Raw genomic sequence first — 72,089 nt, forward strand, 5'->3', positions numbered from 1 at the left:
AACGTCGAGTTCTGCCGAGCACGACGAGGGGGCTTCCGCAGAGAGCTCCTTCGGATGTTCGCGTCTAGTTTCGCTCGTCCCTCTTCCTCCTCCGTCGAAGGAGCGCGGACTACGGCTTTCGTTGTTTTTTTTTTGCCACCGCGGTTCTTACGAAGGAGGCACGGGGGAGGCAATGACGGCGCGGGGAGGATGGAGGAGGATTTAGGAGGATGGAGGAGGCCTTCACGGCACGGCCCACGCTTCGCTGTTTGTTTTCACGCTTTGAATACAAACCCGGAGCCAGCGCGGCGTGACGCGGTTCGGGTGCGTAGGGGAGGCCCGTGGGAGCGAGCTGCGGGGTGGAGCGAGTTGCGGGGTGGAGCGAGCTGCGGGGTGGAGCGAGCTGCGGGGTGGAGCGAGCTTCGGGGTGGAGCGAACTGCGTGGTGGAGCGAGCTGCGTGGTGGAGCGAGCTGCGTGGTGGAGCGAGCTGCGTGGTGGAGCGAGCTGCGTGGTGGAGCGAGCTGCGTGGTGGAGCGAGCTGCGTGGTGGAGCGAGCTGCGTGGTGGAGCGAGCTGCGTGGTGGAGCGAGCTGCGTGGTGGAGCGAGCTGCGTGGTGGAGCGAGCTGCGTGGTGGAGCGAGCTGCGTGGTGAAGCGAGCTGCGTGGTGGAGCGAGCTGCGGGGTGGAGCGAGCTACGGGGTGGAGCGAGCTGCGTGGTGGAGCGAGCTGCGTGGTGGAGCGAGCTTCGGGGTGGAGCGAACTGCGTGGTGGAGCGAGCTGCGTGGTGGAGCGAGCTGCGTGGTGGAGCGAGCTGCGTGGTGGAGCGAGCTGCGTGGTGGAGCGAGCTGCGTGGTGGAGCGAGCTGCGTGGTGGAGCGAGCTGCGTGGTGGAGCGAGCTGCGTGGTGGAGCGAGCTGCGTGGTGGAGCGAGCTGCGTGGTGGAGCGAGCTGCGTGGTGGAGCGAGCTGCGTGGTGAAGCGAGCTGCGTGGTGGAGCGAGCTGCGGGGTGGAGCGAGCTACGGGGTGGAGCGAGCTACGGGGTGGAGCGAGCTGCGGGAGACTTTGAGGTGGCGGCGGGGGCTGGGAAGAGGATGGGTTGGAAATGGAGGGGAGGGGGTGAAGGTGGATGAGATGGGAAGGAGGTGGAGGGGGGCTTTGAGGTGGCGGGAGGGGGAAGAGGATGAGTTAGAAATGGAGGGGGGGGGGGGTGGAGGAGGGGGGTGGCTCCATGGCTTTGAAGCCTGCGAGGCGCCGTGGGCGAGCGGAGAGTGCGTGAGCCTCGTGCGCGCATGCACTCCGCGTGTGTGTACATGTGTGTGTGTGTCCGTGTGTGTATGTACGTGGGTACGTGTGTGTACGTGTGTGTGTGTCGGTCTTTGTGTGCGTACGTACGTGTATGTTCGTCAGGCTTTGCGTGTGTGTATGTACGTGTGCCAGCCTTCGTGTGTATGTGTTGTGTGTGTCAGTCTTTGTACGTGTATGTTCATGCGTGTGTTGTATGTGTAGCGGTTGTGGGGAGCGGTAGTGTAGCGATTAGCGCGCTGCGACCCGGATTCAATTCCCGCTCAAGGGCACCAACACCAGTGACGATTATCTGAACCGGTCCTGGGCCTCCCCTAGGTCGTCTCAGCCTCAAATGACTACCCGGTGCTGTGTGTAAACATCGCCATTGGGGAGACAAAGGCGGTCGGGCGTGAGTTCTGGTCACCCACCCCCTCGTGTGCCGTGTTGGCTTTCACAGGTGCTCGCAAACAACACTCGCCCCAACACTTTGTCACGGCTACACGGGGCGCCTTTGTCTTTGTGCTGCGCGTTCTCTCGCGAGTCGACGCGGGGCTGGAGTGGGGGGGGGGCTCTGAGTGGAGTGGTGGGGGGAAGGGGGGGTTGTATTTGGCGAGTGGCTGTGTGTGCAGGGTGGGTGTGTGGGTGGTGGGGGGAGGCGGTCGCGTCTCGTGAAATGGCAGCACAATTTTCCACGCGCGACGCGACCTCCCAGAGGCGCCGCGCGCGATTAATGCCGCAGAGCGAGAGGCGTCTCACGCCGTCTCACGGCGTGAGACGGCGTCGGCGTTCAGATAGCGGCGCCTGCAACGCCTCTCCACCCCCCATCCCCTCGCCACCCCCTCTAGACCCACACCTACCCCGAGCAAACGTGGCCATGCCCCTGGGTTTGTCTCCTTCCCTTCTCACATCTCCCATCCCGTCCCACGTCCCAACCCACACCCCTACCGCTCCCCCCACGCCCTCATCCTCTTGTCGAATCTTTGTGTCAACCCCTATCTCATATCCTGTCTCATCCCATGTATGGATGTTTTTTTTAAATCGTCTCATCCCCAGTCCCCCATCCCACGCCTCAACCCATGTCACATCCCCTTGTCTCATCTTACCTCCCAACATTCGTCTAAAGCCACTATTCTCACGTCCTATCCAAAGCCTGTTTCAAATCCCGTCTCACACCCCTGGTTTATCTCCAGCCCGATCGGCTGTCTCACCTCCTGTCTCATCCTCTGCCTCACCTGGTTGCCTCGACATTTGTTCCCAGTCGTTCTCCCGTCTCTCGTCGTGCAGGTCTCACGCCCTGCCTCGTTCTGCCCGCACAAAACAACTCGCCGTGACTACGTTACCCCTAACCTCTCTGTCCCATCCAAGTTACATTACCTCCACGTTACCGTCTCTCCACTTTACATTGCGTCGGCGTTACTTTTTCTGCACGTTACATTACCTTCAGGTTACCGTCCCTCCACGCTACATTACCTATACGTCGCCATCTCTCGAGGTAACGTTACCTCCACGTTACTTTGGCTCCACGTTACTTTGGCTCCACGTTACCGCGCTCACACGGCCGAGCGCCGGCTCCGTGTTCTGCTACAACTCTGGGGCCGTCGTCGAGCAGCGCGAGGACGAGAACAACAACAGCAGCCATCACGTGACGACGATCTCACGAAGCTCGTCTCCTCCACGCGCCCTCGATCCTCCTCCCCCCCCTCCCACTCTGTCCCTCTAACTCATCTCCTCTCACTCTGTCCCTTACCACTCTCTCCCTCTAACTCCTCTCCTCTCACTCCTCTCCGCTCACTGTCGCTCTCACTCTGTCCCTCTCCACTCTGTCCCTCTCCACTCTGTCCCTCTAACTCATCTCCTTTCACTCTGTCCCTCTCACTCTGTCCCTCTCACTCATCTCCTCTCACTCTCTCCCCCTCACTCTGTCTCTCGGCATCACCCGAGTCCTGGTCACCTCTGTACCGTGTCCACCTCTGGCCATGCGTACCTGTATTCTTGGCCACCTTTAAAGCTGTCCACCCCCTAGCCCTGACCCCCAAATCCCCCCCTCACCCCCCGTTTCTCTCGCTCCCTCTCACCCGTCCACTTCTGTTGGGACTCTCAGCGCCTCGCGGTGAGCGGGGGGAACGAATCGACCCCACGCACGGATTCCACGAAGCTGAAGCTGCTGCTGCTGCCGTGGGCATTGCTGAGCGCGCGCATCCGCGTGCCGACGTTGCCGTGACATCGCCCCCCCCCCCCCACCTCGCATCCCCCGCTTCCCTCCGCCCAACCTATCCGCCCCCCCAACCCCCATCCCCCCCGCACCTCCCGTCTCGTTCGTCTCTCCGCTCCCCGCGCGTCTCCCCCATTCCTCCTCCTTTGTTCCCCCTCGCTTTGTTTCGCCGTCGTCGATTCCCGACTGCAGACGCCGCGTGGCCGAGACGAGAGACTCTGGGAGGAGAATGGAGCCCGGTGATTGAACTTAACGGTATCACGCCCCCCCCTCTCCCCAACAGCCCCCCCCCATTCTTTGCCTCCCACCTCCCCCTACATCCCACAACTCACACACAACCCCTCTCATCTCCCCGCAATCCCCCCCTCCCTCCCCCATAGCAGCCCCCACGAACCTTCGTGTCGAGGGTGGATTGGGAGGGTGGGGGGCGGCGGGCGAGGGGGGGGCAGGATGGGGGAAGGGGGGCGGGGTACGGGGGTAGTCAGCGCGCTCGAATTATGCCCTAAATTATACTTTCTGGAAACGGATAAGGTTTAATTATCGGCGAAGTTTTAATTTGCATGCCATTTCAATTATCGCAGTTTCTTCGGGGAGAAATTATTAAACGTAAAAATGTCACTTTGGCGCGTGGTGGGTGGGGGGGGGCAGTGGTTGGGAGGGGGGGGGACTAACGCGACCCCTAACGCAGCCGAGACGCCCAGATGCTTACAGTACCCCTAATGAGCGCGGCGCACAGGGGGTGTGTGTGTTGGTGCTGCGGTGTGATGCCTGATAGGGTGGGGTGTCTCTGTGTTGTGTGAGCATCATTTGTGTGTGTGTCCGTGTGGGGAGCGGTAGTGTAGCGGTTAGCGCGCTGCACTACGAAACCCGGCGACCCGAGTTCGATTCCCGCTCACGGCCAACACCGGTTACGATTGTATTAACCGGTGCTGGCCCTCCCCTAGGTCGACTCAGCCTCAAATGAGTACCTGGTGCGATGTGTAAACATCGCCACTGGGGGGACAAAGGCGGCCGGGTGTGTTGTTGGTCACCCACCCACTCGTGTGCCATGCCGGCCTTTAAACCTAACAGCACTTGCCCCAACAGTCTGTTGAAGGGGGAATCTTCACCTTTGTCTTTGAGAGCGGTCGCATCGTGGTTAGCGTACTGCGCTAAGTATCCGGCTGGTGACCCGGGTTAGATTCCCGCTCAGTCGTGTGAATGTCGGTGAGGGCCTCCCCTGGGTCGACTCAGACCTGGGGACACAAACGTGGCCTGGCGGCATTAGGATCTCATTGTACGCAATGAAAGCCTCACGCTCAATGCACTTGCCCCAACAGTCTACGTTGGTTGCACGGGGCATGTGTGTATTTGTCTCCGTGTGGTTGTGTGTATACTGTATAGGATTATGCGCATGTGTGTATGTGTGGGCGCGTGTGTGTACGCGTGTGTATGTGTGGGCGCGTGCGTGCGAATTTCCATCTGGTTATAGAAGCATCGAGAGCCTCTGATCGATACCCCGGGTGCGGTCAAGGGATTTCTCCAGTTAGTCAACCACGTGTGCCATCTATGCTGATGAATGTTGTCCTTCCATCCGATTAGCACGGTTGGCTACGTAGGTTGCGGAAAAAGTTCAACACACATACATGATCTGGTACGGTCGTCGCCGCTCACGCTTAAAAGGAGTTGTGGGACCATGCTGACAAACACAAAACATGACTGTGTGTTTAAAACGACACCCCCTCAACTCTACATGAGTAATGAGGCAGTTGTGGAAAGGGCGAAGCAGTTTCCGTATCTTGGCAGGGTATCGTCTAACCAGCGCCGGTTTGCAGAGGAGGTCTCTGAATCGTCGGAGCGGCGTTATCTTTTCATCAACTGGGTTACGCTGTGTGGATACATCTCGGCCACAATCATGCCCTCCCGTGGACCCCCTCTAATGGAACATCTGCGCCGGGTTTAAACGTTCACGCTGGCCTGCCTAAGATCCATCCTCAGTGTAACCTGCAGGCTGGATTGTGTGACGAGCTCACAAATCCTTGAAATCTCCTCCGGCAGGCAGGCGAGGTTGCGTGCGTAGGCTGGGTCATGTCGCCCGCATGACCAGCCACAGCATGCCCAAGCAGCTTCTGTTTGAGGACTGATTAGAGGGGGCTAAAAGGGCCCGGCACGCGTTAGAGAAGAAGAGATGGGGCTAATGTGGTACGGAGTATTTGGAACCGAGTGGTATTGCTGATGACTGGCACCAGCAGTGCCCGAGGTCGTCCTTCATCAATAACAGAGGACGGAAGATCGAGGCTCACAACAACGTCGGCGAGCTGACACAGTGGGGATTATGAATGGTGCATCTGCCAGTTACTCTAGCCAGTTAACCTATCACATCTGGGTGTGTGTACGTGGATACGTGTATCCGTGTGTGATTGTGTGTCTGCGTGTGAGTGTATATTTATTCGTGTGCGGATGCATGTATGTGTGTTTATATGAGTGTATGTGCGCTGCACAACGAAGCCGGCGACCCGAGTTCACGGCCAATACCAGTGACGATGATTTGAACCGGTCATGGGCCTCGCCTCGGTCGACTCAGCCTCAAATGAGTACCTGGTGTGGTGTGTACACATCGCCACTAGGGAGACAAAGACGGCCGGGCGTAGTGCTGGCCAACCACCTCCTCGTGTGCCGTGCTGGCGTTGATAGGTGCTCCCGAACAGCACTTGCCCCAACAGTCTGTTAAGGCTATACAGGGGATATTTGGCTTGTTTATACGAGTGCGTATCTGGATCTGAATGCATTTCTGCGTACGTGTGTACCTGTGTGGGTGTGTATGTGTGTGTCTATGTGTGTATCTGTGTGTGTCTTTGTGTATCTGTGTGTGTGTGTTCATATGTTGTGGGGAGCGGTAGTGTAGCGGTTAGCGCGCTGCGCTATGAACCTGGCGACCCGGGTTCGATTCCCGCTCACGGCCAACACCAGTGACGATTATCTGAACCGGTCCTGGGCCTCCCCTATGTCGACTCAGCCTGAAATGAGTAACTGGTGCGGTGCGTAAATATCGCCACTGGAGAGACAAAGGCGGTCGGGCGTGGCGCTGGCTTATAGTTGCTTGCTAACAGCACTTGCCCCTACAGCCTGTGAAGGCTATACGGGGAATCTTTGTTTTTGTATCTGTGTGTGGATGCGGGGAACGGTCGTGTAGCGGTCAGCGCTCTCGCAACGAATCCGGAGACCCGAGTTCGATTCCCGTTCACGGCCAACATCAGTGACAACTATCTGAGCCGTCTCAGATGTATGCACACTGCACCGTACAATGTGTAAACATCACCACTCTGGAGACATAGGCGGTCGGGCGTGCTGCTGGCCACCCGGCATTCATAGGTGCTTGCTAACAGCACTTGCCCCAACATTATGTTAAAGGCTATACGGATTACTTTTGTCTTTGTATATTATGTGTGGGTGTGTGTATATTTTCCTGTGTATGTGCGTGTGAGTGGGTGTCTGTGTGTGCTTCTGTCTGTGTGTATGCGTGCGTGCGTGTGTGTATCTACAGTATGTACATCTGCGTGTGTGTGTGGGTGTGTTTGAGACTTCGCCTTAATCAGTTGCGCGGAATGGATCGCGTTCCCCTTGGCGCGCGGTCATCCCACGCGCAGCGAGGAGGAGGAGGCGGTTCCGGGCACGCGGTGTCCATTAGCGAGCGGCAGCGACGGGGTCACGGCCCCGGGCCAACTCCCCCCACGCGGATATCACAGCTGTGGAAATCGCACGGTCTTATGGACGGGGCCAGTCCATCCCCAAGATAACCGCTGTTGATTGATTTCCCCGAAAGAATGATGATGGTGATGACGTCAACGATCGACGATTATAATGATCAAACCTTATGACGATGATTTGAGATAACGATGATGGTGATAATATTAATATTTGATATCTAGTTATTATTTGTAGGATAATATTAGACGATAACGATGGATAACGAATATTATGTTCATGATTGATAATGAAGATTTATGGCGATGATGATGATGAGGACGATGATTCAGCTGATGATGATAATTATCAGGTTTTAATCGACCAGGATGAGTCTCATCAGGGCATTAGTCTGCCGGTAAGCGGGCGATGATTGCTGCTGTGTGTATAATCGATGCTGAATAATTTGCAGCGTCATTTTTCCAATTTGCCAATTTGGACATTGGCACTGGGTACACATTGTGGTGGTGGGGGGGGGGTCTATAACGTCGACTGTGAGTGAAGCAGACGAGGTGTAGTATTATCATTAGTATTATTATTCATACACACCGCATTATTAACCAGGGCAGTCATGAACTTTTCTGCAACGCAAGCGGCGAACGCGCTACTGCTCGGCCACGTCACCGCCCCCACATAATGAAGACGATATCGTTGGTGATAATGGTCGTAATCATGGCGAAGAGACGAATGTCGATGGGAATAGATGGTAAATAACGATGACCTGCGCGTGAACCCCCCGTCTCTCCCTTCCTATTGGTCAATGGAGTGCTCTGACCCTAGCGCCACGTGTCTCCCAGGAACGCTTCCATCCTCACCACGTGAGGCGCAGACCCCAGGAATCCAGTCGCTCGCGACCGCCCAGACATCCTCAATCCTACCCAACATTGCAACAGTAGAGCCACTTTCACATCGCGGGAACCCACGGGCCCCCCCAACTCATCTTCGCCACATTCACATTCCCCCCCTACAACCCATCGCCCGCCCCCCCAACTCATCACCCCACTCACCGACCCCTCCAATGTATCTCCCCCCACCTCCAGTTCACCCTACCCTTCCCCACTCCCCGCCGTACCCACCTACCGACTGTCGCAAGGAAGTAGGGGGGGGGCTGATATTGTCTGTTGACTTGCAAGACGAAGTCGGGGGCTGATTTTGTATTGTGTGTGTGGAAGATGGGGGTCTTGGGGAGCGGTAGTGTAGTGGTTAGCGCACTATTCTACAGACCCAGCGACCCGACTTGGATTCCCGCTCACGGCCAACATATGTGACGATCTCATCTCACTTCACTCCCCTTCACGCACTCCCCTACCTCTCCCCTCTCATCTCACTCTACTCCGCTCCACGCACTCTCCTACCTCTCCCCACTCATCTCACTCTACTCCCCTCCACGCACTCCCCTACCTCTCCCCTCTCATCTCACTCTACTCCGCTCCACGCACTCTCTGCTTCTGGCGAAGCCCCCACTGAAGGGTCACTCATTGGCAGGTCGCTCTCTCTCCTTTGCTGTCCTCACGTTTTAAAATCCACCCCCAGCCATCCGTGCTGTTGGCTCCATTCCCGTGTTTAATTCCCAGCTCAAGATTTTACCATATTTTCTGCCTGTGAGTCACTGTTTTTTTTAATTTTCTCTTGTCTCTCCTGAAATAAGAACACGTAGATAAGCGTTCTCTTTCTAGAATCCGCCGTACCCGTCTGAGAATGTGGGTCGCATTTAGAAGCTTTATAAATACAGAGAGTATTGTTGTACCGTACTGGGAAAGGGTAGTTGAAGGAGGGAGAGGGCGAGGGGGAGGAGGGGAGGCGGTTCGCACTACAGATGTCGTAGCCTTGAGGCTTAAGAGATCCAATCGCGAGTGACTCTGACAATCGATGATCGTAAATTTTGTTTCATATCAGCGATTTAACGGACGCCCTCCCAGCTGATGTACTTATTTATTTATTAATGGCCAGAGGAATCGCGGCTCCAATCCCCCCCCCCCTCTCCTCACCCCCCCCCCGGCACCACCCACACCCCCTTAATGACAAAGGCATCCCCTGGGGGTCGTGTCCACATCTTGAGAAACGTTGCTTCATGGGGGCGGGTGAGAGCGGGGGGTGTGGGTAGAGGGTGGGGGGCACCTCCCACAGTGGCGATGAGGTTATATGCGAAGCAGTTGCAGGCCTTGCGAGAGAGTGCAAGTCGGAGTCTCTTTGTACAGCCACGATGCTCAGTGGCAACCTCGCACTCTCTCGATCCACACGTATTTTTTTTGTAACTAAATGACCAAATGCGCGCTTATATCTCGCAACATTTTCCCCCCATCCGTTTCCAAGCCTTCCGCGATCCGCTGAGGGCTGGACCGCGAGATGGAGCTCTCCTGCTTCGGCAGGTTTCGCGAGGAGGTGGCCCAAACACCGCGCCCTGTCCAAGCAGCAGCATCAGAAACGGCGTCGTCAATCAACGTCCTTCTGGGGTCGACCTGGTCCACGATTTCCTTTGACCGAGCCTCGAGCCACCATCCTCCCCAGGCTGTTTCTGGGTTTCCACAAGATGCGTACCAGAAACGATCCATCTCTCTCTCTGTCTCTTCTTCGTCGACTGATGATGAGACCGCCCTCTTGGTCGACCGTTTCACGAGGATCAATTTATTTTTCTGGTGGACTATACAGCGGATCTTAAGTGTGTCCAGGGGATCTTCCGTGTGTCCAGGGGAACTTCCGTGTGTCCAGGGGATCTTCCGTGTGTCCAGGGGATCTTCCCTGTGTCCAGGGGATTTTCAGTGTGTCCAGGGGATCTTCCGTGTGTCCAGGGGATCTTCAGTGTGTCCAGGGGATATTCAGTGTGTCCAGGGGATATTCTGTGTGTCCAGGGGATATTCAGTGTGTCCAGGGGATCTTCCGTGTGTCCAGGGGATATTCAGTGTGACCAGGGGATCTTCCGTGTGTCCAGGGGATCTTCAGTGTGTCCAGGGAATCTTCCGTGTATCCAGGGGATATTCAGTGTGTCCATGGGATCTTCCGTGTGTCCAGGGGATCTTTCGTGTGTCCAGGGGATCTTCAGTGTGTCCAGGGGATATTCAGTGTGTCCAGGGGATATTCAGTGTGTCCAGGGGATCTTCAATGTGTCCAGGGGATCTTCAGTGTGTCCAGAGGATCTTCCGTGTGTCCAGGGGATATTCAGTGTATCCAGGGGATCTTCAGTCCCGGGGATCTTCTGTGTATCCGGGGGATCTTCAGTTCAGGGAATCTTCAGTGTATCCAGGGGATCTTCAGTTCAGGGGATCTTCAGTGTATCCAGGGGATCTTCAGTCCAGGGGATCTTCAGTGTATCCAGGGGATCTTCAGTGTGTCCAGGGAATCTTCAGTCCAGGGGATCTTCAGTGTATCCAGGGGATCTTCAGTGTGTCCAGGGGATCTTCAGTGTGTCCAGGGGATCTTCAGTGTATCCAGGAGATCTTCAGTGTGTCCAGGGGATCTTCAGTGTGTCCAGGGGATCTTCAGTGTGTCTAGGGTATCTTCCGTGTGTCCAGGGGATCTTCAGTGTGTCCAGGGGATCTTCCGTGTGTCCAGGGGATCTTCCGTGTGTCCAGGGGATCTTCCGTGTGTCCAGGGGATCTTCCCTGTGCCCAGGGGATTTTCAGTGTGTCCAGGGGATCTTCCGTGTGTCCAGGGGATCCTCAGTGTGTCCAGGGGATATTCAGTGTGTCCAGGGGATATTCTGTGTGTCCAGGGGATATTCAGTGTGTCCAGGGGATCTTCCGTGTGTCCAGGGGATATTCAGTGTGTCCAGGGGATCTTCCGTGTGTCCAGGGGACCTTCAGTGTGTCCAGGGAATCTTCCGTGTATCCAGGGGATATTCAGTGTGTCCATGGGATCTTCCGTGTGTCCAGGGGATCTTTCGTGTGTCCAGGGGATCTTCAGTGTGTCCAGGGGATATTCAGTGTGTCCAGGGGATCTTCAATGTGTCCAGGGGATCTTCAGTGTGTCCAGAGGATCTTCCGTGTGTCCAGGGGATATTCAGTGTATCCAGGGGATCTTCAGTCCCGGGGATCTTCTGTGTATCCGGGGGATCTTCAGTCCAGGGGATCTTCAGTGTATCCAGGGGATCTTCAGTTCAGGGGATCTTCAGTGTATCCAGGGGATCTTCAGTCCAGGGGATCTTCAGTGTATCCAGGGGATCTTCAGTGTGTCCAGGGAATCTTCAGTCCAGGGGATATTCAGTGTATCCAGGGGATCTTCAGTGTGTCCAGGGGATCTTCAGTGTGTCCAGGGGATCTTCCGTGTATCCAGGAGATCTTCAGTGTGTCCAGGGGATCTTCAGTGTGTCCAGGGGATCTTCAGTGTGTCTAGGGTATCTTCCGTGTGTCCAGGGGATCTTCAGTGTGTCCAGGGGATCTTCAGTGTGTCCAGGGGATCTTCAGTGTATCCAGGAGATCTTCAGTGTGTCCAGGGGATCTTCAGTGTGTCCAGGGGATCTTCAGTGTGTCTAGGGTATCTTCCGTGTGTCCAGGGGATCTTCAGTGTGTCCAGGGGATCTTCCGTGTGTCCAGGGGATCTTCCGTGTGTCCAGGGGATCTTCCGTGTGTCCAGGGGATCTTCCCTGTGCCCAGGGGATTTTCAGTGTGTCCAGGGGATCTTCCGTGTGTCCAGGGGATCCTCAGTGTGTCCAGGGGATATTCAGTGTGTCCAGGGGATATTCTGTGTGTCCAGGGGATATTCAGTGTGTCCAGGGGATCTTCCGTGTGTCCAGGGGATATTCAGTGTGTCCAGGGGATCTTCCGTGTGTCCAGGGGACCTTCAGTGTGTCCAGGGAATCTTCCGTGTATCCAGGGGATATTCAGTGTGTCCATGGGATCTTCCGTGTGTCCAGGGGATTTTTCGTGTGTCCAGGGGATCTTCAGTGTGTCCAGGGGATATTCAGTGTGTCCAGGGGATCTTCAATGTGTCCAGGGGATCTTCAGTGTGTCCAGAGGATCTTCCGTGTGTCCAGGGGATATTCAGTGTATCCAGGGGATCTTCAGTCCCGGGGATCTTCTGTGTATCCGGGGGATCTTCAGTCCAGGGGATCTTCAGTGTATCCAGGGGATCTTCAGTTCAGGGGATCTTCAGTGTATCCAGGGGATCTTCAGTCCAGGGGATCTTCAGTGTATCCAGGGGATCTTCAGTGTGTCCAGGGAATCTTCAGTCCAGGGGATATTCAGTGTATCCAGGGGATCTTCAGTGTGTCCAGGGGATCTTCAGTGTGTCCAGGGGATCTTCCGTGTATCCAGGAGATCTTCAGTGTGTCCAGGGGATCTTCAGTGTGTCCAGGGGATCTTCAGTGTGTCTAGGGTATCTTCCGTGTGTCCAGGGGATCTTCAGTGTGTCCAGAGGATCTTCAGAGTGTCCAAGGGATCTTCAATCCAGGGGATCTTCAGTGTATCTAGGGGATCTTCAGTGTGTCCAGGGGATCTTCAGTGTGTCCAAAGGATCTTCTGCGTGTCCAGGGGATCTTCCGTGTGTCCAGGGGATCTTCCGTGTGTCCAGGGGATCTTCAGAGTATCCAGGAGATCTTCAGTGTGTCCAGGGGATCTTCAGAGTGTCCAGAGGATCTTCCGTGCATCCAGGAGATCTTCAGTGTGTCCAGGGGATCTTCAGTGTGTCCAGGGGATCTTCAGTGTGTCCAGGGGATCTTCAGTGTGTCCAGGGGATCTTCAGTGTGTCCAGGGGATCTTCAGTGTGTCCAGGAAATCTTCAGTGTGTCCAGGGGATCTCCAGTGTGTCCAGGGGATCTTCAGTGTATCCAGGGGATCTTCAGTGTGTCCAGGGGATCTTCAGTGTATCCAGGGGATCTTGAGTGTGTCCAGGGGATCTTTGGTGTGTCCAGGGGATCTTCAGTGTGTCCAGGGGATCTTAAGTGTGTCCAGGGGATCTTCAGTGTGTCCAGGGGATCTTCTGTGTGTCCAGGGGATCTTCAGTGTGTCCAGGGGATCTTCCGAGTGTCCAGGGGATCTTCAGTCCAGGGGATCTTCAGTGTATCCAGGGGATCTTCAGTGTGTCCAGGGGATCTTCAGTGTGTCCAGGGGATCTTCAGTCCAGGGGATCTACAGTGTGTCCAGGGGATCTTCAGTGTGTCCAGGGGATCTTCAGTGTATCCAGGCGATCTTCAGTGTATCCAGGGGATCTTCAGTGTATCCAGGATATCTTCAGTGTGTCCAGGGGATCTTCAGTGTGTCCAGGGGATCTTCAGTTCAGGGATCTTCAGTGTATCCAGGGGATCTTCAGTGTGTCCAGGGGATCTTCAGTGTATCCAGGGGATCTTGAGTGTGTCCAGGGGATCTTTGGTGTGTCCAGGGGATCTTCAGTGTGTCCAGGGGATCTTAAGTGTGTCCAGGGGATCTTCAGTGTGTCCAGGGGATCTTCAGTGTGTCCAGAGGATCTTCAGGGTGTCCAGGGGATCTTTCGTGTGTCCAGGGGATCTTCCGTGTGTTCAGGGGATCTTCAGTGTATCCAGGAGATCTTCAGTGTGTCCAGGGGATCTTCAGGGTGTCCAGAAGATCTTCCGTGTGTCCAGGGGATCTTCAGTGTATCCAGGAGATCTTCAGTGTGTCCAGTGGATCTTCAGGGTGTCCAGGGGATCTTCAGTGTGTCCAGGGGATCTTCAGTGTGTCCAGGGGATCTTCCGTGTGTCCAGGGGATCTTCAGTCCAGGGGATCTTCAGTGTGTCCAGTGGATCTTCAGTGTATCCAGGGGATCTTCAGTGTGTCCAGGGGATCTTCCGTGTGTCCAGGGGATCTTCTGTGTGTCCAGGGAATCTTCAGTGTGTCCAGGGGATCTTCAGTGTGTCCAGGGGATCTTCAGTCCAAGGGATCTTCAGTGTGTCCAGGGGATCTTCAGTGTGTCCAGGGGATCTTCAGTGTATCCAGGGGATCTTCAGTGTGTCCAGGGGATCTTCAGTGTGTCCAGGGGATCTTCCGTGTGTCCAGGGGATATTCAGTGTGTCCAGGGGATCTTCAGTGTGTCCAGGGGATCTTCAGTGTGTCCAGGGGATTTTCCGTGTATCCAGGGGATCTTGCGTGTGTCCAGGGGATCTTCAGTGTGTCCAGGGGATCTTCCGTGTGTTCAGGGAATCATTTGTACGTCAAATCTACAGTGTCTCCTTTGGATCATGAGTATGTCCAGGGGTTCATCAGTGTATCTATTATACACACTATGGTCAGCTATATATATATTTATAAGATAAGGGCCTCCAAAATATCGCCGCATACAAATAAACGTGTGCACAGTTAGACTTTTATCAATCACCGACAAACTCAACGCACGCATGCTCTGCAGGGCCATTGCTTGAAACGTGGCCTGTTGTGTTATTTATCCTTTTGTGTAAATGTTGTTTATAAAGCTGTTGAGTTGTTGTTGTTGTTGTTGTTATTTGAGCACCACTGTCACCGCAGCAGAAACAGCATCACCAAATAATTTAGCCGGGTGGTGGTGGTGGCTCCGCTGCTGCACGTGCCTCTCTGTGACCCAGCCCCGTGGAGGCAACGGCGGGGGTTGGTGGATCACACACAGATGTTGTACAACTCCTTTGCCGTGGGCGTCGTGGTTGTGCCATACCCTGGCCTAGTCGCCCTTGAAAAAAATCTTCTGAGCTCAATGAGCATTTCTCGGGAAATTAACTTCTGGTTCTAGCTCGCCAGGAGAAGGCAGTACAGCGAATGTGGATTCCGCCTGTTCCATCGCTATGGGATACAGTGTTTCCCCCTCGCAAGCGTGGATTTTTTGCTGGGTGGTCTGGTTTTCCCCCATACGTAAATACGCACTAATTGGCTGATGATAATTTAATATATATAAAGGACCGCAGAGCTCTGGGGGGTGGGTGGGAGGAGGGCTGCTGCCGCCCTTCCTGCTCCTTGTCTGTGTTTCCTCCGCCTCGCGAGTCTGATTAGTCCCCTCCCTCTCTCTCCACGAGAGACGGAGAGGGGACACTGTATGTATGTTGTATGTATGTTGTATGCATATTGTATGTATTTTGATTTTTTTTCGCACCGTATGTAGCAAACCGTGCTCATCGGAGGTGCGGGGGCTAATTGGAGGTGTGCTGCAGTGGCGTAGTGTTCCAAGTTGACATTAATAATAACAATAGTAGTATCATAGTCATCTGTTTGCTGTGTTCATCACCAGATCAGTGCTCGCTGACACCAGGAGTCGATATTTTGTGGTGGGCTTACACCAGGCGGGAGCAAACAAACAAATTCAAAAGACCGATGGAATTAAAAACGCCACAACACCCATCCACATTTGCCAAGGTTTTCCCCCACAATGCCAATGATGTCAATAACAAACTGTACCAAATTAAAATCCTGTTTGGATTCTATACATATTTATTAATTAAAACATTCGCATTCATAATGTCCATATAACGAGCCTAACTGTGAATTTCTGAAGGAGGTAGTGGGCATGATCGATGCATAATGAATGTAATCTTTTACGTTGGAGTGAGGATCGTCACCATCAGCAGCATCAGCAGCAGCTATGTGTCCACTGAAAAAACGCTTGAATTTTGGGGTCTGTTCCATCGCAAAAGGCGGAGATATATGGGCCGAGGTGGTGGGGCTGTTGGGGTTATATCGCGGTGGGGGGGGGGGGGGGTGTGCAGGGGAACGTCGGCTTAGATATGATTTTAAATACCCACGCGAAGCCACGGGGCTGCCCTCTGGTATAAGAGAAGAGCAACATCTGCCAAATATAGTGTCCACTCTTTTTTTGGAGCGTGACATGGAAACGTGGAAAGCGCGCGTCTTAAATGACGGGAGATTCTGTGCACGCGCGGGCAGCCGAGTGGTGAACGCGGGTGGCGTGGCGCAGCGGGCGGTGCTCAAAGGCAGATCGGAGCGACTCCAACGGCACCGGCGAGCCTCGCGTCGGCGGGGACTCGACGGAGTTGACACTCGCGGGCACCGTGATGCTCGTCTGGGTTTAGACGGAGCGCGAACGGGGAGACGGAGTCTCAAGATATTTATGATGTCCAACAAGGGGCACGCTCACCACTCACATATCCCACACCACACTACCCCAAACTCCTGTCCACACTCTCACTCACCCCACACACCACACCACACTACCCCAAACTCCTACCCACACTCTCACTCACCCCACATACCACACCACACTACCCCAAACTCCTGTCCACCCTCTCACTCACCCCACACACCACACCACACTACCCCAAACTCCTGTCCACCCTCTCACTCACCCCACACACCACACCACACTACCCCAAACTCCTGCCCACCCTCTCACTCACCCCACACACCACACCACACTACCCCAAACTCTTGCCCACCCTCTCACTCACCCCACACACCACACCACACTACCCCAAACCTGCTGAGCACTCACTCACTTGCACATCTCTCGCTCCGAAACGCGAAGCGCCTCCTCACCCCTCACAACTGAAGTCGCCCTCCACCAACCCCACCGCACTCCCCCTTCCCGCAGAGCCGCCTCTGCCGTTGTTGTTGCGCCTGGGTTCAAACGCCTCTTGTCTCTCTTGTCTCGGGCGCGCGCGATCTCATCACCATTCACCCACAGACACTCACCCCGCGTCTCTCACCCCTCCTCACCCCCACCCACGCTCCCACTCTCCCCACCCCCTTTCTATCCCAACCCCCCACTGCGGCCCCATCACCAGTTCCCAAACCCCGACATCCTCACCCCCCATGCCCCCCCTCCACCTCTTCCCTGTTTACCAATTTACAGACGCGATGGTCGTCATTAGCAGGCGGTGAGCGAGGAGATAGATGTCCGCGGGGGGTCCGGCGTGTGAGTCCCCCACTAGCCCCTCCCCCGCCCCCACACACCTCCTCCTCCTCCCCTTCCTCCTCCTTTTCCTCACCCCTTCCTCCTCTTGTTGACTGAACTCTGAAATGCCAAAGTGCATCCTGGCTCAGACGACGCGCGGAGCAAGCGCTAAGCTTCCTTCGTGTGGCTCTGAGTCAAAGGTGGAAATTCCACATTTCTATGGACGGGGGCAGGGGGAGCAGGAGGCCGCTATTTGTTGATTGGACAACTTGTAATATGACAAGGAGTTATTCCGTGGCTGACAGGAAAGGAGGTGCTGTTAGGGATGAATGTCAACATTCGCGTGGCGATGACTGTCTCGGATCTAGATTCGATTAATCGATGTTTGACTTAAATCTAGACTCGATTCGTGATTCCCTTATTACCTCGTTTCAATAGTTTCTCGTTAGTTTTGTATTGTCTGTAGGACTGTTTTATTTGCCACAGTTGACTAATCACAACATTTGCATGTCAGTCGCAACCCGTTTGCATGTTATTTGCATATAATTGGCTGACATCGTACATAATCGAGTTTAATCGATTGGCTACTTGACCAAGGTGTTGCATTTTCAAACTCGAAAAGTAGAAATCTCCTTTTTATGATCGTTATTATTATTTTGTTTCAGAGTGTGTGAATTCAGAGCGTGTGAAAACCCGAATAAGCCTCTTACTTTAGATCCCACGACCACCCCAGCCACCACTGGGGTCACTACCCCGCTATCCGAACTGGTCACGGCAACCCACGTCCACCTCACACATATCCCACAGAGACCCATTGACGTCGCGAGTCAATGGGTCTCTGTGTGAGTCTATGGGTCTCTGTGTTAGTCTATGAGTCTCTGTGTGAGTCTATGAGTATCTGTGTTAGTCTATGCGTCTCTGTGTTAGTCTATGGGTCTCTATGTTAGTCTATTGGACTCTGTGTTAGTCTATGGGTCCCTGTGTTAGTCTATGGGTCTCTGTATTAGTCTATGAGTCTCTGTGTGAGTCTATGGATCTCTGTGTTAGTCCATGAGTCTCTGTGTTAGTCGATGGGTCTCTGTGTTAGTCTATGGGTCACTTTGTTATGTTAGTCTATGGGTCTTTGTGTGAGTCTATGGGTCTCTGTGTTAGTCTATGAGTATCTGTGTTAGTGTGCATGGGTCTCTGTGTTAGTGTATGGGTCTCTGTGTTAGTGTATGGGTGTCTGAGTTAGTCTATGAGTCTCTGTGTGAGTCTATGGATCTCTGTGTTAGTCTATGAGTCTCTGTGTTAGTCTATGGGTCTCTGTGTTAGTCTATGGGACTCTGTGTTAGTCTATGAGTATCGGTGTTAGTCTATGAGTCTCTGTGTTAGTCTATGGGTCTCTGTGTTAGTCTATGAGTCTCTGTGTTAGTCTATGGGTCTCTTTGTTCGTTTATGAGTCTCTGTGTTAGTCTATGAGTCTCTGTGTTAGTCTGTGGGTGTCTATGTGACTGCACGTTCACTACTAACCATTCTCTGAAGCAGCGAGTGGGTTCGACACTTGGTGGTATTATTTACTTTTGCTTTTGTGCCGATTGCTCTTTACTTCAACGCTTTACTTTGGCTCGCTTCGTTTTCCTTTCATCAATTTGGTGACCCAGGTCACTCTCACAAATGAGACTCGTCCCTTGGGTGTGTCGAGTTCTCACCGCCTGGTTCAACAAAATCAACTTGCGAACTTGACATGGATGTGAGAGCTGCCTCTCAATTCCTATCCACGCGAAAGCAGAGGAGAGCTGTGTGACCCGGACGAACCATCAACCATTTACGCCGGCTCATTGCGTGAACATCGATTACAAAAAAAAACAATGACACCACTAATCAGTAATGAATCAATATTTACCATCGATAAGTGGTGACGTCCAGGGAGGCAATCATTTGATATACAGTAAGCCTCGAAGCAGTGGTTAGCGCACTGCGCAAGTAACACGGCGACCCCAGTTCGATTTCCGCTAACGGACAACATCGGTGGCGATTACCTGAATCGGTCTTGCGTCTCCGCCTCGAACGAGTACCTGGTGCGGTGTAGTAAACATCGCCACTAGGGAGACAAAGGCGGCCGGGCGTGGTGTTGCCCCCCCCCCCCAATCCCCTCGTGTGCCGTGGCGGCCTTCGTAGGTGCTCGCTAACAGCGCTTGCTCCAAACAAGTGTGTTAAGGCTAAACGGGTTTTTTGTGTTCGCTCTTTGTACGTGTGTAATGTGTAACGTGCGGGGAGCGGAGTGGGGAGCGCTGCACTGCGTTACTAACCTGGCGACCAAATATGGAAACCGGTTCTGAGACTCAATCCGCTAAGCTCAAGGACGCCCTGGAGAGACAAAGCGGGGCCGGGCATGGTGCACGCCACACCGACTCTTCAGAGGTGCTCACTAACACCATCTGCCCCATCAGTCTGTTGAACGCCTCGCGATCGCTTCACTTTCTTTGTATGTGGGGCGGCAGTGGTGTGGTGGTTGGCGCCCTGCGCTACGGATTCGGCGACCATGCTAGCAATGTTACCCGTTTATGGGCCTCGCATAGGTCAGCAAAACACGAAGTGGTTCATTGTGCAAAGCATAAGCGGTGGGGAGACAAAGGTGGTCCGGAGTGATTATGGCCACATCGCGTCAAAGGAAGAAAAAAAAACATGCGCTTCCAAACAGCCCATTGCTCCAACCGTCTATTGAAGGCTAGCCGGGGCATCTTTGTCTGTGTTGGGGCAAGTCGTGTGAGCGAGGCGCACAAGGTGGCCGTTGTGGTGAGATCGTCGTGGAGGGGAGGGGCGGGCGTCTTTGTATTTGCCTTCGTGTGTTCTGTGTGTCGGGGGATGGGGAGGAGAGGGATTTTTCTGGCAGTTTTGTATGAACGCGCGCACGCACACGCGCGCTCATAAACACCCTGGCCGCGCGCGATGCTCGCGATAAGAGGCCAAGAGCGCGGTGGATGCGTGATCTGCGTGTGTGTGTACGTGTGTGTGTACGTGTGTGTGTACGTGTGTGTACGTGTGTGTGTGTACGTGTGTGTGTACGTGTGTGTGTACGTGTGTGTACGTGTGTGTGTACGTGTGTGTGTACGTGTGTGGGGAGCGATAGTGTAGCGGTTAGCGCGCAGCGCTATGAACCCGGCGACACAGGTTCGATTCCCGCTCACGGCCAACACCAGTGACGATTATCTGAACCGGTCCCGGGCCTCCCCTAGGTCGACTCAGCCTCAAATGAGTACCTGGTGCGGTGTGTAAACATTTCCACTAGGGAGACAAAGGCGGTCGGGCGTGGCGCTGGCCACCCACCCCCTTGTGTACCGTTCGGGCCTTCATAGGTGATCGCTAACAGCACTTGCCCCTACAGTCTGTTAAGGCTATACGGGGGATCTTTGTTTTTTGTACGTGTGTGTGTACGTGTGTGTGTACGCGTGTATGTACGTGTGTGTGTACGCGTGTATGTACGTGTGCGTGCATGTGTGTGTACGTGTGTGTGTACGCGTGTGTGTACGCGTGTGTGTACGTGTGTGTACGCGTGTGCGTGCATGTGTGTGTACGCGCGTGTGTGTACGCGAGTGTGTGCATGTGTGTGTGGGGGAGCAGTGGCGCAGTGATTAAGCGCGCCGCGCTACAAACTCGGCGAGCTGAGTTCAATTCTCTCTCTCCGCCACCAATCTAAGTCGACTCAGCCTCAAATGAGTACCTGGCGCGGTGCATAAACATCACCACTGCGGAGACAAAGGCGGCCGGGCGTGGTGGTGGTCACCCACACCCTCGTGTGCAGTGTTGGCCTTCATAGGTGATCGCTAACAGCACTTTCCCCAACAGTCTGTAAGGCTATACAGGGGACCTTTGTCTTTGTGCGCGTGTGTAACGAGCGAGAAACGCACGCGGGCGCACGGTGTAGAGAGAGATTGGAGAGAGGGGGGGAAGAGGTATGGATGGGAAAACGAGAGCGACACGAGGCGAGAGGGAGCGAGAGAGACGCGCACACACTCGTACGTGGGAGAGATTGGAGATAGGTGAGAGATGGGCAGACACGGAGAGATGGGACGCGAGAGGGACGAGCGATTGGGGGAGACGCGAAGAGAGATGGGAGACGAGAGGAGAGATGGGAGACGAGAGGAGAGATGGGAGGCGAGAGGAGAGATGAAGGGAAAACGGTAGAGAGAGAGAGCGAGGCTCACGCAACCCTGAGCTCCGAGGGAGAACGGGGGGGGGGGTTGAGGGGGAAACGGGGGAGGGGTCGCGGGGGAAGGAGGAGACAGGAGATTGCAGCCCCCCCCCCCTTCGCTCTCCACCCCCTCCCTCTCCATCCCCCAAGGGAGCGTCGCGCGATTGCGTGCGGCTGCGTTCCGTATTGATGAATGCCGCGGCTTTACGTATTGATTGGCGCGCGGCCCGGGCGGGCGCGCGGTGGGGCTGGGGGGGTGAAGAGGGAGGGAGGGAGGGATGGAGGGAGCGGAGCAGAGCGGCGGCTTTAGAAGGATAGGGGGTGCGTATGTGCGTGTGTGTGGATGTCTGTGTGTGTGTGGATGTTTGTGTGTGTGTATGTCTGTGTGTGCGTGAATGTCTGTGTGTGCGTGTGTGGATGTTTGTGTGTGCGTGTGCGAATCTCTGCGTGCGTGTGAATCTCAGCGTGCGTGTGGATGTCTGTGTGCATGATAATGTGACCGTGTGTGTATATGTGTGTATGTATGTATGAATGTGTACTTTTGTAAACGTGAATGCGTGGACACGCGTTTAAAAACGCACGTGAATGTGTGCATGAAATGAGTACCTGGTGCGGTGTGTAAAACATCTCCACTGGGGAGACAAAGGAGGTCGGGCGTGGTGTTGGTCACCCACCCCCTCGTATACCGTGCCGGCCTTCATAGGTGCTCGCTAACACTGTTAAGCCTGTTAAGGCTATACGGTGGATTTTTCTTCGTGCGTGTATGTGCCTAAGCGGATGCTCGTGTGTGTACGAATCTGAGCTTGTGCGTGCCTGTATGCGCATGCCTGTGTGTGCGAGAAAGAGTGTGATCCTTCATAGGTGCCACTCGCTAATAGCACTTGCCCCAACAGTCCCTCAAGGCTACACGGGGGACCTTTGTCTTTGTGTGTGCGCGCGCGTCAGGCGAGGTGGGAGCCGCTGCGCGAGCACGCGGCGGGGGAGGGCTGGGAGGGAGTCGGTGGGGGGGAGACAGCCGCGCGGCGCAGGAGACGAAGCTGCCTGGCGGAGCGCCAAGTCCAGAGGAAAGCGAAACCCGGATAGGCGCGGAAACACACACACGGGCTGACACACACACGGGCTGACACACACACACACGGGCTGACACACACACACGGGCTGACACACACATACACGGGCTGACACACACACGGGCTGACACACACACACACGGGCTGACACACACACACGGGCTGACACACACACACGCGGGCTGACACACACACACACACGGGCTGACACACACACACGGGTTGACACACACACACACACACGGGCTGACACACACACACACGGGCTGACACACACACGGGCTGACACACACACACACACGGGCTGACACACACACACGGGCTGACACATACACACACACGGGCTGACACACACACACACGCGGGCTGACACACACACACACACACGGGCTGACACACACACACGCGGGCTGACACATATACACACACACGGGCTGACACACACACACACACGGGCTGACACACGCACACACGGACTGATACACACGCGGGCTGACACACACACACGCGGGCTGACACACACACACACGGGCTGACACACATACACACACACACACGGGCTGATACACACACGGGCTGACACACACACACGGGCTGATACACACACACACGCAGGCTGACACACACACACACGCAGGCTGACACACACACACACGGGCTGACACACACACACGGGCTGACACACACACGCGCGGGCTGACACACATGGATTAACGCACAGAGGCTGGCACACATAGATCCAAGGACAAAGATTCCCCGTATAGCGTTACCAGACTGTTGAGGTAAGTGTTGTTAGGGAGCACCTATGAAGGCCGGCACGGCGTACGAGGGGGTGGGTGTCCGGCACCACGCTCGACCGCTTTTGTCTCCCTAGTGGCGATCTTTTTTGCATCGCACCAGGAACTCATTTGAGTGGACCTAGGGGAGGCCAAGGACCGGTTCAGATAATCATCACTGGTGTTGGCCGTGAGCGAGAATCGAGCTCCCCAACACACAAAGATGCACACACACACGGGTCAGCACAGAGATAGACACACGGATAGACACGGACACAAAGATACAGACATAGACTGGCATACACATAGATGACACACGTGGACCTACACAAAGAGAATCACACAGACACACGGACCCACTCACAGGTAAGCTGACAAACACATAGACCTGACCACACACACACATAGGCACCGCCCATAAACAACACACACGGAAAGACCTGTACACATTTAGACACACGTAGGCACGAGAAAAAGATCCCCCGTATAGCCTTAACAGACTGTAGGGGCAAGTGCTGTTAGCGAGAACCTATGAAGGCCGGAACGCTACACGAGGGGGTGGGTCGACCTAGGGGAGGCCCAGGACTAGTTCAAATAATTGTCACTGATGTTGGGAATCGAACTCCGGTTGCCAGGTTCGTAGCGCTGTGCGGTAACCACTGCGCCACCGATCCACACGTAGACACACGCACATAGACACGCACGTAGACACACGCACATAGACACACGCACATAGACACGCACGTAGACACACGCACATAGACACACGCACATGACCTAACAAACACGTAGACTCACAGAATAAAGATTCCTCGAGTACGTACACATGTTCGTAGACTAACACATACTTCGACACAAATAGACACAAAAATCATAGACACAAGGAGGAAGAGAGACACATGCAGACACGCATAGACACACCAATGTACCCCCACTTAAATTAACACACACGAAGACAAACAGACATTATCACGCACACAAACACATTGACTGATACATCGAAAGACGAACCGAGACACACTGCGACACGCCACACAAACAGAAACACAAAGACACAGACGTACAAAGACAAACACCGACACACATCGACGCACAAAGACACATCGGTACGGAACAAACGACAAAGGCGCGCACGCACCGACACGACACACGCACGCGCGCACCGACACGCCACGCAGAGACACGCACGCACGAGCAGACAGATCCACGTCGCGAGTGCAGGCGAGTATGGGAGAGAGGGGAAGGTGGATGGGTGGGGGTGGTGGGGTAGAGGGGGGGGAGGCTTGCGGGGGGGGTATCCGTCGGGGGGGGGGGAGATCGCCAGGAGTAACGCGGGCGCGATGGAACCGCGAGTGCGCGGGAGCTTTTAGCGTCGCCGCGTTTTTTTCGAGCGAAGCAATTAAAGCGCTCTTTGTGCGGCCGGGGGGAGGAGGAGTGGGGGGGGGGATGTGGGGGAGCTGGTGGGGAGGGGAGGGGGGGTGCGGGGCGAGGGGGTGACGGAACGAGCTCTCAATCGGACACTGCGTGCGTTCAGTGGCCCACGGGGCTGCCTGCTCGCTGCATCTCGGAAGCGGGGCTCTGTAGAATGTCTGTGAGGTGCGCGATGGTCTATCCACTGCCGGTTGAAGGAAGGCAACCATCGTCATCATCATCATGAGGCATTGGCTTATCCACTTCTGGATTAAAACATAAAAAACACATGTGGAGGCATACAGCTGTTTGTGTAAATCCAATAATGGACGAGTATCTCCCCGCATTTGTTGCGGGTTGTAGAAGTTACATGACCATACTTCACCACGCTGGTCATATATTTTACTGCAATGGCCCTATGCTGATAACGTGAACGCCAAAAGTACCGGTAACCCATGCATTGCCCTCACGGAGTCTCAATACTCTATTTCAGGAGGGTCCTGCCTCTAAATTGTAATGTTTGCCTAATTGCCGTTTAAATTAATTCGAGTTTTTGCTTTGTGGCAGGAATAACGCTCAAAGATTATCACGTACGGGTGCACGAGTCCGCGGGCTGTCCTGCCACCTCGGAACTTGTGTGGGGGGGGGTGTAAGTTATTTAAATCTACGGGTGATCCACTAACCCTTCCCTTCAAGTCACCGTCACAGCCATGCGGCACTCACGCCTGCCTACCACCGACATTAAACACTCGCTTGTTCGGAACTGCTTCTTGCTCTATAGTTGTTTTGTCCTTGCCCAGAATCTCCGATTAGCACGGTTGTCTACGTATGGTGCGAATGAAGTTCAGCATGCATACACCATACAAACGTAGACGTTCCGGGCAATCGCGCCTTGTTCAGAGCAGATAAAAAAGCAGGAATATGGAATGATACACTTTTTTTTTTACCCAGCTACGGATGTCGACTCTAATCATAATCATCATCATTGCTCCGCGTAAATGCCGCCCTTTCTGCCTCGTCTCCTCCGACTTAAAAAACGGAACCAATTTTTTTTAAACCAGGTAAAGCCCACTGAGCTATGTAGCTCTTTCTTTTTAGAAGCGACATGGCCACAGATGGTAGGTCAACGAAGTGGCTTATCACGTGGACATTTATATTAGCCAAATACTCCAAAAGCATCTTTCTAAACATGGAGGGAAAAAAACCGGAGGACCCCGAGAAAAATCTACGCGACCACTGGGCAAATATGTAAACTCAAAATATCCAGACGTGAGGGTCCGGATCGAACCCACGACCTTCTGTATACCAGGCGAGGTGGTTTTCATCTCCTAGCCACCGTGGCACCCCTCCGCGTTTCGCGGAACGCTTCCTCGCATCTCATCTGCAGCCCCGCACAGAGCCCGGGGAACAGCCTCGGGAGACGGCACAGCGCAACCCCGCCGCTGCATCCGAACATAAACGTACTCAGTCTTGCCACGCCTAACGTTTCGGGCAATGAGCATTTGATGTATACATAGGTAGATTTCCGTTATTTTAACTGGCCAGGTGGTTCATCGGAACAGCGAGCTGCTTGCGATTAAAAGATTACGAGTTCAAACCTGATTGGGAGGCGGTAGGGAGTGGGATTGACTCAGCCTATCATCCCTTCCGGGTATATAAAATAGGTACCACTTTGTGGAGGAAGTTAACAGTGGTTGTTCTTTGGATATACTTGCATCTCCCATACCCCCTGTTCCCCGCCTCGTCATGGGAACGTGGAATTTCCACCACCTCCGAGTTGTAAACATGAAATGAGCACCACGTGAATTTTAGTTTCGACAACAAATCACGGAGCTTTGTTTATTAATTTGTTTTTAAACCCAGGGTTACACCTGGGAGAGTCCTGACGCCTCTCGTGCAAGGGAGACCTGGGCCCGATTCTTTTGTAGCGCGTGAACCTTGATACAGGAGACATCTTCTTGAAACAAACCAAAATATTGTGTTGGAAAAAAAAACGAAACTCGAAAGCATCCTTGCGTTTAAGACGTCTCTCCCCACTCCCCCTCCCCTCCGTACAATCCGTCTCGTCGTTGAGGGGCGCACGCGCGTGGCCGCGTTCCTCGCCTGTGCGTTCAACCTCCCTGGGCCCCGGCCTCCCGGTCCCGCGAGTGGCGGGTGGTAGGCCGTCCTCTCCTGCTGGGTCTCTCGCCGCCCTTCCGCGCACCGAAAATAAAACATTCTCGCTCTCTCTCTCGCTCTCTCTCTCGCTCGCTGGCGCGGCAGCGGCGGCGCGGCGGCGCGGCGCGTCCTTTCAGGGCTTTGCTGACGGTTGAGCGCCTTCGAAACCACAGCGCCCAGCCGCGACGCACCCCCTCCCCACACCACCCCCCAACCCCATTCCCCCCATCCCCCTGCGAGCCCCCCCCCCACGCCGCCACCTTTCACCCTCCCACCCTCGCTCCTTCCCCCCACCCACCCCTCTACCCCCACCCCCCGCTTGGGACGCCGCCGCTCGCGAGAGGGAAGGAGCGCGCGCGGGCGAGAGTCGCTCACAACGCGCACGCGGGCCAGACGGACAGTCAGAGCGGAGAGAGAGCGGAGAGAGAGAGAGCGAGAGAGAGGAGAGTGGAGAGATCGCACGAAGCGGCAAGCAGTAGCGGCAGCAGTGATCTCAGCGCAGTAGCTGCGGCCGTCGCAGCAGCAGCAGCAGTGAGAGCCAGTAGCGGGCATTGGTTGAGTGTGGACGCGCACACAGCGGCGTGGGTTCGGCCGACCACTTGGAGGCGGCTTCCCCTTTCAGCGCCGCGGCGACCTCAAGACCGCGCACGGCCCCGCCACCCCCCACCGCCCCCCGCGCCTCCAGGCTCGGGCCCCTCCCCCCGCGCATCACGCCGAGAAAAGCGCGTCCCCTCCTCCTCCTCCTCCTCCCTGCTCACCCTCCTCACCTCGGCTTCAGCGGCGACACACGCACTCACCCTGCCCGCCCCGCGGGCCAGACACAGCGAGCGAGCGGACGGAGCGCATCTACCCCCGACTGCACTCGACAGATTTTGTTGTCTCTCCTCTCTCAGTTATAACAACAACAAACCCAACAACAACAACAACAACAACTCGAAGCCCCCCCCCCCCCCGCCGCGCTACGCGTTTCTGAAATCTGCCGACGACTCCACCAACCAACGACGTCGGCCACGAACGAGAGACGTCACGAGGGACGGGAAGAGACACACGAGGAGCCCCGACAGGAGCCATCCCCACGCCTCTCACGGTGAGTTACTATCCGCGTGTCTTGTTTCTCGACGTCGGTGGAGCCTGGTACCAGTCTCGCTCTATCTCGGCGCCGCTCTGCCAGGGATAAAAAAAAAATGTTTTGTCTCGCTCAGTCAGTCGCCGCGCCAGTCGCTGAGTCAGTCGCTGAGTCAGTCGTTCAGTCGCGACGCAGGGACGCGCGGGGGTGAGGAGGCGAGTCTCGGCGAGCCGCGGATTAGGGGACTCGGATCAAAGTTGCGCCGAGAGCTGCGCTGCGAGCACGTGGGCGGCGGCGGGAGCGGAACCCCCCCCCCGAGTTCCGCTGCGAAGCCAAGCGGGGAGGGTAGAGAACACCACACACACACGGAGTACACGTACGGAAACAAAGAGACATATATAAAAACACACAAAGGCACGGGTGGTACATACGGACGTCGAGCCACGCTCGTACACACATACTCATAACACACGCACGCCGCTGGGATGCAACACGTAAACAAATGCACACGCAGCAGTATCGCGCGCAGCGCATCGAAGCGCGCAGCGCACGCACTACGGGCATAGAGACGCATAAACGGGCGGACTGTTACACACGGATCAATACAGAAGCACACGCGCGTATACGCTCGCACACAGACGCACAAACACAACTATGCATACACTCACACATACAGGAATACAGACATACACTGAGAACACATTGACGCGCTGAAACTCAGACACGCGCACGTGTGTATTGACACAACCACACACACACACTCGGGTCCACGCGCATATACAAATACAGCGATCCCATCGTAGCGACAGAGAGACCATTGTAGGAGCGCGGGCGGTTAGCGAGCACATATTAAGGCTCACATACCCACACAACCACACACACACGCCTCCATAAAATATACACGGGTCTATCTATGCAGTGTTCAGCTTGACGCACTCATACAGTCGTTGACACATCCGCACTGACACTTTCAGACACACAGACACACACTCACACACTCGAGCACACAGATCCCTCTTTCCGCCCTCGCCGCGCGTTCTGGATGAGCGCGTGGTCGGGGTCGCGCGCACCTGCGGGGGACGGAGGCGTGGAGGACGAGATGGGGGGGGGGGGGTCTGGCGTTCGCTAAATCCAGAGACGGAGTGGAGTTAGCGGGGGGGGGGAGAACCTCGAACGCTTTCCCCGTGCGTGGAGACTGGGACGCGCACCCTCCCCGCGGCCCCCCCGTGTCGCGGGGAGGGAGGCAGGAAGCGAGCGGCCGGGTGGGTGGTGGCGTCGCTAAAAAGGGGTCCTTGTGTGGAGGTCTCGCGGTACCCTTGACAGAACTGCTACGCAAGTGACACACACACACACATCTGCCTGTAAACATTGACACACAATACAAAGATCCCCGCCCCCTTGTATATCTGTGACAGACTGTTGGGGCAAGTACAATGAGCACCTCTGAATGCTGGTGTATAAGGTGGTGGATGGTCAGCACCATGCCCGGCCGCCTTTGTCTCCCCAGTGCTGATTATGTATTACACACCGCAACAGGTACTCATTTAAGTATGAATCGATGTACGGGATGCCCAGGACCGGTTCACATAATAGCCGTCGCTGTAATTTGGCCGTGAGTGGAAATCGAACTCGGGTCGCGGGGTTCCTATCGCAGTGCGCTAACCACTTCGCCATCGCTCCCCGCCACTCACACAACACGGACGAACGTAAACAAACGCGCGTGCGTGTACACATGTTATCAAGCAGCCTGATATGATGTTTTAGTGTGCACAACGACGTACACACGGATACACACACACATTCCGCCACACGCACACACGAAATTACGCGTCGATGTCACAGATTCCAAACTCCTCGCGGGTGATGATAATGGGTTTGCGATTACGTCTGATAACATCCGTTTGATGTAACGCGCGGGAGGTGTGTGTGTGTGCGTGCGCGTGTGTGCGCGTGTGTGTGTGTCTGCTGCGTGTGTGTGTGCGTGTGTGTGTCTGCTGCGTGTGTGTGTGCGTATGTGTGTGTGTGCGTGTGTGTGTGCCGAGCTGGCGGTGCGTGTTGGGAGTGCGTTGTGCCTCTGGAGATGAAAGCGAGGTCAGACAGAGACAAGCAGCGAGACTCGCCGAGTCGAGCGCCCGTCGAGTTTATGGTGGGCAGGGGCGGGGGTGGGGGCAGAGTGCGGCGGGGTGAGAGACAGGCGGGGGCGGGCGCGCGAGTGGGTACACAGTGCGTGCGAGAGACGGCCAGGGGTGGTGCGTGCGCGTGTGTCAAGGGGTAGTCGGGAGGGAACGCGTGAGTGACAATGGTCCCTGCTGTTTGACACGGTGCGCGTGAGAGAGTGCGTGCGTGATCGTGAGTGCATTTGCGGAGTAAGGGCGCTTGTCGAGAGTTCGCGTGTGTGTGTGGCAGGGAGCGCGCGCGTGTGTTTGTGTGCATGCGAAAGGGTGCGCGCGTGTCGAGATTGCGTGCGCGAGAGGAGTGCGTGACAGGGGTGGGTGACAGGGGTGCGTGACAGGGGTGCGTGACAGGGGTGGGTGCGTGACAGGGTTACGTTCGTGCGTGACAGCAGTGTGTGCGTGTGTGACAGGAGTGGGTGCGTGTGTGTGACAGGGGTGGGTGACAGGGGTGCGTGTGTGACAGGGGTGCGTGTGTGACAGGGGTGCGTGCGCTGAGTGCGTGGCTAAGAGGGAGCGGGGCGGTTAGGCCGCAGCCGTCGCGCCCGCGTGTTCATTAAAGCAGATTAGTCGCGCCGCGCGGCGAAACGAAAAACCCGCGTTGGCCTCAAGGGGGGGGGGGGGGTAGCGGTGGGAGGGGGGAGGGCAGGGGGGTCGTGCCGGGGAGGGAGGGAAGTGGAGGGGTGGGAGCGAGCGAACGAGCTGCGTGTGGCAGGCAGCAGCGCGAGGCTGCTGCCGCCGCCGTGAGACGGAGCGAATTAAAGCCGCGCCGCGCCTGGGGTCACCGCGGCAGAGCGGGGCGAGGACGGCGAGCTGCGTGGGAGGGATGCGGGGGGGGGGTAAGGGGGAGGGGAGGGGCCAGCTCCTCCGTTTCCCCCCCTCCCTCCAACGCTCCTCGCTCGGCGGCTCCGCTCTTTATTCTTTGCGCTCGGCTGGGGGGCTCGAGTCTGCGGGAGCGCCCGATTGTAAGGCCTGCCTGCTCCCCACAACGACTTCCCCGCCTCTCTCCCTTCTCCTCTCCGTTCCTCGCCTCCCCCCGCGCCGAGCTCGCCTTTTGGTCCAAAAATCCGCCGATGGGGACGCCCCCCCCAAACCCCCGCCCCCCCCCCCCCTCGTGTTCGCTGACGACGCGTGCGGACACTGAATTCTTATTCACAGCTCAACAAAACTTACTCGGATGTTGGGGGGGGAGGAGTGAGAGGGGGGGCTATATACTCCAAATAATGCACGCGAGGCCACCCCGCACACGGCGCTTCCCTGTGTGTGTGCAGTGTGTGTGTGTGTACGTGGTTGTGTACGTGTCTCTGTGTGATGTACCTATGTGTGTGTGCGTCTGTTTATACGTGTGAATGTGCTTGCGCGTGTGTTTATGTTATGAGTCGGACGTATGTCAACGTGTATGTAAATCTCAATGCTCGTATGTGTTTGTTTTGTCAGTAATCGTGGATGTGTGTATTCCATTATGTCCGCCTGCATGTCAGTGTGTATGAAGTGTGTGTGAATTTTAACGTGCGGGGAGCGGTGGCGCAGTGGTTAGCGCACTGCGCTACGAACCCGGTAATGAGCCTCTCCGAGGTCGACTCAGCCTCAAATGCATACCCGGTGAGATGTGTCAACATCGCCCCTCGGCGAGACAAAGGCGGTCGGGCGTGGTGTTGACCACCCACGCCCTCGTGTGCCTTGCCGGCTTTCATAGGCGCTGCTCGCGAACAGCACTTGCCCGCAGAGTCTCACGGCTGCGCGGGGGATCTTAGTTTTTTTTAGTGTGTCAACGCGTGTGTGAATGCGTGTGTCAACGCGTGTGTGAATGCGTGTGTCAACGCGTGTGTGAATGCGTGTGTCAATGCGTGTGTCAATGCGTGTGTCAATGTGTGTGTCAATGTGTGTGTATCCCCCCCACCACTACCTCATCGCCAACACGCGCTGCTTCCACCCGCCCCCTGCATCCTCCCCCCGCCGCGGTGGCCTCTGTGCCCCGCGGGAGGGGTGGGTTGGTAGGTGGGTGGAAGGGAGGGAGGGGTTTCGGGGTCAATTGGAAAACGCGACACCCCCCACGCCTTCCCCCGCTTGCCTCCCTCCCTCCCCACCCACCCCGAAGCAGCAGCAGCAGCAACGCGAGACGCCAAGCGGCGCGTTTCATTATCCGTGGGGTCCGCGCCCGCAGGGAGTCTTTGTGCGCGCTCCGGGGGGCGGGGTGGCGAGTTGGAGGGAGGTCGGGGAGGTGGTGGTGGTGGTGGGGGGTACAGTGCGGGTTTATCCTCGTGCCGTGGTAACGGAGGGAGGTGGTTGTGGAGGCCGGGATGGGAGTAGTGGTTGATGGTTGGTGGTGGGTGGTGGGGGCTTAAGCGGTCGCCACTTTAATCAGGGCTGACGCCGCTCGGCGTGAACGCAACGAGATAAGAAGACGCTCGCCCGCTAAACTCGCTCGCTCTTCCACCCGCTCTCTCGCTCCGTCTCCTGTTTACTCTCCCGCTCGCTCGCTCTTCCAGCCGCTCTCTCTCCCGATGGCTCGCTCTCCTGTTTACTCCCCTAACTCACAATCTCTCCCGCCTGTCCTTTCCACGCGGGACTCTACTCATCAGCGGTTGACAACGCAAGCCCACCCTCACCCCCACCCACATCCCCCCCCTCCCACTAGCGGACGAGGTCCTTCCGACCCCCCATGGTCTGGCTCTAAATTAGGAAATAAACAAACAAGTCGGCAGTGTGCGTGTGTGCGTGTGTGTGCGTGTGTGTGATTGTGTGTGTGCGTGTGTGCGTGTGTGTGCGTGTGTGTGCGCGTGCAGTGTTCGAACGATTAAAACACTGCGCTACGAAATCGCCGATCCGAGTTCGATTCCCCCTCACGGCCAACATCAGTAACGATTATCTGAACCAGTCCTTGGGCCTCCCCTAGGTCGGCTCAGGCTCAAATGAGTACCTGATGTGATGTGTCAAGCATCGCCGCTATGGAGACAAAGACGGGCGGCCTTGGTGCCGACCACGGACCCCCATCGTATGCTGCTACCGGCCTTTATAGATGCTACTCGCTAACAGCACTTGCCCCAACAGTCTGTTTATACGGGGGATCTTTGTCCGTGGACAGGTGTCTTGTTTGTCTCGTGTGCGCGCGCGTGGGTACGCGTGCGTGTGTGTGTGCACACCCTCCTGGGATTTACTTTATTTTAAAATATCTCCTGATCTCAGAGCAAAAAATAAGCAGCGCTCGTGAGCGCCCTGAAATTCTCAAATTATTTTGGTGATGCTGCAGCGTTGGCAGTGGTGGACAAGCGCAGTGAACAAGAAACAAAAACAACCCAACACATTTCGTCAACAACAACAACAACTGTGTGGCCTTAAAACATCCTCCCAAGTTAGATGCAAATGAAAATATTCCACGCGAAACCAAGGTTGCATCCAGCAGAGTTGTATTTTTTTTACAGAATTCCCAGCATGGTGAGCATGTCAAGGTGACATCGTGACCACCCGCGCTGGGTCGAGAGTTCGGCGCTGGGGGTGTTGGGTAACGTGTCCGTGTGCCTCTTTTATCGTTTCGGTTTCGCTGACGAATCCGCGTTGACGCTAAACGGTAAAAAATATAGAGGCCGCGTTTGACCGCGGTGGACAAAACAACAACAACTGCCCCGCAGTCCCTCGACTCGCAGATAACTCGACAGCAAGCCGACCGTCAGCCGTGACTAGACACAGGGGCGACGCCAACCACGGCGATGATGATGATGATGAGAGTCATGGACAATGGATTCTCTCAAGAAGGACCACTGCCCGAAACGTCGGTCACCGCCGCTATACATGCTTTTGTTATGAGGCAGTGCTATCGAGGATTATGTTGATGGCGAAGATCCTGTGTAAATATAATTTCCACTTGAATTGTATTTGTAAATTAATTCAAACAATCATGTCAGTTCTTTCAGTGCAACCATGCACATCTCGTGTTCTGGTCTTCTGTAGGAGCCCCCCCCCCCCCCGTGAGCCGAGCCACCCACAGCCTCCTCTGCTCAGCCCCCCCCCGCCCTTAACCCCCACCCCGTGAGAGGAGACCGGGGATGGGGGGCGGCGGGGGGGCTCGTTAAGAGGAGCCTCCTTAAGGAAGCGAGCCCCAGGCGCCGCGCGTATTTATAGCCGCCCCGCGGAAACGACATTAACCCGCGCCGCGAGCGGCAGGGGCGTCAGTCGTGGAGGGAAACTCGATGCATACGGAGGCAGAGTTTCCGTACCCCCCTCCTCACCTCGCCCGCTTTCCTTCCCAATCTCTTCAACCCCCCACCCACCGCCAGCGGCAGCTACCTCCCCGCCTAAAAAACGAAAACAAACCCCGCGTCCGCGTGTCCGCGCGGTGCCGCGTTGCGCTGCGTCGGGAGTTCGAGACCCGGGGGCGCCGACGCCGCCACTCCCGCCCACGCGAGACCGCGCGCGCCGGGGCACGGCCGCTCGGTCTGGGGAGGTCCCCCCGCCCCCTCCTCTCTCCGTGCCCCTCCATTCCTTCCATACTCCCTCCCCCCTCCACCAAGCCCACTGGTCGTACCCCACCATTCCTCCCTCCCCCCACTCGCCCGCCCGCCGCGTCCCGTAGCCCCACGCGGCCAGGAGCGCGGGTCAGGAATTCGCGTTCCACCGACCCTGCCACCCACCCCCTCTCCCCAACACAAGCCCCCGCGCCCATTCCCTCCCTCCCCCTGCCGTGCGCGGCTCCGTCTCGGCAGAGCGGGTGCGCGCACTCGCCGCCCTGTCACGCGCGCGGATAATTATCGCCGTTCATTATGGAGCGCGGCGCGGGAGCGCGGGGGGCTTGCAAACCGCGTCCTTTGTGCGCCGCGCGTGCCCGTGCCTCCACCCCCCGCCATCGGCTTCCCTCGCCTCTCCCGCTCAACCTCCCCCATAGTACAGGCTCCCCCCCCCCCATTCCTCCTCCCCACCACCCCTCTCTCGCCCTCTACACGACTACCACCCCCGCCGGATCGCGTCCCTTTCATTTCCTCTGCCTCTTGTTTTCGCGCTGTGAGGCTCCTGAACGAGGGAGTCCAGCGGTAGCCGTGCGAGACGAGAGGTGAGTTAGGGGAGAGGTTCGTGTGTGCTCGCGCTTGGGAGAGAGTTTCGTGAGCGCCGGTGTTGGTATGAGTGTTTTTAGACTTTACAAGCACGTGGTGTTTGCGTGTGCGTATTTTTGTAGCTCCGCGTGTACGTGTTGTGTGTCCGTCACGTTGGTGTGTGTCAGTGTGTCTGTGGTGTGTGTGTGTTTTGTTTCTGTCGTGTTGTAAGGACTTGTCCTTTTCACAGTCGTGTGTTTCGACGAGTCTCCTGCATGGAATGTTCGTTTCCACGCGCCGCGCAGGTGAGCGCCTGGCCTCGGCTCGATGGAGTTGTGGGGGTCGAGGTGCACAGCAATGTTGATCACGTGAAGGATTAAGGTGGTGCCTCCAAACCCCTAGCGGACGACCCCTAAAAAAACACCCCGCGTACTCTGCGCGAACCCCTCGGCGCGCGTACCCGATGACATTCGTGCGACTAACGTTGACTGACGCGAGGCCGATACGCCCGGGGTATGTAAGTGTTTATTTATTTATTTAGCCAGTCGCGGGGAGGGGATCGCGAGATGGCTGTTATTTATTTATTTGTGTACCTGGCAGGAGACGAAAATAGCGCGCGGGGGGTCTTCGCCCGTCGCGTCGCGCGCGCGCGTCCGGAGACGCGCGGCGCTAATTGTCTCCCCGAAGAGAGCGCGCGGGGCGTGGGGAGGGAGGTGGGGGGGAGCATGGGAGGGGGGGGGAATACACACACGTGCACACACACGTGCACGCGCGCATACACGCACTCATGCAGAGGCAAAGATCCACCACCTGCCTACCCCGTATAGCCTTTGGGGAAAGTGCTGTTTGCGAGTCCCCTATGAGGGCCAACACGACACACAAGGGGGTGGATGGCCAGCACCCATGCCGGACCGCCTTTGTCTCCTGGGCGCTGATGTTAATACACCGCACCAGGTACTAACGTTAATGCCGAGTCGACCTAGGTGAGGCTTAGGACCGGCTCAGATATATTGATCGTGAGCGGGAATCGAACTAGGGTTCACCGGGTTCGTAGCGAATTGCGCTGACCACTGCTGTACATAGCACACAGGCACTCACATGTACACACATGTCCGCACGCTCGTATACTCACAGACTCGGTCATGTACAGACGAGTATGCGCGTATGTACGGACACACATACGCGCATACTCGTCAGCACACACAGCCCTCCCCCGGCGAGCTATGATGAGACCGCGCCGCGTCATCTTCGACCCGACGCCTGGCCTCTGGTACCGCTTTATCGGCCGCCAGGGCGCGCGTGATCGCGTGAGGTATGCGGCGCGCGTGGGTTTCAGCGTTTGGGTCTCCCAGGAGTCCGCCGTGTCGCGCGCGTGCGCGCGTGCGTCGCTGTTCAGGCGGTGGGGGGGGCGACGCGGGAGCCGCGCGGATCGAATGGGAATGCGAATTGGAACGCAGAGGGAAGCGGAGCAATCAGATTGTGGATGGGTGAGCTGGGGGGGGGTGACTGGGGGAAGGGGAGGGGGTGCCGGGTCGGGTCGGGAACCGGCGCCAATTAGAGGCTGATTGAATGAGCGCCGAACGCGTGACGCCCGGAGAAAGGCGAGGGAGGGGAGCGCGGGGAGGGGGGCTCCTGGAGGTTGGAGGAAGGGGATGGGGGGCGGGGGGGGGGGTCGGGAACCCGATAGCGCACGCGGGGTCGCGGCAACAGACGCGCAATTTTAAACCGCGCACACGCGCACACACGACACACAGCCGAACATGATACATACGGACAGAGTCACATCACACATACGCACGCTCTAGGCAGGCTTACTAACTCACACATGTGCAAAAAGACGTACACACAGGCGCTCTGGCACACAACAACAATAACAGCTGGTGCTCGCCACTAAATGATTGCGACGTGACCGTCGTTTTTGTGCCAGGCTAGGTGCACTTTGAACCTACGTTAGTTTTTTGTGTTCCTTTGGTAGAAATCATTTACGGACGGAGGGGTTGCCGAGACGAGAGCTACTCTAACACACAAATCAGACAAAGGTCCCCCATTTAGTCTTAACGGACTGTTGGGGCAAGTGCTGTTAGCGAGCACATATGAAGGCTGTAACGGCACACGAGGGGGTGGGTGGCCAATACCACGCCCGGCCGCCTTTGTCTCCCCAGTGGTGTTTACACATCTTACTAGGAATTCATTTGAGGCTGAGCCAACCTCGGGGAAGCCCATACACACTCGCCGCTGCCAAACCCCACGCCAGCAGGCGCATTGTTAATGTCTGCGGGAAATTAACAAAGCGCTCCGTGGGATGTAAAAAAAAATGAAACTAAAAGTGGACATCGACTCGCCGGAGTTGCATTCGAGTGAATTCCCGAGTCGAAATTCACACGAGGCATCATCCTTCCGCATATTTGGGTGGTGGTGGTGGGGGGGGGACTCTTGTTTACGATCGCAATCAGCGGGGAGAATTGACAAATTCTCACTCAGATCGCAATCAGCTGCCCCGTCGATCTGTCTCTCCACAGCCTTTGTGTTTTGGCGATGGACGCACACAGCGGGGAGGGAGGGAGGAGACGGGGGGGGTGTTTTCGCGAATAGAAATTCAATGAGAAAAAAGAGAGGAGTGTGGGGGGAGTGGTGCCCTCGTAATGCTCTCTAAAGTAATTATTATGACCCCAATCTCCATTATCAAAGTAAAATGAGCGGATTTGTTGACGTTTTTAATGTTTTAAAATAAAATATTTTAACATCAGCCCCGTCGCCCGTCGCTCCATCCTTACGTATCATCCTGTCTGCCAGCCATACAGCCAGCAAAACTTTATACTTATATATAACAAGTATATATATTTTTTTGTAACCAAATGAGAGCTAGCTCAACGAGCAGATGACTTTGTCTCGCAATGGAAACCTAGCTTGACTCGAGTGTGAACGAAAGAACAGCAAATGATGTAAAAAAAAAACATTTATTGTGTATAAATAACGGATGTCAGTAAAGCAACTAAACTCATCGCCACTGGCTTTGGTGACCGTGAACGAGAGCCGATCTCGGGTCAGCGGGTTCGTAGGGCAGCGCGCTAACCTCCACACTACCGCTCTCCAGGTACACACATTCACGCGCACACAGGGGTCCGTGACCATTCAATACGCCAGGCACGCGTGTTTGTGAGCGAGGTGTGTGTATGCATGTCTTCGTAGAGAATGTGTGTGAAACGACAGGTAGTATATCTGCAGGTCATCTCAGTCTGTCAACGCATCGCACTTGGGGTCTGTGCCGTGACCACGTCCTGTCTGCAGCGAGCCTTCGACACTTCACACGACATCCTCAAGGTGCACCTAGCCTGGCACAAGCGCCGTGTTGACGTCACCCCCACTTATTGGCAAAACGGTGGTTGTTGTCGGAACCGTGCGTGAGCGCGTGCACGTTGTTCGTGGCCATTCTGCCGCGCGTAAGTATGTTGAACTTCTTTCGCACCGTACGTAGCCAACCGTGCCAATCGGAGGCGCGTACGCGTTGGTATGCTCCACACCGGCGTACGCATTTGTCTGCGCGTACGCGCGCACCGTGGGAGGATTGGTTTTGGAGAGGAGGTAGAGACAGAACGGGCTGTGTGGGTGCGCTGTGGGGCGGAATGGATGTGGGAGGGAGAGAGGAGGAGGGGGGATACGGGGGAGCGAAGCTGCGCATGAAATTTATGGCTGCGCGGCCGCGAGACCCATTATCGCGCGCGGCGTTATCACTCGCGCGCACCCCCCGCGGCCCCGCCCCCCGCGGCCCACGTACCCCCCCCACCATCACGCTCGCGCGCGCTTTAACCCGTGCCGCGCGCGACCGGCGAGGCCAGGCGCGAGCGCGCATGCGCAGAGCGCCACTCTACAGACGCGAGAGACGTTCTCACGCAGACAGACACACAGACAGACACACACACACAGACACACACACAGACAACGCCGCGGGGAGAGAGACATGCAGGGACAAGCGCGAAGAGAGCCAGACATACGGAGACACGCAAGGGACGCGCACACACACGAAGAGACACATTTACAGCCACGCAGAAACAAATACACGCGTATAAACATAGACGCAGACATTTATAGGTACACACAAAGACACGCACTTAGACGCACAGCAAAGGGTCGCAGAAAGATACTACGAAAAGACAAATAAACCGGACTTACACAAACAGATAATCTCACATACACAACGAGACACACACCACCGGACACACACACACACACACAATAGGATACACACCACAGGCGCACCCCCTCAGCGCGCAAGGCATTCAATCGGCCCGGGGTAAATTGCGTAATTTCCCCGTGGCGGGAGGAGTCGGCGGGGTCAGACCTCTCGGCCCAGCTGGGGCGAGGCGCTCTGAGCGAGGCTTTATGAAAGGCGCGGCGGCGGTGGTGGTGATAATAAAAACACGCACCCGCACGCACACACAGACGCTGCTCAAACACAAACAGACGCGCGCACACACACAAATACCCCCCACTCCCCCAGGGCCTTCACAGACTGTTGGGGCAAGTGCTGCTGGCACTTATGAAGGCCCGCGCGGGGGCGGGTTGTCAGCATCACGCCCGACCGCCTTTGGCTCCCCAGTGGCTATGTTTACACACCGCACCGGGTACTCATTTGAGGCTGAGTCGACCTAGGGGAGGCCCAGCACATCGGCGAAAACGACTGCGCCACCGGACACGTGCGCAAACAGGAGGCGTTCAAACACCGCGCACCATTCAAACTCACGCACAAAACAAAGACACAGATTCCTCCCCACCCCCCGTATAGGTTTTTACCAAACTGCTGTGGTAAGTGCTGTCAGCGAGCACCTATTAAGGCCCGAACCACGGCGAACACACCCACACACTCTCAAAAACGCACGCACAAACACCACTGTCCTTGCAAACACCACCAGCGGCCACACGCGACACGACAAGGACGCAGCAGTTGCGGACGCACGGCTCGGCTTGTGCACACCGCCGCCGCTGCCACGTGTCCGCGACGCGGGGACCATTGTTTTCGAGCGCGCGCTCACGGGAGAGTCAAGGTCACCTCCTCGCGCGCACGAGGCCGCGCAGCCGCTGTATAATGTGACCCTGGCGCGATCCGACCCCCACCACCACCACCACCACCACCCCCAGCTCCTTACTCACGGCCCTGTTTGTCTCTCTCGCTCACTGTAGGTTGAGGATACAAGTTCGCGTCAAGACTCCGTGCCATGGGGACTCGCGTCGACTCTGCTCGCCCCACGCCCGCCGCCACATCGCCCGTGGCTTAACGCGAATAAAGAAATAAGAAAAACTCCACCGATCCATCAACCCCAACCACCGTCACAAGGTCGCCGGCCCATCGCCACCGTCACCATAAGCGCCATCAGCGTCATCGTCCACGCCGCGGCAGTGCCTGCCATGGCGCAGTCCACCAAGGTGTACGACCTCTCGAAGCGCAAGAGCCAGTCGTCTCTGGACAAGCCCACGCTGCGGGAACACGACGCGCTGGGTTACGCCGAGATGGCCTTCGACGCGCTCGGCTTCGGCAAGCAGCAGTACGCGTGCGCCGTGGAGGCGTTCGCGAGGGACGGCTTCCTGATGAAGGCCCGCGGCGCGCACGCGGCCGCGCTCGCCGGCGGCGGCGGCATGGCCGCGCTGCACGCGAGCGGCGCCTACCTGGGGCCCCACGCGCTCTTCCCGGGAGCGGGCGGCGCGGCGGCGGGCGGCTGCATGAGCGACCACATGGTCATGGTGTCCAAGCCCATCCCCATGCTGCCCGTGCCCATCGGACAGTCCTTCGTGCACATGGTCCCTTACCTGTCGCGCGACGCGCTGCTTCCGGCCGCCGCGGCCGCTGCGGCCGCGGCGGCCGCCGCCGGCCACGGGCCCCTGCAGTCGGACAACGCCAGCAAAGCGGCCGCGGCGGCGCACGCCCTGCTCAGCTGCGGGCTGCCCATGACCCCCAGCGACATGCTGGGCCCCAAGGGCATGCTGCTGCGCCTCGAGCTGCCCTCCATGGTGCACGCGGCCGCCGCGGCCGCGGCCGCCGCCGCCTCGTCCATGTCCTCGCCGGGAGTGGGCTCCTCGCCGTCCGTCTCGCTGCCCCCGCACGCGCACGCGCCGCGGCCCAAGCAGGGCTCGTCCGGGCAGCAGCAGCAGCAGCAGGCGGCGGTCGGGGGCATCCAGCAGCACCCTCCGCCCGCGGGGCTGCCCCAGGGCAGCGCCTTCCAGCTGGCGGGCAACGTGCCCGAGACTCTCACGGCCATCGCCGAGGCCGGGCCCGGGGCCGCGGGGGTCGTGGGCGGCGCCGGGCTGGGCGGGCTGGGCCTCGTGGCCGGACCCGGGGAGGGGGCCTCGTGCGCCGTGAAGCGCGCGGCGGGGCCTGGGCCGCACTCGGCGGGCGGCTCCGCTTCCTCCGTGTCGGCCGCTAAGAAAAAGCGGAAGCGCTGCGGGATCTGCCCGCCGTGCCTGCGGCGCCTCAACTGCGGCGAGTGCCGGAGCTGTAAGAACCGGCGCACGGGCCACCAGATCTGTAAACTGCGCAAGTGCGAGGAGCTCAAGAAGAAGCCGACGGCGTTCGCGGAGGTGCGTGGTGGTGGTCCCCGCTGGTCCCCGCTCCCTGCTCCCATCTCCGTGCTCCTCTATCTATCTCAGGTCCGCTGTCGATGTCTCCCCCCTCTCCCTGGTCCCCACCCCCTCACTCGCACTTCGTTGTCACCCAGATGTCTCTCTCCGAGCCTCCTCTCGATGTTCACCTCTCACTGATTCGCTCCCCCCGCCACCTCCCTCTCTCTTAATGTCCCCCCTCATTTCTCTTCCATCTCCCCTCTCCTTGTATATTGTCTCTGTCACTGTCTCACTGCGTGCCTCTCTTGCTCTCTCTATTGCCCCATCTCTCTCCTTCTCTTCTCTCCACCTCTCCATGCCCATCCTTTGTCTTCCTTCCTCGTCACATGTCCCGTGTTTTCCCTCTCTCTCATTGCTCATCTCCCTACCTCGTCTCTCCCTCACCCCACTCTCCAAAATTCTTACTTCGCGTTCGTCGCATTGCACGAGAGAATGGAGTGCGCTTGAGATGCAGAAGTGGAGAAGCTGCTGCTGCTGCGTGCGAGTGATTCTGCATGCACAGCGCTCCTGTCAGAGGCGTTTGTAAAGAGCAAGGCCCTGCCCGAGAGTCACACTTGAGGGTCGCGTTTTGGTGAGGATGAGGCTTACATGGATCTGGTTAGCATTAGGGTCACCGTTGAGAGTGTTTGCGTCACACCTGAGAGATCATTGTTGATGCACACGCGTGTCGTATCGTCACTTTTTCTCAACACACTACCACATGCGTTATCACAGCCACCCCTCTCCCCACACACACTGCTGGAGTCACAAGACAAAGATCCCCAGTGTAGCCTTTGTTGGGCAAGTGCTGATTAGCGAGCACCTATGAAGGCCAGCACGGCACACGAGAGGGTGGGTGGCCAGCACCACGCCCGACCGCCTTTGTCTCCCAATGACTGATATTTACGCAGCGCACCATTTTCACATTTCAATCTTTACCTAAGGGAGTCCCACAACCGGTTCTGATAATCGTCACCGAGGTTGTCCGTGATCGGGAATCAAACTCGCACGACACACAACACACACACGTACACCCCCCCCCCCCTCGCCCTTCAATGCCCCCCCCCTAGCCCCCCCGAGCCTCCCCCTCTGCCGTCCCGCACGCCGCGTTCCGCAGTAACTGGAAGCACGTGGCCGGGTAACGAGCGAGGCGCAGGTGACGGGCGCGGGGCTCCAACCGCCCCGGGTGTAACCCCCCCCCCCCCACGCCACGACTCCACACGCAGCCCCCACCACCACCTCCCCCACCACCACCACCCCCACCACAGCCGCCCCCAACAGCCCAGCCGGGGGGTCCCGTCCATGCGAGGCGCACACGAGGACACGAACGCACCGCACGCGCGCACCACATGCACGCACACACCGCACGTACACACACACCGCACGTACACACACACCGCACGTATACACACACCGCACGTACACACACACCGCACGTACATACACACACCGCACGTACACACACACCGCACGTACACACACACACCGCACGTACACACACACCGCACGCACAATGCACGCGGTTTGCCTCATGACGAGGCGACTCCGCTGCGGGGAAGCAGGCGGAGCGGGGCTAATGGAGCGGGTGATGGGATGTGCGTGGGTGTTTGTGGTTTGTGGTGGTGGAGGGGGACGGAGGGAGGGAGGGAGGGGGGAGATGGGCGCGGAGGACAAAGCGGCCGCCGTGTTTTGTCGACTCGTGCCGCCGCGTGACGGAGCGGACACGGGAACGCGAGGCGAGTTCGCGGCGAAGCGGGAAAATAAAATACCCGCGCGCACGTACACACACACAGAGTACACACACACAGAGTACACACACACCTACACACAGAGTACACATACACTATACACACCCTACACACAGAGTACACACACCCTACACACAGAGTACACACACACTATACACACCCTCCACACACAGAGTACACACACACTATACACACCCTCCACACACAGAGTACACACACCCTACACACAGAGTACACACACACTATACACACCCTACACACAGAGTACACACACCCTACACACAGAGTACACACACACTATACACACCCTACACACACAGAGTACACACACCCTACACACAGAGTACACACACACTATACACACCCTACACACACAGAGTACACACACCCTACACACAGAGTACACACACACACTATACACACCCTACACAAACAGAGTACACACACCCTACACACAGAGTACACACACACACTATACACACCCTACACACAGAGTACACACACCCTACACACAGAGTACACACACACTATACACACCCTCCACACACAGAGTACACACACACTATACACACCCTCCACACACAGAGTACACACACCCTACACACAGAGTACACACACACTATACACACCCTACACACAGAGTACACACACCCTACACACAGAGTACACACACACTATACACACCCTACACACACAGAGTACACACACCCTACACACAGAGTACACACACACTATACACACCCTACACACACAGAGTACACACACCCTACACACAGAGTACACACACACACACTATACACACCCTACACAAACAGAGTACACACACCCTACACACAGAGTACACACACACACTATACACACCCTACACACACAAAGTACACACAGCGTACACAGAGTGGGTAGTCAGCGCCGCGCCCGACCGCCTTTGTCTCACACAACGCACCGGGAACTCATTTGGGCCATCGTCGACCTCGTGGAAGCCCAAAACCGGTTCAGATAATTGTCACTGGTGTTGGCCGTGGGCGGGAACTCGGGTCGCTGGGTTCGTAGCGCAGCGCGCTAACCACTACACTATAGCACACGCACTCACACGCACACACTCTCACACGCACTCACACACACACACGCACTCACACTCACACACACGCACTCACACGCACACACACTCACACGCACTCACACACACTCACACACACGCACTCACACGCACTCACACACACACGCACTCACACACACTCACTCACACGCACACACACTCACACACACTCACACGCACACACGCTCACACACTCACACGCACTCACACGCACACACACTCACACGCACTCACACACACACGCACTCACACGCACTCACACACACACTCACACACACGCATGCTCCCGTGTCTCCCCGCGGTGCCTGGCCCACTCCATGAGCCCCGAGTCAGAGTTTCGTGGCTTTACCCTCGGCGTGGCTTTACCCTCGGCGTGGGTAAAGCGCACTCCAGCTATACTCACTGCTAACTCAATAACTTAGTAAATAGCTCACTGTTTTGGTACTAACTCACAATGAACTAACTAACCAACTACCAACGAGCTCATATAAAGATGATTACGAGCTAGCTTTTAACCAGCTCCTACTATACTAGTTCATAATCAAGTTGCTCCTGATTATAAACTAGTTAACTAGCTCACCACTAACTATCTCCTAACTCTGCCCAGCCGAGGAGCGACGCCGGGGTCGTGACACGCGATGTCTCCTCTCTCTCCCCGCGGGCTTGAGTCGCCACGTCGGGCGGGGGGTGACGAGGGTCGAGGGGTTCGTCTTGTGGAGGGGAGCGGGAGAACTGGCAACGGTTCCAGGGGACAGGGGACAGGGGAGATCATTCGTCTCTGCCCCGGGGCGCTGATGATGTTCCGTGGGCTTCCCGCAACCAACGCGCCTCCAAACCCCGTAGCTCGCAGCGGCGTAACGAAGCGGTGAATTCATTTATATTCCTAAGCTCGCGATATATTAACCGCAATGTGAACAAGGATCTATGATTGGTAATTAAAACGCGTTTAAATGTTAATAGTTCGTATGATTAGACTTTGGAACGCCGAACCGACGTCAAACAGTATTCGCTCGTTGTTGGGAGAGAGAGGACGACTCAGAGAGAGAGAGAGAGCAAGGACGACTCCGAGAGTGAGAGAGGATGACTCAGAGAGAGTGAGAGAGCGAGGATGACTCAGAGAGAGAGAGAGAGCGAGGACGACTCAGAGAGAGAGGACGACTCAGAGAGAGTGAGAGAGGACGACTCAGAGAGAGAGAGGACGACTCAGAGAGAGAGGACGACTCAGAGAGAGTGAGAGAGGACGACTCAGAGAGAGAGAGGACGACTCAGAGAGAGAGGGGACGACTCAGAGAGAGAGGACGACTCAGAGAGAGTGAGAGAGGACGACTCAGAGAGAGAGAGGACGACTCAGAGAGAGAGGATGACTCAGAGAGAGGGGACGACTCAGAGGTGCTAGGAGGGGACCACAGGTGAGGAGCTGTAAGGGCAGCAGCATCCATGCGGTGATGAGCCGGCGGCGATACCAACAATTACCCAAGCTCTGTGGTCCTCTACATAGTAAAGTGTTATCGGCCAATTAATTCGATGATAACGAGTAGAGGGTGGGGCAGCATCGTTAGACCCCCACCCCAGTTTCCACCCACGGGCAGACTGGCGATCCCGAGCTGGCAGGCGCAACTTGTAAGCCGCTTTAATCAAACAATAAAAGGAAACTTTGATGCGCGGTCAAAGTGACGCCACTACCCCCATACATTTTTTTTAACACGACGTCCCCTACATTGACGTCACTGGAGCGCTCCAGAAAGTCACTTGAAAGTCGTTCATGTCCCACTAACGAACCTTAAAGCACGCGCATAGAGGGGGGCGGGGGGGGGGGGTGAAACAGATCGTCGGTCCACACGCGCGCGGCACCCAGAGACACAGAGAGAGGCGTGGTGGGGTTGTAGCTGAGAGAGAAGAGCTGCTGCGTTTATTCTCTGGTTGGCGTCTCGCGCCGTACGCCGGGACCGCGGCACGGGCGCTCCGCTCTCCTTGATCCCCCCCACCTATGCACCCCCACCTCACTCCCCTCCACCCCCCACCTCACTCCCCTCCAACTCCCCCACAACAAACCCACGTACCCCGCACGCCCCCGCCGGCCCGACACGCACACTCGCCACCGCACGCAACGGCACTCATGCGCAAAGGCAGGGGCTGTTGTAAATTCCAGGTGAGGCGTCTTTTATTTGATCTGACGCCTGGAACCCGCGACCTCCCCGTGACGCCGTGCGGACGGCGTGGAGTCGCGGCCGGTGGGGGGTAGGGGGGTAGGGGGGGAGGGGTAAACGTTGGGGTGAAGCGGGGGGGGGGGCGAGAAGGGTGGAAAGCGTCGCGGTTTTTTTTAAGATCCGCTCAGTTTCCTTTCCCCCCCCCCCACAACGCCCGTTCGCTCCCCTGGCGCCCTTCGTTCTTTCCTGTTTTTATTCCGTAGTGCGCTTTTCGCAATCCTTGTGAAAATATTAATTTTACACTCTTTTTTTGAGAGCGAGTGGAGTGGGGGGGGGTCGAGAGAGAGAGAGGAGAGAGAAAAGAGAGAGAGGAGAGAGAGGAGAGAGGCGCGCATGCGTGACGCGTGGCCCTGCAAGACCGGCTCGGCCGGTGGGGGGTGTGGGGGGGGCAGTGGGGGCCGGTGAGAGCGGTGGGGGGGAGATGGCAGCAGTTGAGTGATGCGGGGCGGCTGCCGGGCGCGGTGAGTCAAGGCGAGGCGGGGGTGCCGGGCTGGGGGGGGGGGTGCGCGTGGAGCTTGAGCCGCGACGTCGGGTGGCGCGGAGCCCGGGCTTCCGTCACGCGTGGTGGGGCCGCGCGGCGTGGGGGGTGGCGGAGGGAGGGAGGGTGTGTGTGTGTGCGGGAGGGAGGGTGGGTGTGTGCGGGAGGGTGTGTGTGTGCGGGAGGGAGGGTGTGTGTGTGCGGGAGGGTGTGTGTGTGTGTGCGGGAGGGAGGGTGTGTGTGTGCGGGAGGGAGGGTGTGTGTGTGCGGGAGGGTGTGTGTGTGCGGGAGGGAGGGTGTGTATGTGTGCGGGAGGGTGTGTGTGTGCGGGAGGGAGGGTGTGTATGTGTGCGGGAGGGTGTGTGTGTGCGGGAGGGTGTGTGTGTGTCTGGGAGGGAGAATGCTGTGGGGGGTGGTGGTGGTGGTGCTGAGTGCGAGCCAGGGGCGGGGTGGTGGTGGTGGCGGCGGCGCGCCGGCGCGCGGCTTAAGTTTGGTTATGCTTCAGGAGCCGCTAAAAGCCGAGCTCGGCGACCCTGGTGGGGTCGTTACCTCTAATCCCCTCCTCGCTGGGCGTTACGCAAGCGCCGCCCGCCGCGATCGCGGAAAGGCGCCTGCGCCTCTCCTTTGTTGGCGCCGCTTTGTTGCTGCGCGCGTGTGCGCGTGCCCGCGTGTGTGTTTGTGTGTGCGGGGGGCGGTGGCGGAGTGGTTAGCGCGTTGAGCTGCCAACCCAACGCGCACTGCCAGCACCAGTGGCGAATATCAGAACCGATCCTGGGCCTCACCGAGGTCGACTCAGCCTCAAATGAGTACCTGGTGGCGACGTGTAAACATCGCCACCAGGGAACAAAGGTGGTCCGTCGTGGTGCTGGCCACCCACCCCCTCGTGTCCCGTCGCGGCCTTTATAGGCGCTACTCGCAAACAGCACTTGCCCCAACAGTCTGCTAAGGCTATACGGGGGATATGTGTTTGTTGTTTGTGCGTGCTGCTTGCTGGACATGTGAGTTTGTATCTTGAGTGTTGCGCGAGTATTGGTGTGTACGCATGTCCGACCACGTGAGTATGAGCGCATGTTGATGGTGTGTGTCTGTGTGTGTGTACGTGATTGGTGTGAGGGTATGTTGGTGCGTGTGTGATGGGTGTGAGGATAAGTTGGTGCGTGTGTGATGGGTGTGAGGTTGGTGCGTGTGTGATGGGTGTGAGGTTGGTGCGTGCATGATGGGCTGTGGATGTGCGGGCTCTGTCTTGGCCCGGACACCGCTGGTTGGCTTGAAACCTGAGTTGAGATCCCGTGTCTTTTTTGCCCGAGGCAGTCTCACTGACACGCACAGAGTTACACACGGACACGCACAGAGTTACACACGGACACGCACAGAGTTACACACGGACACGCAGTCTCACTGACACCAAAGACAAACACTTCGCGTGTCGCCCTAACGGACTGTTGGGGCATGTACCGTTGTGTGAAGGCCGTAACGGTACACGTTGTGTGTGGGTGGCCAGCACCATGCCCCGGCTACCTTTGTCTCCCCTCATGTTTACACACCGCAACAGGTCAACCTAGGGGAGGCCCGTGACCGGTTAAAATATTCTCCACTGCTATCGGTCGCGAGCGGGAATCGAACTCGGGTCGCCGGCTTTCGTAGCGAAGCGCGCTAACCACTACACCACCGCTCCCCACATACCCCGCAGTACATACCACACACACCGACTTTTCCATACGTAGATAGTTGTGTTATGAACTTGAATAATCAGGAAAAGTTTAGCCTCGAGGGTTTGAGAAGGATGGCTGGCGGAGTGAGCGTGTGCATAGTCTCGAGATTGCAAGGTGTGGGATATGTTTCTATAATATGCAGTTTTTTTTTTATGAAGGGGCTACTATTGTGTGTTGCTTAGTGTGGCCTACGACTGCTTGTATTCTTGTTTAGCTGCCTTGCCCCTTGGCTTGCATGGACTGTTGAAAACGCGGCTGTATGGACGTATGCAATTTGTCCTTATATACTTTATTCACTTTTAGTAACATTTTCCATAGTTAACTTTTATTTGCATGCCTTGTTGTAACTTACCTGTTTGTACATGTGTAGCGTTATGCATGCACGTACAACGTACGTGGCTATCGTGTACATGCATAGCATATCGTGTGCAGCGGATGATTGACACGACAATAACCGCGCCCCACTCCTTCTGCCCCCCCTCCCCCACCACAGAGCGTGCTGTTCGAGCACTAGACCGCCGTGCCCAGCCCCCACCGCCACCCAAGGCCCCCCAACCCCGGCACGGCGTCCCCGTCATGGAACGCCAACAGAGAACCACCATCGAGCGTCATCGAGCGAGGGCCGACGCCTCTTGGGGGGAGGGAGGGGATGGAGGGGGGTGGAGACGTCGCCCCTTCTCGGCAAACGCCGATGCGAGATGTGAATTCCAGCCTAGTACCAACCCAGCAAACTCACCTCCCCGCACTCAAGACTGATACTTTTTTTGTATAAAATAAGAAAACAAAACAAAATATACCGAAAATAAGATTTAAATAAAAGACTAAAGACACAAACACTTATCGACGTGGAAGACGTTGATGGTGGTGATCATGGCGATGAAGACAAACAGATGTTCACATACATCGTCATCATCATCACACGGAGCCACGGGAGAGGCGAGTACAGGAAAGAATACCAGTAACTAGAACACCAACAACACTACAACTACTACAACAATAACCACAACACCACCACCACGGCAACAGCAGCGACGGCGGCATCTCGACCACGGGAGTTGTTTCAGCCGAACACCGCCTTGCCCCCCTCCAGCGCTTAAAGCCGAGCTACGTGTGCTGCCCTCGCCCCCACGCTGCCCAGTTTCGGGAGAGCAGTGGAAACCCCGCCTGCCCCCTGCTGTGGCCGCGTGCCTTTAAGAGCCCTCTATCTTTGCCTGCTGCGGGAGGTGGGGGGGGCGTCCTCCTGTGTGGCTCGACAACAAAGCGCCTTTGAAAAACAAAACACCAGCCACGGCATCGACCAGCAACCACCACAACCACCAACAACCAGCACGACTACTGCTGCAACTACTACTGCTGAAAGAGGACGAACTGAGTCCAATTAAGGAGGCTCCGCCCGCGTGGACTCTGCAGCGAGGCGCGGGTGGCGGTGACGGCCACGAGACGCGGCGCCACGCGTGGGGCGGTTGTGGAGGATCACTCGTACGCTGTATATATGTGTGTACAGTCCGTGTACATTCACTGTTTTATAGTTGGAAGTCTACGGAGGCCGCCGGAACTGCGGCGATGACGCAGGTTCTCGTGGGGTACCATTAGTGAGACGGGATGGGGGGTGGGATAATGTGGGCATGCATTTTGTGTTTGTGGTCTCAGCACCGCAGCAGCAGCAGCAGCGTCTTCACGCTGCTGCACGCCACGCACAGCGTGACAACGAACTCGCACTCCGCGCGACCACCGCACACTCGCGTCGCACTAGAATTACCGTGCCGAACCGCATCGCGCCACACCGCACACCGCATTGTGACGACAGCACTGTAACACTGCACGGGATCACAACACGTCGCAGCACGCACACACCGTGCGGTGATAACCACGCAACACACAGCAGAGGCACAACACGACACGACATCCAAACTGCCCAGGCACGGCGCGTCGCCCACCCTAAACAGAGCACTTCAGAGGTACCTCGGAACCGCCTCCCCACCCTTCCCTAAGTGGGGGAGCAGGCCACCCCCCTCGCCCCGCCTCCCCGTTCCTCCCCGCGGTGTCTCCACCTGAATGTGGACGTGTCTCCAGCTGGAGCCACTCGCGTGGAGAAGACGAAACTCCTCGATGGCACAACTCTGGCTCTGAGCCAGTAAAGGACCCTGATGTTCACGGGGTGGTGCAGGACAGGGGGGGGGGGGTCCTGTTGAGGGGTGAGGAGCCCCCTCCCCCATGCCCCCTCCCCCCATGCCCCCTCCCCATCCCCGCACGCAGACACACGACGAGGACTGGCGGCCGAGCATGGGTGAAGCACTTTGCAGCGCTGTGGACGGCCGAGGGAGGCCCGGGGGAAGGCCCCAACCGCCAGGGTTGGCCGCACGGTCCCGAAGCGAAGGACCTGCAACAGAAACGGCGAACGATTATTGTTTGTGTTGTTGTTGGGTGTCGGTTCTCCGTTTAATTTCTTCAAAAGCGCCAATCCGATTAGGCGAGCCACGTTGGAGAAGAAAAGCGACGTTTAAATCACAAACAACAACAACACGCTGAGCAATATGGAAAATTATTAAGGATGACTGACGACAATAACGACAGCTTCGTAAGGGTGATCAATCTCGAAATGACGATGATCAATTTATAAATAATGATAATTACACGCGACTCAGACGGGGAGATCGCGTGCCTCGGGGACACGGTGATTGGTGGCGGAGGAACGGTTCACGACGACAGGGCCACAGTCATCGCCTTTGTCGACGGCCTCCCTCCTCCTCCCCCCTCTGAGGCCCACGTCACGCGTGGAGGAAACTCACCACCACCACCCCCACCACCACCACGCCACGAGCCAGCAATGAATTCGGATTAACCGGAGCCGATGCACAACGAGAAGACGCCGAGAGAGGGAGAGACAGAGACGATGAGAAGCAACAACAAAAGACTCGAGGACAAAAATAAAAGACCGGAAATTGACTCGGGACACTCTTTTGTGGCGCCGAGCATCGCGAACTCTTACGAGGGGGGGATAGGGGGGTAAAGGGGGGGGGGCGAGCGGGGGTAGTGCCGCCGCAGGTAACGTCTCGGCGCACCGTGCCTGCGCGCGACTCGTGCATGCTGTGTTTTGGACGTTCCCGCGCCGAGGACGCGGGGCCACTTACCGCCGGGCATGCGAGGTAGTGGCGGGCGCGCGCGTGGCGACACCCAGAGAGCGCGCGCGCGCGGGGGCGGGGCGGGGGTGGGTTTTGGGGGGGGGGGCATCACAGTTGTATCGCGAATGAATGTTAGCGTCATGTAAACAGCCCTTGTCGCGTCTGCCGTCGTTAGTGCTGCGTTCATTCTGGTCTCTCTACGTAAGCGGTACGGTATATTTTGTTATAGACGATATACAGAAAATTACAAAAAAATGGGAAGCAGAGAAATACTTATTGTAATATTAATAATGTTGAAGATAATTAAAAAAACGTCATATTTTTAATTATTTTTGTTCGTTCTTATTTTGCAAGGATTGCGTTTACAGTGGAATAATAATAAAAACTATTAAATAAAGATAATTTTCCTGTGCTATAAAATCATCTGCGTGGCGAGAGATCTGTCTGGAGGTCAAAGTTTACTGTCACTCACCCGCACCGCGCGCCCCCCCCCCCCCCCGCACCATGGAGACGTGCACCGTTCCGGGATCTGCACAGAGCGTGGACGCCCTGGACCCTACTATTAATTCCTTCCCAAGAGGGGGAGTTCGGTCTCGGGTCATTCAATGAACGGAGCCTGGAAGAAGCCAATACCATATATACATATATTGTGCATGTATTTCTTTAGACGTCTAAAAAAAGAATTATCATAAGCTGAGACCGAAATTAACTGGGAACTTTGGCGTTGAGTAACGAAACATCACTCCGTGTTAGAGAACGGCCTCCGAAAGATGACATCACATGACAGATCCTTCAACCCACACTAGGGAGTGACTGCCGTTGCACTCCCTCACATGCCTGAAAACAGTGTTCATCACCACACGAGCATCAAACACAATTTAAAAAATATATATCTTTAGCCATTAGAGGTAACAAAAAAATCATAAATAAATCACGGTCCAAATTGCATATCCTGGGTGTTTCCGCATTGTGGCGGGGATGAGACCTTCAACTCGTCATACCCGAAACCCCGCTTTAATCGCGGGCGGGCTGGAAGCCGGATTTAAAGCCCAGATGAAAAGCGCCGCGTCCCAGACAAGGCCATGACACGAACCAAGCCCCAGCACCACCCAGCCACCATCAACCACCATCAACCACCTCCTATGCACAGGGCTCCCTACGGTTCGGAGCGACTTCTCAACACCTGCGGGCCGTGATGTCCCAGGGGGGTTTGGGACGCGAGGGATCTGGAAGTGGGTGGATGGTTGAGTGGGGGTCAGGGTCGTGAGTGAATGTTATAGATTTAAGGAGAATCTTGAGAAAGGTTCTGGCATGAGGACGTCGCACGTCCGATAAGCACGGTTGGATACGTACGGTGCGAAAGAAGTTCAACATACCGACGTACTTTCGGCGACTTAGCAGAAGACTTGGGATTTCCCGTGATGGTCAAATATTTTTAATAATCCAACATTTTTTTAAATATCTGCAATTACTTCATCGATCCGAGCTTCATTGTTAGATTGTAGAGCAAAAAACCCAACCCCAACAACTACATCGAGACGTTTAGACAGCCTCTCAACCTACTGTCATCGTAATTACTCCCCAAACCGAGTCGTCCACGACGGCTGTTTGACCATACTTCACCACGAACAGGGAGCATTGCCGACTAGCGGCAGCAACCACGCACACGCGGCCCTCATTCGTCTCCCCAGTGCCGATGTTGACACTTGGCACCAGGTGACTCACCTGAGGCTGAGTCGACCTATAATGTGCGGCCCAGCACTGGTTCGGATATCACTCGCCAACGGTCACGTGAGCCGTGACTCGGGAATGTAACTCGGGCGGGCATGGTTCACGGCGCAGAGTGCGCGTAACAATGACAATTCGCATACCCCACCCTTCACAAGGGAAACCGATCAAAGGCAGCCTCGACATTTTTCCTTTGGCTCTCACTCCGCACTCAAGCACGAATCGTATCGATTCGTACGCTATAAACGCAAAGACAAAGATGCTCCGTATAGCCTCTAACAGACTGTTGGGGCGAGTGCTGTCAGCGAGCACCGATGAAGAAAGCCAGAACGGCGGCACACACAAGGGAGAGTGGGTGGCCAGCACCACGCCCGGCCGCCTTTGTTTCCCCAGTGCTGTTGTTTGCACACACCGCACCAGGTGCTCATTTAAGGCCGAGTCGATGTAGAGGAGGCTCACAACCGGTTCGGATATTCGCCACTGTTATTGGCCGTGAGCCAGAATCAAATTCGCGTCGCCGGGATCGCAGGGCGGTGCGCTCATCACGGCGTCACCACTCCCCACAATAAACACAACAACAACAATAATAATAATCACGTCGTCATGTGCCTATATACTGCTGCTAGAAGGCCTCCCAACGCCTTGGCGGCCATGGGCTTCATCTTCTTGGTTCTTTCGGTAAAGTCACGCAGAATGGAAATAAAATAATAAAAATATAACATAATAAAATAAAATTCTCACGACGTTTCGGCCACAACACAAGTAGCCTTCTTCAGGTGAAGGAACAGAACTGTCGGGACGACAGCGCTTCAGTGAACGCTGCTAAGATTCGCAGCGTCTTTTAAGCTATGTGGGAGAAGTAAAGCGCCTTGACAAAGGAGTTTACATATCAAACCATGGGCTTATTTGAGCGTGCTTCGTCGCGCCGGTGAAGTGTTTCTTTGTGAAGGAGGTGCCCACTGCCGGTCCAGATTTCACTCGCTGCTGAAGTCACCCATCGCCCGCGATTCGCACTTGGGTCGCTGAGTTCATGGCGCAGTGCGGTGACCACTGCGCTACCACTCCCCCCCCCCCCAGAATAGCAACTACCACAACAAACACTCTGTGTGGCCCATGTTAGTCTATGGGCCCTGTGTGAGTACGCATTCGATGTTGGTCTATAGGTCGCATGCTGGTCTGTGTAGTTATATGACACAGGGTTCGTGGTTTAAGTGGTAGCAATGGAAATGATCGTGATTACGATGTAACCTGATGGTGATGACACAATAAAGGATGATAATGATGAATGTTTATTTGCGCTGCTGATGATGACAACCGGGTCGATAATGATTCCCGTTTCTATTCATCGCTGCTGCTGATGTTGATGAAGAAGACGCTGATACCGACTGCTCCCGCTTGCTGATGGCTATTATTGCTGCCGATGACGATGACGATGCCTCCCGTTGCTGCTACTTGCTGACAATGTCGACGTCTCATGCTGCTACTTGCCGATGACGAGCAGCTGTGGCTGCTGACACTGCTGCTGCTGCTGCTGCTCGTGGTGGTGGCGACTGCGGGGAGGTCGTCTGCCGTGGTCGCATTCCGCGCAGCCGCTGTAGCCGCGCGCTGAGTCAACACTGCGCGTGGGGACGAAGCGCAGCGACCTCGGCTGGACCGAGTTTCGCAAACTGCTCCGCGCGACAAGGACGCCTGGGGGGGGGGGGGGGTGACGACTGGGGGGCCGGGGTAAACACGCGCGGAGCTCAGCTGATTCATGAAACTGAGGTCACAGGCGGCTTCCGCCTCCACACTCTCCCCTTTCAATCCCCCCCACTCGCCCCCCGAGAACTTACCTGGTTGTGTCACCTGCTCTGTGTTCACATAGACCCCCCCCCCGACTCCTCCTCCGCCCGCGCCCTCCACCGCTCCCCTCTCCACCCAGCGCAGCTCCCAGTTGAACGAGCCACGAATACAAACACGACAAGTAGAAAGATCCCCCCCGTATAGCCTTTCACAGGCCGTTCGGACAAGTGCTGTTAGCGAGCACTATGAAGGCCGGCATGGCACACCTCCGTCTCCACACGCACACACGTGAAAGTGCGCGCGCACAAACGCACACACAGATACAGACACAGATCCCCCGTGTAGCCTAGACAGGCTGTCGAGTCAAGTGCTGCCAGCGAGCACGCATGGAGGCTGCAGCGCGGTATGAAGGGGTGATGTGACCAGCGCCACGCCCCGCCGCCTTTGTTTCCCCGGTACTATCCAGTCTTAATGTTCCACACACACACAAAACGCACTTTCTCTCCCACCGGCTCCGAGTTACGGTTGAGGTTAGGGTCAAGTGTTTTATTGTCAGGATAAAGGTCAGGGCTAGGCGAAAACACTGACCCGGCCTACCTACAATTGTTGTGTAGGGTTCGGGCTAGTGTCAGAATTAGTGGCAGGGTCAGGGGCTGGGTTCGAGTCGGGGTTCGGGTCACTCCTGACCCAGCGGGCTCGAGGTTCAGCCAATAGCGCCAAGCGCCTGGGCTTTCAGCGCCACTCAATCTGCTTTTGAAATTTCAATCAGTGCCGTTTATTCTATTAAAGTTCTTGAATAAAATCGATAGGAGAAATACTAAAATCATACGACCTTCAAAACCCTTCCTAAAGAAGTATAACTTTTTTTGCGGATGAAATTAAAGTTTGGAGAAAAAAATTAACGAATGGGATTGAAGTCAAAATCAGCAAATTCACGTCGCAAACTACAATCCCAGGCGCGATCGGAACGACCTCGTGAAAAATACGATACGTGGAAGGTTGTTTGATTCAGAATGAGCCGAGCTCTTTTATTTAGATTATTTGAAAAATAAGCGTGGAATAATTCACCATTCGTGCAGTGCGCCCAGAGGTCACCCGAGCCTGCGGGACGTACGGAAGACAAAGATGCCCCGTGTAGCCTGCACAGGATGTTGGGACAAGGGCTGTTCGCGAGCACTTAGGAAGGATAGCATCGCTCACGACGAGGAGGTAGTGTGGGTTAAACCATACCCGGACGCCTTTGTCTCTCCCCAATGCTGATCCTCACACACCGCTCAGAGCGTGAGTCGAGCTGTGAGGAGGAGGACCCAGGCCTGGACCGGGTTAGGCATTCGACACTGACGTTAGCCGTGAGCGAAGAATCGAACTCAGGTCGCCACGTTCCGAGCGCAGTGCGCTTACCACTATACTGCGACGCAGCGTTACACACAGCAAGTGAGACCCACAGGCACACATTCCAGAGACTCAACGTGGTACGAATACACAGAGAGACAGGCAGGCGCAATAATAGAACTTGGCAGCGTTACGCAGACTCAGTTGGACACCGTGAGATAGATAGTTACTCTGTACTCGGTCTGGAGCAGAGAGACAAGGATAAGATCCGTTACGCTGGCACAGACAGACAGGTACGAGGAGACAATAAGTCAGACATATGTAGACAATCAGATATACGTACTGTACTGACACCTAGACAAAGAAACAGGAAGGCAGTCAGACAATGGCAGAGACACAATGAGACGGTCAAACAATGGTACAGTCAAACAGAATTTGGGACAATGAGATGGTCAGAAGGGATGACGGAATGAGACAGTCGGACACGACGAGACAGTGAGACAGACACTCGGACACGACGAGACAGTCAGAGGGAACGATAGAACGACAGACAGAAGGAGCGATAGAACGACAGACACGCGTGCAGAGTGCTCCATGCGCGTGCACAGTGCTCCATGCGCGTGCGCCACGTCCGCACGCACGTTTCTGCTCCCACGCGCTCTATGCTAATGCACGAATTCCCGCCGCATTAATTATGCTAATGGTAGCTGATTAGCGCTCCCGGGGGAACCGGGGGCGGGGTGGCGGTGCGCGTGATAGGTATTAATGAGAAGCGGGGGGGGGGGGGGGGGCTGTTTGCTGCGCCGCAATTGTCGGGCTCCTTTCTTGAGCCACGTGCGCGAGGCGCCACTCCCGGCGCGAGGCACGGAAGGTTTGGGATGGAGCCACGCGGCTGTGGAATTGCGATGGTCACGAAATAGGACGTGGGTTCGTCCCTCCGTCTGTCCGTGTGTCTTGTCTGTCTGGGAGTCTCTTCGTGTGTCTGTCCAGTCCTAACTGACCGAACACCTCTCCCACACCATTGCACCCACACCAGTACTAACATCACTGCGCAGCTCACTCATCCCAATACTAAACATATACAGCCTCACCACATCACTACTAAACTCACCTACACAAATCACTCGCAACAATACTCAATCGCTACTTTATTTTATCGGATGCAATTAAATCGTGTTTATTTATTTACTTGTGGCAGCACTGACGTCATCGTTTACCCACTGGGCTTTGAACCCCGCGACCCGGTATTACATTCCAGACCACGGCTCACATCAGTGGCGAGCGATATCGGAACTGGACCTGCCCCCCCCACCTCTCCCTTTTCCCCACTCCCTATCTACCTCCCACCTTCACCAACCGGATGCCGCAGCTGGCTGGGAGATGTTAACTACCTCGCCTGGTACACGGGAAAGCGTGGGTTCGATCCCGACCCCGACGCCTGCTGCTGCTGCTGCTGTATATTTGTAGTTTGCGTGTCTCTCTCCCCGTGGTCGCGTAGATTTGTCTCCAGATCCTCCGGGGGTTTCCCTCCACGTTTAGTCTCAACATTCGTTGAGACTATTTGGCAGTAAAAATGTCCACGTGACAAGCCACTTCATTGGGCTATAATATGTGTCCAGGTCGCAAGTTAAAAAAATATCTATATAGCTCAGTGAGCCTTACCTGGAGAAAAAACAAAAGTTAAACCGTAATTAATTAACCGGTGTGGTGAAGAATGGTCACAATGTCCTCATGACCGACACGGCGACGAGACGCCTTCATCCAGCAGTGGATTTACCTAATGCCGTGAATTACTGTCACTCCCAATTAATATCTATTACCCACAAATCGCGAGGGTATGATGTCAGTGACGGCATTGTCTATATTTGGGCATTGTGTGCAGTCAGACGAGACCCAGACGAGGAGTCAGTCGCGGAATGAGGAGTCGTCGTATTCACTTCGTCCCCGGCGGTGGGGAGATTCGAGGAATGCAGCCGAAATATCGACGACTTCCCGTGCCCCCCCCCCTCCCCACGGCGTGACACCCCAACTCCACCCCCCCTTTACCCGTGCCAGGGCAGCGGACACAGCGAGAACTTCCGCGGATTTCTATGGGTGGCCGGATGCTTGCGCCAGCAGGACGTGAAGGCGTCTGCGACTCTTCCCGTGTCGCCTTTGCACTCTGTCTTCGGCACCCCCCCCAACTCCAACACAGCCCCCCCCACCACTCCCGCCCACCCTCCACCCCCTCCCACAGCCACCACAACCCTCTGTGCCAGCGTTCGTATCAGTGAATGTGTGTGGCGAGCGGTAGTGTAGCGGTAGTACAGCGGTTAGCGCTGTGCTACGGACCCGGCGACCCGAGTTCGATTCGCGCTCACGCCCAAAACCAGTAACGATTATCTGAACTGGTCCTGGGCATCCCTTAGGTCGACTCAGCTTCAAATGAATACCTGGTACAATGTGTAAATATCGCCAGTAGGGAGACAAAGGCGGCCGGATGTGGTGCTGGCCACCCACCCCCTCGTGTGCCGTGTCGGCCTTCATAGGTGCTCCTAACAACACTTGCCCCAACAGTCTGATAAGGCTACACTGGGGATCTTTGTATTTGTTTTATTGCCGCTCGCATGCCCGCACAACGCATTCCCAAGCAGCTTCTGTTCGACCGGATAGATGGTGATAAATGAACGCGGCACGGGTTAGAAAAGAGATAGACTGATGTTGGTTACGTACGGTGGGAAATAAGTTCAACATACATACAACATACATACAACATACATACGGTACGGTATGTAAACATCAGCACTGGGGAGACAAAGGCGGCCGGGCGTGCTGTTATCCACCCCCCCCCCCTCCGTGTGCTGTGCCGGCCTGTATAGGTGCTCGCTAGCAGCACTTGCCCCAAAAGACTATTAGAGGCTACACGGGGGATCTTTGTTTGATGGATGGCGCCATGGTTTTCACATCGCGCTCCGATCTTGGCGACCTGGGCTCGATTCTCGGCCACGAACAACACCAGCGCCACGCGCGATCCAAACACCCCCCGGGGCTCCCTTTAGGGTGCCCGGGGTGGAGAACTGTGGTGGACGGTGATGCGGTGGTCAGCGGCACTGCGCCAACGGAACCATTCGAACCAAGTTCGATTCCCGCTGGCGACCAATAACTGTGGTGGCGAATATTTGGCACGGTCGCGGACCTCGCGTCGGGCGACACAGCCTCAAAGGAGCCCCTCGCGTGTTTAACAACACCACGGGTGAGACAAAGGCGGCCTGGCGTAGCGCTGCTGGGACCGCACCACCCCCAGGCATAATTCCGCTGCTCGCGAACAGCACTCGCCCCAACAGCAGCAGCAGCACGTTGGAGGCGATAGGGGCGTTCTTTGTCTTCGTGTGTGTGTGTGAACGCGATGTGCAAGGACGTGTTAGTGCGCGAGAGCGTGCGTGGCATCTGCGTACCTTGCAAAGGCCTCCCCTAGATTGTGTGAGAGAATCTGCGAGAGAATGCGTGAGCGATATGTGTGTGTGTGCGTGAGACGGTGTTGATGTGTGAGTGGTGTGTGTCTCTGTGCGTGTCTTTGTGGGGTGCCGTTGTGTCGCGGGGAGCGCACTGCGCTGCGAACCTGGCGACCCCAGTTCAATTCCCGCTCACGACCAATAACAGTGGCGCATATTTGAACCGGTCATGTTCCTTCCCTCGGTCGACTCAGCCTTAAATGAGTACCTGGTAGGGTGCGTAAACATTGCCACGAGGAAAGACAAAGGTGGCCGGACATTGTTCCGCCAACCCATCCCCCATCGTGTGCCGTGCCGGTCTTCATAGGTGCTCGATAACAACACTTGCCCCAAAATTATGTTAAGGCTATACGGGGGATATTTGTCTTTGTGTGTTGATGTGCACATTCTCCCCGCACCGCTCTCTCCTCGCCCCCCCCGTTCCTATTTCCCACTCACGCCTCCCCCCTCCACGCGCTCCCGCGCCCTATCTCCCACTCCATCTCCTTATCTCTCGCGCGTCCTCCTCCTCCTCCTTCCTCCATCTCCCTGCGTCTCGCTCTCCGCTCCCCGTGCCCTTTGGCGTTTTTAATATGTTCTCACTGCCGCCGCGTGGCGAAGGGGCGGGGGGTGTGGGGGCGGGGAAGAAGGGGGGGGGGTGTCGTGCGTGGGGTCCCCTCTCACCACCCCCCTCGCTTCGCAGGGGTCGCCACTTCACACGGACCCGCGCCGCGATTTAATTAAATCAGGAACAGTTTAACTCTCACGCCGTGACGTCACAATTGCACAATTGGCATGGGACGTGAGGCCCCCCCTCACCCCCCCGATGCGACCCACCCACCCTCCCCTCAAATTGGGGACTTTCTTTGGGGTAGCAGGACTCCAGTGGGAGCGGATGATGGGGGTCATGGGGGGTTAGTGAAGGAACACAATGATTGGACCCAATGATAGGATCCAGTGATGGAAGTGATAGAACCCAGTGATGGGAGCCAGCGAGGGTCCCTGACCTGGCAAGAATTCTGGTTTCCTGACCCCCTCGGCGCGGAGGGGTCGGGGCAGTGGTGTTGGTGGTGCTGGAGGTCACTTGACCTTTCTCCCTGCTCACCCCTCCGGACACACGCGCGTCCAGAGTCGTGGGTCGATGTATCTATTTGCATCAGTGTGTGGGCATGCGTGTGTTTGGTATTGGGGTATTCACTGAGGCCTCGAGCGGGTGGCAACGTCACGTGGCCGGGCGTGGGCCAGGTTTGTCCACCCTGTGTGCACCTTACTGACCGTAACAGAACACGTAAAGGCGCAGCCCTACAATTGCTTGCTCACGCCACTGCTGGTAGAAGGGGCCTCCTCTACGGGGAGATCTGGAGAAACCCTCCAGAGAGTCTTTGTTTTACATCTCCACGCTGCCCAGACGTCTTGGGTCGTGTGGGAGCACTGACGCTTCACACCACCGGTCGACGAACCTCAAATACTGCCTCCGCCCTCCCCGAGACGAATCGCTCCCGGCACACCGTCCCCTCGCCGTCACGAGACGTCGACTGTCCCCGGAACGCGTGCAAGGCGCTGGGAGCCAGTCTGGCGGGGGGGAGGGGGCGATAAGGGGGGATTTTCTGCATATTTCTCAGCACATTTTTCTAATGTTTCTCCAGATTCCTCTGTATCGGTTTCCTTTTCTTCATGCGAAGTCGTAATAGATGTAGTAGTAGTAGATGTAGTAGTAGTAGATGTAGTAGTAGTAGATGTAGTAGTAGTAGATGTAGTAGTAGATGTAGTAGTAGTAGTAGATGTAGTAGTAGATGTAGTAGTAGATGTAGTAGTAGATGTAGTAGTAGATGTAGATGTAGTAGTAGATGTAGTAGTAGATGTAGATGTAGTAGTAGATGTAGTAGTAGATGTAGAAATAGTAGATGTAGTAGTAGTAGATGTAGTAGTAGATGTAGTAGTAGTAGATGTAGTGGTAGATGTAGAAGTAATAGATGTAGTAGTAGATGTAGTAGTAGTAGATGTAGAAGTAGTAGTAGTAGATGTAGAAGTAATAGATGTAGTAGTAGTAGTAGATGTAGTGGTAGTAGATGTAGTGGTAGATGTAGAAATAGTAGATGTAGTAGTAGTAGATGTAGTAGTAGTAGATGTAGTAGATGTAGCAGTAGTAGATGTAGTACTAGTAGTAGTAGATGTAGTAGATGTAGCAGTAGTAGATAGTAGTAGATGTAGTGGTAGATGTAGTAGTAGTAGATGTAGTAGTAGATGTAGTAGTAGATGTAGTAGTAGATGTAGATGTAGTAGTATATGTAGTAGTATATGTAGAAATAGTAGATGTAGTAGTAGTAGATGTAGTAGTAGATGTAGTAGTAGTAGTAGTAGATGTAGTGGTAGATGTAGTGGTAGATGTAGAAGTAATAGATGTAGTAGTAGTAGTAGATGTAGTTGTAGTAGATGTAGTGGTAGATGTAGAAATAGTAGATGTAGTAGTAGTAGTAGATGTAGTAGATGTAGCAGTAGTAGATAGTAGTAGATGTAGTGGTAGATGTAGTAGTAGTAGATGTAGTGGTAGATGTAGTAGTAGATGTAGTATTAGATGTAGTTGTAAATGTAGTAGTAGTAGATGTAGAAGTAGTAGATGTAGTAGTAGCTGTAGTAGTAGTAGATGTAGTAGTAGGTGTAGTAGTAGTAGATGTAGTAGATGTAGTAGTAGGTGTAGTAGTAGTAGATGTAGTAGTTGATGTAGTAGTTGATGTAGAAGTAGTAGATGTAGTGGTAGTAGATGTAGTAGTAGTAGTAGTAGATGTAGTAGTAGATGTAGTAGTAGTAGATGTAGTAGTAGATGTAGTAGTAGATGTAGATGTAGTAGTAGATGTAGTAGTAGTAGATGTAGTAGTAGATGTAGTAGTAGTTGATGTAGTACTAGATGTAGTAGTAGATGTAGTAGTAGATGTAGTAGTAGTAGATGTAGTAGTACAGTAGTAGATGTAGTAGTAGATGTAGTAGTAGATGTAGTAGTAGTAGATGTAGTAGTAGTAGATGTAGATGTAGTAGTAGATGTAGTAGTAGTAGATGTAGTAGTAGTTGATGTAGTAGTAGATATAGTAGTAGTAGATGTAGTAGTAGTAGATGTAGTAGTAGATATAGTAGTAGTAGATGTAGAAGTAGTAGATGTAGTAGTAGGTGTAGTAGTAGATGTAGTTGTAGTAGATGTAGTAGTAGTAGATGTAGTAGTAGATGTAGTAGTAGATGTAGTAGTAGATGTAGATGTAGTAGTAGATGTAGTAGTAGATGTAGTAGTAGATGTAGATGTAGTAGTAGTAGATGTAGTATAAGTAGATCTAGTAGTAGATGTAGTAGTAGTAGATGTAGTAGTAGATGTAGTAGTAGATGTAGTAGTAGATGTAGTAGTAGATGTAGTAGTAGATGTAGTATAAGTAGATCTAGTAGTAGATGTAGTAGTAGATGTAGTAGTAGATATGGTAGTAGATGTAGATGTAGTAGTAGTAGATGTAGTATAAGTAGATCTAGTAGTAGATGTAGAAGTAGTAGATGTAGTAGTAGATATAGTAGTAGATGTAGTAGTAGATGTAGTAGTAGATGTAGTAGTAGATGTAGTAGTAGATGTAGATGTAGTAGTAGATGTAGTAGTAGATGTAGTAGTAGTAGATGTGGTAGTAGTAGATGTAGTAGTAGTAGATGTAGTAGTAGTAGATGTAGTAGTAGTAGATGTAGTGGTAGATGTAGTAGTAGTAGTAGATGTAGTAGTAGATGTAGTAGTAGTAGATGTAGTAGTAGTAGATGTAGTAGTAGTAGCTGTTGTGTTGCGATCGAAACGTCGTGGGTTTTTTGCTTTATTATTTTCAACGTATTATTTTTATTTTATTTTTATTATTTTAGTGTATTTTTTTAGTTGTATTACATTTTTTAAATGTTTTGCTTAGTAGTAGATGTAGTACTAGATGCAGTAGTAGTAGATGTAGTAGTAGTAGATGTAGCAGTAGTAGATGTAGTAGTAGATGTAGTAGTAGATGTAGTAGTAGTAGATGTAGTACATGTAGTAGTACATGTAGTAGTAGATGTAGTAGTAGTAGATGTAGTAGTAGATGTAGTAGTAGTAGATGTAGTAGTAGATGTAGTAGATGTAGTAGATGTAGTAGTAGATGTAGTAGTAGATGTAGTAGTAGATGTTGTAGTAGTAGTAGATGTAGTAGTAGATGTAGTAGTAGATGTAGTAGTAGTAGATGTAGTAGTAGTAGATGTAGTAGTAGATGTAGTAGTAGATGTAGTAGTAGTAGATGTAGCAGTAGATGTAGTAATAGTAGATGTAGTTGTAGTAGATGTAGTAGTAGATGTAGTAGTAGATGTAGTAGTAGTAGACGTAGTAGTAGTATATGTAGTAGTAGATGTACTAGTAGTAGACGTAGTAGTAGATGTAGTAGTATTAGATGTAGTAGTAGTAGATGTAGTAGTAGTAGATGTAGTAGTAGATGTAGTAGTAGTAAATGTAGTAGTTGATGTAGTAGTAGATGTAGTAGTAGATGTAGTAGTAGTAGATGTAGTAGTAGATGTAGTAGTAGATGTAGTAGTAGTAGATGTAGTAGTAGATATAGTTGTAGATGTAGTAGTAGATGTAGTAGTAGATGTAGCAGTAGTAGATGTAGTAGTAGTAGATGTAGTAGTAGATGTAGTAGTAGTAGTAGATGTAGTAGTAGTAGTAGATGTAGTAGTAGTAGATGTAGTAGTAGATGTAGTAGTAGTAGATGTAGCAGTAGATGTAGTAATAGTAGATGTAGTTGTAGTAGATGTAGTAGTAGATGTAGTAGTATATTTAGTAGTAGTAGATGTAGCAGTAGATGTAGTAATAGTAGATGTAGTAGTAGTTGATGTAGTAGTAGATGTAGTTGTAGTAGATGTAGTAGTAGATGTAGTAGTATATGTAGTAGTAGTAGATGTAGTAGTAGATGTAGTAATAGTAGATATAGTAGTAGTAGATGTAGTAGTAGATGTAGTAGTAGTAGATGTAGTAGTAGTAGATGTAGTAGTAGATCTAGTAGTAGATGTAGTAGTAGATGTAGTAGTAGATGTAGTAGTAGTAGATGTAGTAGTAGTAGATGTAGCAGTAGATGTAGTAATAGTAGATGTAGTAGTAGTAGATGTAGTAGTAGTAGATGTAGTAGTAGATCTAGTAGTAGATGTAGTAGTAGATGTAGTAGTAGATGTAGTAGTAGTAGATGTAGTAGTAGTAGATGTAGTAGTAGTAGATGTAGTAATAGATGTAGTAGATGTAGCAGTAGATGTAGTAATAGTAGATGTAGTAGTGGTAGATGTAGTAGTAGTAGATGTAGTAGTAGTAAATGTAGTAGTAGTAGATGTAGTAGTAGTAGATGTAGTAGTAGTAGATGTAGTAGTAGATGTAGTAGTAGTAGTAGATGTAGTAGTAGTAGCGGTTGTGTTGCGATCGAAACGTCGTGGGTTTTTTGCTTTATTATTTTCAATTTATTATTTAAATGTTATTTTTATTATTTTAACGTCATCTTATTAGTTTTTTTTACATTTTTTAGATGTTTTGTTTCTTTTTACGTGACTTTCCCGAAAGAACCAAGAATAGTACACACATAATACGCACACAATACACAGAATACACACAGTACACAGAGTATACACACAGTATACACACATGACATAACAGTACACTCACCGTGCACACAGTACACACACACGGTACACGCATCGTTAACAGAACACACACATAGTACACACATAGTACACGCACAGTACACACATCGTTAACAGAACACACACACATAGTACACACACAGTACACACATTGTTAACAGAACACACACATAGTACACACACAGTACACACATCGTTAACAGAACACACACACAGTACACACACAGTACACACACACGGTACACACATCGTTAACAGAACACACACATAGTACACACACAGTACACACATCGTTAACACAACACCCACACATAGTACACACACAGTACACACATCGTTAACAGAACACACACACAGTACACACACAGTACACACACACGGTACACACATCGTTAACAGAACACACACATAGTACACACACGGTACACACATCGTTAACAGAACACACACACAGTACACAGACAGTACACACACACGGTACACACATCGTTAACAGAACACACACACAGTACACACAGTACACACACACAGTACACAAATCGTTAACAGAACACACACACAGTACACACACAGTACACACACATAGTACACACACAGTACACACACAGTACACACAAAGTACACACACACAGTACACACACAGTACACACACAGTACACACACTACACACACAGTACACACACAGTACACACACAGTACACACATAGTACACACACAGTACAAACACAGTACACACACATTACACACATCGTTAACAGAACACACACACAGTACACACACAGTACACACACACAGTACACACACACATAGTACACACCCAGTACACACACACAGTACACACATAGTACACACACAGTACACACACCCAGTACACACACACAGTACACACATAGTACACACACACAGTACACACACAGTATGCACACACAGTACACACACACGGTACACATAGTACACACACAGTACACACACACAAAACACACACAGAACACACACAGTACACACACAGTACACACACACAGTACACACACACAGTACACACACACAGTACACACATAATACACACACAGTACACACACAGTACACACACAGTACACATACACAGTACACACACACACAGTACACACACATTACACACACACAGTACACACACACAGTACACACATAGTACACACACAGTACACACACACTACACACACAGTACACACGCAGTACACACACAGTACACATACACAGTACACACACACAGTACACACACAGTACACACACACAGTACACACACACACAGTACACACACACAGAACACACACAGTACACACACACGGTACACACATAGTACACACACACAGTACACACACAATACTCTACCACATCCGACCGCATCATAGAGATTATTTCGTGTCTAAATTGGTTAGCCGCATGTTAGCGACATCGCACAAACCGAACCCGCATAGAGCGAGGGATACGTGGATGTGTATATTTGTATATTAAACGTCACAAACAGGTTGTTCTTTTAATTTTAAAAGACCAGTCAAAACTACATCGCTCGAAAATTCGGTAATCGTCTTGGGCAAGGGGACCGTGGTTTTCTCAAGCTGTCCAGCTCAGCGAGAACGAGCTGACGCGTCAGCTCTCTCTGTCTGCGGCAGTGGCAGAAGGGCGCCTTTCGTGAAGATGAACCAAATGCGCACGGACATTTTAGTACGCACGTTCGCATTCGGATGTTGGGTTTAGACCACGCGTTGATAGCTTCATACCAGCGTTTGTGGCCCCTTAACCCCTCCACCACCACCACCACCATGCCGAACCACCACCCGAAACGAGTGTCCACATTCACGAAGACACCACGCATGGTTGTGTATACGTGCTCATGTATACTGATGGAATTCTGACCGATAATTCCTCCTTTATCTATCGGTGGTGACCTAAGACTTTGTTTTTTTCTTTTCACGACCGAATGCAAAGATCGACGCCCGCACGACGCCTGGCTGACGTTGCCTTGCAGGCTTCTTCTCGCAAATTCGCGGGAGTCGCCCCAGGAAATGGCGCAACCCGAAGACGCGCGCCGGTGACCTCTAGATAATAATTCACGGCGAGCCGCCGGAGCGATGGAATCAGCCGGTGTGCACGTGGCGGCTGGGTTGCTGGCATTCGCGTGGTGGTCGCGAGATGCCGAAGTTGTGGGCGGCTTATGGGGGGAGGGGAGGTTGGGACGAAGTTCTTCATCCAGCAGTGGATTTGACCATTTCTGATGGTGATGAATGTGTGAAAGGTACGTTTTGTTTCTGGGGAGCACGAATGATGATGCCTGATTTCTCTACTAAACCCCCCCTCTAGCCCCCCCCCTCCCACACAACTCTCGTTCCCTACAGCCCCCCCGCCACCCCCTGTGTATTTTTAGCCCGACGCGAGGCCGACGACAGCAGCGACGGCCACGGTGGCGCGCGCGGGCTGAGGCCGCGTGCCCGTGCGAATGTCCAGCCAATCAGAGCGTGACGAGGGGGCCGTGCCGTTACCATGACGACTATCACTGTTGGGGGGGGGGTGGTGGGAGACTCGGGCAGAGGCGGAAGGTAGCGGGCGAGGTGAGGTCACGCCGGGGTTAAACAGCGCGAAAATCCCCGCTCCTCCGAGCCGCTACCCCCACCCCCTGGACGCCACTTTAACCTCTCACGCACGGGCTGGAGGGGCACAGGGAGCGGGGCAGTACACGCAGCTCTCCATTCCTCGTTCGTCTCTCCGCTTTGTTTGGGACACCGCGAGGTGGCAAGTGACGAGTAGCCACGGCCGTGGCGAGGTGGCAAGTGACGAGTAGCCACGGCCGTGGCGAGAGGTATGATGGATGTGGTGTGCCGGGTGCGAAAATATTTTGCGGCACACCGACTCAGTCAGGCTCGGCTTAAAACATATCCCATTGAAAAGGTGGGGGGGCGGGTGGCGGGGGGGGTGTAGACTTTGAGGTGGAGGGGAAGGGCATGCGACTCAGGCACAGGAACTTAGTGTGCACGGGAACACGTACACAGACAGAGGCACACGGGGCGACACGGACAAGGCGGGTACTCGACGAAGACACGGCCGGACAGAAGCTCGAAAAGCCCCCCCCTCTCTCCCCTGCTCCCTACCCCCCCCCCTCCTTGCCCCAATTCCCCGCAAAATCCGCGCGTTCCCGCGGCCCCGTGCATTCTCTCACAAATGCGATTTACGCACGCGGTTCAATTGTCGGCGTGAGACCGCACCGCATCCCCCCCCCCCAACCCCGACCCCCCAGCTACCCCCGGCTCTCTCCCCATCCCCTCCTCACCTCCACCCTGACACCACAACCCCACCCCCTCCACCGCTCACCACCACCACCCTCGGCTATGTCCCCTCGCTGCGCGGTGAGGGGTTGGGGGGTGTTGACGGGCTGCGTGGTGATGGGAGCGCAGCGCCGTTCACACCGCCAAGATTAACGGCGTTGCCGAGGCCTGGAGATCGCGAACACACAACTGGGCTGTGTCTCTCTCTCTCTCTCGATTTGTCACTTGCAGTTTGTTGCACAATTTAAGAGTAGACACACTTAAGGAGTGGCATGCAACGCTTACGCCGATCTATGCGCAGTCAACCTTGAGTTGGTTGCAGTCAACCATCAAGATGATGAATATGTCCTTGCGAACAGCTCCAGCCATCGAACAACGCGGACGTCCAAAATAAACTCCTTGTTCGAGATACAAACATCATCATCACACCTCCTCCTCGTCCTCCACCACACTGGTGGTGGAGCCATCATCCGCATCAGAACATCATAACCAGGCCGAGGCGCGCTTCTCCTGCATAAACGGAATGTTAAAGACACGAGCCACAGGAGTGGGAATGTGGCTATGAAACCGAAGCCTTAGACCATATATTAAATGTATATAAATAAATAAACATAAAGACATTTAGAAACCAATAGAGAGACAGAGATATACATAGAGGTACATACAGATGCATATATAGATACAATGAGACTCATAGGGATGCATTACAGACAAGCCACAGCAGTGCGACTGTGGCATGCGACCCACACTACGAACCCACTGCGGTCTGCACTCGTTCGACGGAAGATGAGAAACCGCAAAATGGCACGGGCTCTCTCTCGACTGAAGCGCTCTCGTCGTGGCCAGCAGACGTAGACATTGGCATTTAGCTCGTGAACATATTCTCGCCATCACACGCACGAACGGAATAGAATTGGCGTGCGTGCGACATTGCGCGTGTGAGAAACCGATAGCGGACTTGGCACGCCGCTTTCGATCGGCCTCGGCGTCACACTCTAAAGGTGGCGATTTACTTGGTTCACCATCGATGGTGGTGGTTGTGTGTGTGTGTGTCGCCCTCCAGCAACAACGGAGGCAGAGTAGCAACGCTCCTCGCAATAGCGAGCAGAGCGCCTGGTTGCTGAAACGCAGAGAGTTGGCACAATGGGGAACACAGTCGGTGCATCTGCCAGTCATCTCAATCAGTCAACCCATGGCACCTGGGTCTGTTCGGTGACCTGCCAGGGGGCCTTTGACACTTCACGTGACATTAAAGTGGACCTAGCATGGTACAAGCGCCGTGGTGAACTCACCACCACTTAGTGGTGAACAGGGATTGTAGCTGTTGTGGTTGTTGTGTGACAGACAGAGCCGTGTATATTTTTATCCAGACTCTGCTCTATCACTGAAACGGACCAATCTCCACTCCGTGTTTTCGGGGGCTGGTTTCGTATTCAAATTTATATTTTAGGATCCTGATGATGAACACAAAATCTATTATATTTGTAGGGAGTGTAAGCTCTTTCGCCCTTAGACACCATCATTAAAATATTCCATGTGTTCCCCCGTTTTCCGGGTTTCTAGCCCATGCATACGTGTGTAACATACGTACATGTGTTTCACATGCATGCGTGTGTGTGTGGCAATGCATCTGTGTGTGCGTTCAGCCTCTCCACCCGCGCGAACCGAGTCGCAGGGCTTGGCGAGAAAGCTTGATATTGCCCGACAACGCGAGACACTGATTTTATTTTATTTTCTAACAGAAAGGTAGTTAGGATTATATATATACGTTTTACAGTTGTAACCACAGTTTCGACGATCCAGCTAATACCTCCCGTCAACCACGTGACTTCTGTGTGGCTGTACCCACTCTCGATCCCTCACTTCGCCACCGCCGCCCGCTATGAAAGCAGACGCCGCTCCTCTTCCGCGCAGCAGCAGAATCAAGGCCTCGATGCAGCCCTCTTCCTCCTTCCCCATCCCCATCTCTCCTCAACCCCATCGCTCCCGTTTCTCCGTTCCTTCCTCATCCTGGTCGCTGCAGCGCGCGCTTTGAGATGCGCTTCTGCGGCCGTCTGGAACGTTCTTCCGATATTAGGAAGCCACTGGAGCTATGCCCTTTTAAATCGTCGTGTAGATTGAAAACATTTCTTTTTTTCGTTTTTATTTTGTTGTCCTTCCTCCGCACCTCGGATTAGCACGGTTGGCTATGTACCGTGCGAAAGGAGTTCAACATACGTACGTACATAATCCAGTTCCTCTACTTTCCCACTCTTTCTCTCCTCGTTTCCCTCTCCCGTCCCTTTCTCATTCCCCGTTCGTTACATCCTTGACTCCACTCCCTTTCCCGTGGAGTGGAGCCACGGGCTACAACGTTTTACCGTATTAATGGCAACGCTGCCCTCTCTAGCACATAACTTAACGCCCGACCAGTCTCACCATATGTATTCGACGTGTGTGTGTGTGTGACGGCACGGGGTGCAGTGGTGCAGCAGTTAGCACGCTGCGCTACGAACACAGCGACGTGAGTTACATTCCGGCTCATGGCCAGCGGCACCGGCGACGATTATCTGAACCAGTCCTGGGCCTCCCCGAGGTCAACTCAGCCTCGAACGAGTACCTTGGTGAAATGTGTAAACATTGCCACTAGGGAGACAGAGGTGTCCGGGCGTGGTGCTGGGCACCCACTCCCTCGTGTGCCGTGCCGGCTTTCATAGGTGCTCGCTAACAGCACTTGTCACAAAACGTATGTTAAGGCTATACGGGGGTTCTTTGTTTTGTTTGTTTGTAGAGGCAAGGCGCCCGAGAGGACGCACACCGCGGAGATGGAGTGATGGAATCTGCTCGCGGGGCAGATCCTTGAACTGGATTGGCACATCGCAGGACCCACCACCGTTAGAGATGGCGCATGGTCGGTGAGTGTTTTCATGTAGCGGTGGCTCGATCATGGTTGATGATGGCGATGCTGATGATGATGAGGGTAGGTGGATGGTGCACCCACCCCTGAAGGAGCTAAAGCCTCTCCGCTGCGCGACCACCGCCCCCTCTCCCTCCCCCGCCCACTCCTCACCCCCCCTCGCCCCCCC

At 54.8% G+C, this 72,089-nt stretch overlaps 1 protein-coding gene across 4 annotated transcripts; it reads left to right on the forward strand.

Annotated features, from left to right (window-relative positions):
* Positions 1–26,846: 26,846 nt before the first annotated feature.
* LOC116940363 (uncharacterized) lies at positions 26,847–52,178 on the forward strand. 4 transcript variants are annotated; one of them, XM_032950125.2, is made up of 3 exons: positions 26,847–27,630; positions 39,983–41,443; positions 49,130–52,178. In XM_032950125.2, exons 2-3 carry the CDS (start codon positions 40,208–40,210, stop codon positions 49,148–49,150), a joined length of 1,257 nt encoding a protein of 418 aa, XP_032806016.1. In that variant the 5' UTR covers positions 26,847–27,630; positions 39,983–40,207; the 3' UTR covers positions 49,151–52,178. The 4 variants fall into 4 exon arrangements, with proteins under 4 accessions (XP_032806016.1, XP_032806020.1, XP_032806017.1 ...); XM_032950129.2 differs by having other exon boundaries at positions 26,849–27,630; positions 39,983–41,374; XM_032950126.2 differs by lacking the exon at positions 26,847–27,630 and adding an exon at positions 34,154–34,824.
* Positions 52,179–72,089: the final 19,911 nt, after the last annotated feature.

Source organism: Petromyzon marinus, chromosome 8, assembly GCF_048934315.1.
Source record: "Petromyzon marinus isolate PM22_M1 ecotype Great Lakes invasive population chromosome 8, UKy_Petmar_22M1.pri1.0, whole genome shotgun sequence".
Lineage (NCBI taxonomy): Eukaryota > Metazoa > Chordata > Hyperoartia > Petromyzontiformes > Petromyzontidae > Petromyzon > Petromyzon marinus.

Excerpts from the sequence above, each read along its gene's own strand:
- LOC116940363 (XM_032950125.2), top strand. The coding sequence starts at position 40,208 with ATGGCGCAGTCCACCAAGGTGTACGACCTCTCGAAGCGCAAGAGCCAG. Across the intron at positions 41,444-49,129 it reads TGCTCCTCTATCTATCTCAG|AGCGTGCTGTTCGAGCACTA; the intron begins GTCCGCTGTCGA and ends CCCCCACCACAG.